Source organism: Humulus lupulus, chromosome 6 (genome assembly GCF_963169125.1).
Source record: "Humulus lupulus chromosome 6, drHumLupu1.1, whole genome shotgun sequence".
NCBI classification, from domain to species: Eukaryota; Viridiplantae; Streptophyta; class Magnoliopsida; order Rosales; family Cannabaceae; genus Humulus; species Humulus lupulus.
This window is the reverse complement of record NC_084798.1, coordinates 16,703,086-16,775,174: the sequence shown is the minus strand read 5'-3', so window position 1 is coordinate 16,775,174 and position 72,089 is coordinate 16,703,086. Positions and strand designations below refer to the sequence as shown.

Here is a 72,089-nt window from a genome sequence, read left to right as displayed (position 1 = left end):
AAAAATCTGTAAAATTTTGAGCAAAAATGATGGTCCCATGCAAGTTTAATTTTAGAAGCCAAAACGATGTTAAAAACAATGGTTAATGATGGTCCTATGGTAATTTGATTGAGAAGTTTACATAAATATGAGAAAAATAAATATAGTTTCGATATTTATAGGGAAAAAATTAATTATGCAAAATATGGTTATAAGTTTTGAAAAAAAAAGGTTTAAATTATGACAATTCCATAAAATATAATATATTAACAAAAAAGTCATATCTCTTACAATTATTTTCTCCTTTCTCCCTCTCTCCTCTTGGTTCCCTCTTCTCAGCTTTGTCAGCGATGCCACCTTCACCCCCGCCCCCTGATGGCAAAGTTCCTCCGCCTCCTATGGTTCTTCTTCCTCTTCTTCAGATTTGGTTTTGTTCTTATATATTCTTGTTGTTCTTCTTTTTCATATCTGATTTTGCATTTCAGACCTGATTTTTCATTTCATATATGATTTTTTTCCAAACCTAACTGTAATTGGTTACCATCATGATTTGTTTAGTTTTTTTGTTCAGTTCCGATTTTTTTTTCAGACTTGGCTAAGTAACTAGGTACCATGGCAGTTTTTTTAGATCTAGCTATAACCAATTACGATAACGATCAATTTATATATATTTAGATTTAATTTTTTTTTTCACACCTGGCTCTATAACTAGATATGTAACACCACGATTTTTTTCATATCTGCTTTTCTTTTTTCAGAATTGGTTAAGTAACTAGTTATCATCACACCACTAAAAAATAAATATTATTTTGATAGTGGTAACTATTTACCACCATATCACTAAAAAATTAAGCTACATAAAAAAATTAATTGTGGTAACCAGTTACTACCACATAATTTAAAAAAAAAAAAACTTATTCGAAAAAAATATGGTAAACAAAAATAATAGTACCAAAATATTAGAAAAAATCCATTAAAAATACACAGTTGAAAACCCCATATTTATCAAACTTGATGAAAAAAAACCATATTTCACTTTTGGAAAGGATTACACAAAGCGATGGGTACAAGGTTAAATTTCAGTTCCGCTTTTCACCCTCAGACAGATGGGCAGTCTGAGAGGACTATCCAAATTTTGGAGAATATGTTGAGATGTTGTTCTTTAGAATTTTCGGATTTCTCTTATAACAATAGTTATTAGTCTACTATTGGTATGACTCTCTAAGAGATGCTTTATGGGCGCATGTGCAAATTTCCCCTACAATGGGATGAAGTGAGGGAGAAACATATATTAGGCCCAAAAGCAGTTAGGGAAGCCAATGAGGCAGTTGAGAAGATTCGTCAAAGGATGCTCATTACTCAGAGTAGACAGAAGAGTTATGTAGACCTTAAGGGAAGGGACATCAAGTTTTCAGTGGGCGAGCTTGTGTTTCTGAGAGTCTTGCCAATGAAAGGGGTTATGTGTTTTGGTAAGAAAGGAAAGTTGAGCTCGAGGTACATAGGTCCATTTGAGATTTTGGACAGAGTTGGGCAAGTTGTGTACTGATTAACATTACCATCAACACTCGCTGAAACACCTAATGTATTTCATATATAGATGTTGCGCAAGTACGTGTCAGATATGTGTTGAGTTATGAGCTGTTACAGCTGAAGCATGATCTGAGTTACGATGAACAACCTGAGCATATCATCGAATAGGGAGTCAATGAACTAAGGTTCAGTAAGATTCCATTAGTTAAGGTTCTGTGAAAGAATAGTATGGAAAGAGAAGCAACATGAGGGTTGGAGGAAGACATGAGAAAAAAATACCTCGAGTTATTTGGTAACGGGGGTATATTGTAGTGAACCAATTTTTTTTATTTTATAATTGTTTTAATGGTTGTTTTATTTCATTTATTTAATTTTTAAGTTAAATAATTGATTTTATTTTATTATTTGTGCTTGAGTGTTGTGTGTTTGTTTGTGTGCGTGTGAGTGCATGACAAGTAAGTTGAACATGCATAGAATTGTGTGTTTGTGTAAGTGCATAGCAAGTATGATAAGCATTCAAATGGATAGACTTGAACTAGACTAAATTGTGGGAATAGGGATGTTTCCATGTTTAGGGATTTCTATCATAAAGTGAAAAGGTTCTATAGAGCTACTATTCACATGGAGAAAAGGAAACAAACAAGAGAAGGAGAGAGAGAGAGAGAGAGAGAGAGAGAGAGAGAGAGAGAGAGTGGGTGTGTGGTAGAGGAAATGGAAGAGTGAGGGAATTGTTCCCCTATTTGGCTTAGGTTGACATATTTTCTCTTTATTTATTTTATGTATTTCTTTTATTTCTAAGGCAAAATAATTAAATTTGGGAAAGTTTCCCTTTCCCACTAGCTTAGGGTTTACCATAGGTTTAAAAAGAAAAAAAATGAGCTTGAGTGCTCATTTATATGGTTGTTGCCGAAATCACAAGGGAAAGAGAGGGAAAATAAGTGAAAAGAAAAGAGAAACAAGAAGGAGAAGAGAAGAAAGAAGAGGTCAAGGCTTAAGGTTAGGGTTTCATGAGTTATTATGTTCTTCTCCTACTTGAATCTAAGCATGGTGAAATTATGGTGATAATAGGTTTGGATTTCACAAAATCAAGAGGAGGAGGTACTATAGGGTTCGGTCATAGTGTATAGAAGGTAATATGAATTCGATGTTGTTTGTTGTTCTGATTTTGAAACCCCATCTATGTGAGACTTTTTTGGTAAATCATGTTAGGGTTTCTTGTTAAGCATGTGTTGCTATTCTTTTCTCCAAAGTCTAGATTATGTATGCTAAAGTTTTGTTTGATTTCATTATTAAATTGTTTATGGATTTGGTAATGTGGTTTTGACATAGGTGCTAGTATGTTGTGAAATATTGATTATATTGTGGTTTGTTATTTTTGAATGACAAGTATATTGTTGATGCCATTTTTCGTCAACTTAATTATGAAGAGCACTAAAAAAGAATATAGAAAAAAATAGAAGAATTAAGAGGTTTTTTACGTGGTGCCGGAGTTAAAATCTGCCTAGTATACGAGTAGTTGTTATTATCAACACTCTCTCAAAGCTTTGGATGAAAGCAATTTAGCAGAGTTTCTCCAGTACAATTTGTGCGGGAATACAAATGAATCAGACCAGACTATTTATAGACCTGGTTGCAAGAATAACTTCCCACAATTTAGGGAAGTTACAATCAAGCATTTAAATTTGAAATAAATACAATAAATGTGTTAATTACATCACATCCCATGCTAATAAGGATTTAATATATGGTAATAATGAATCCCTACAAAATAGGAATTTCCTAACAACCTTTTCATGTGACAAACGCGTCATTGAGCTCAATCGTTGCGCTGATGCGCTTTCGAGGCTGGCCAAGCTTCGAGCTCATCGTTCTAGTTGTAACCTCCTCCTCATCCATTAATTTGGTCGAATACGTTCCTCAGAGAAGGATGGTGTCTTCGAGACTGCAGCACAGGATCGAACGCTGCAACTCGCTAGTAACAGATCTGGAATGACGTGTCAAATTATACAATTGTACTGCTAACACTTATTATTTTTGAGCTTACTCTTTTCGAGCCTATATTACAAGGCTATTAATTTAATCTCAAAATTTGGGTGTAACATTTTTCCCCCTCAAAAGTGTTGGTTCGAATCCTCTGAGAAGGAAACTTTTGAACTTCACTTTCGGAAAATGTGCCCACCTACCATACTCAAGTGTGGACATGTGTCACCAAGGGATTGCTCACCGAGAGTACTCGAGTACCCTTTCACCTACACATGTCCTTTCCCATTCTCTTATTGGCACAAACCTTTTAAAATCAAACGTGATCCCTCAGATCACTTTCTACCCCAGATCAAGGGATCAGATCCGTTCACATTTTGCAATTCCTCTCTCCTATATATATCCTTTCTTCTCCCTCAATTTAATCACTTTGGAATTTTCACTATCACAAAAGGAAACACGAATTAGAGCCTTGTATGTTTTCTAAAAGAAAACCAGATATATCATAAATCCCCCAATTCTCCACTCGATCCCCCATCGAAGGTGAATTACCGAGGATCTCTTTGCATCGTCACTATTAGTCGACTCTCCGATTTTTTCATCAAATCCCAATGTATAAGTTTTCCAAACAGTTCTTTGTTTTTTGCTTGCAACTCTCACTGTTTCTTACTTTATTTTTGAATTTTACTGTTTTTGCAAGAGGTAGCTTTTTTTATTTGAGTATATCCATAGTGTCGGAAACTTGTTTAGGCAAAAGGTTTCGTAAAAATCAATAAAAATTGAACCTTTTTTAGGTCATGGGGTATTGAGTTTTAGGTTTCTTATAGCTTAAGGAAAAGGTTCTGGATTAGGGTTTTAACACACGTATCCCGATAATATCTCATTTTTCGGTAATTCCTCACTTTTTCCATGAAATTCGGGATACTCTCAAATTGATAGTAACTGCCCCACTCTCGCGTAGGTACACTCTCGATGCCCCAAACTTTTTAATAGTTCGGTGTTGGCATTTGAGTTAATCTCGCGTAGGTACACTCTCGATGCCCCAAATTTGCTAATAAGGCTTGGAGCCTTGATTAGTGCGCCTAGAGGGCAATAATTGTTATATTGCATTAATTTATGTGAATTTAAATGAATATGTGGTCAGTATGAATGTTTAGGTGAAATAAATATGCATGTGGACCCCGTTTGTATGATAGGGGTAAATTGGTAATTTTAGCCCGCTGAGGGCATATATGTGATAATTGTATTATGTGATTTGTACCACGTGAGAGTGGTGTTATTATTGTGATGCACGTGCCGAGACGGTCCTGGAGAGCTAGTTAAGTCAAAAGTCACAACGGGATTTTATACCCGGCTCGGGAAGAGCCTAGGGGTATTTCGGGGATTTTGTAACTTAGTTCTTGAGAGATTATGGTAACTGGTAATACGGTAACTTATGTAACTGTTAGTAACCATAGAGAGTAACAGGTTTAGACGGAGAAATGGTAGAATCGTAATGGATAGGAAATGACAAGTGAGCCCTTGAGGCTTAGTTAGGAAAGGATAGGTAAGGAGGGGTAAAATGGTCATTTGGCTAGGGGTTTAGAAAAATTGCAGCTGGGTTATATGGGGTACTCGGTTTAGGCTTGTCATTGTTTGGTTTTGATAAAATTAGAAGAGAAGAAAAGAAAAAAAAAAACTAGAAGAAGAAAAGCTAGGGTAAGAAGAAGAAGAATAGGAGAAGGAGCTGAAATTTGGAGAATTGGAGATGAATCAAGGAAGCAAAGGGTGAATTCTCCACTTAAGGTAAGGATTCTATGCAATTTTAAGATTTGTTTCTGTTGTGGTTTATGAAATTTGAAGCATGGTTTAAGTTTTTCAAGCTTTGGTTTATGGGTTTGGTTTATGGGTTTAAATTTCTGAAGTTGAAATAAAATGGGTGGATTTTGAGGTGATTGTGTTATTGAGCTGGGTTATGATGATTATGGGTTGTTGAATGGTCTATTTGGAGTTTTGAGTTGGTTTTGGGGCTTAGGTGTGAGTTTGGGGTGATTTGGGAGTGTTTTGGCTCGAGGAAAGGCAAAGGAAAAACCCAGATTTCTGGGTTCGCGTAGGAGCGCCGCGGCCCTGTTCTTGGGCGCCGCGACGCGAGGTTGCATCAGGAGGAGGTCAAACCGCTGGGCGCCGCGGCCCTTGAAGGGAGTTCCGCGGCCCTAGGCCAATTTTGACAGCCAAATATTGGGTTAATAGGGCTTTTTCCCGGGGACTCGGGGGATGGTTCCTAGGTATTGTTTTAAGGAATTAGAGGTCCCGAGAGTGCGGGAATGGTCCCAGGAAAATGGTTTTGGATTGGTTAATATTAAAGAGTGTTTTATATGTGTTGTGACTAGGTTTTGGGAGAGGCTCGAGATAGAGGACCGTGCTCGTGACTTTGGTACATTGTGAAGCTCGGGATACAGGTAAGGAAAACTGTAGCACCCGTAGGACAGGGCATGGACCCATAGTGTTAATGCAGGGCACGGCCCTAAATGGTATTACATGATTATAGTATATTTTTTATTGAATTGTTATACGTTTGAATGTTATTTGAATTATACTATATGTGATTATAGTAGCGAGAACGGCAAAGGTGCCGAGAACGGTTAATGAGCCGAGAACGACAAGGAAGCCGAGAACGGCAGCGGGGCCGGAAGTAACACTTAGCACATGGGATGCTTATAGTCAGGGTAGGACCCAGTGGATAAATGGGATATCCTTACAGTGAGGACCGAAACCCCAGGCTTTGGTAAGGCTTCTGGGGCGGCATGGCCGTGTTTGCTTAGTTTGATGGCTGACCTGTTTATTTGTGGATTACCGGATATGTTAACTGTATAATTTGCACATGTTATGAACTGTATGAGTTTTCTTTTTGGGCTTCGGCTCACGGGTGCTCTGTGTTGCAGGTAAGGGCAAGGAATGAGTCAACCAGCCATGAGTACGGAGAGCATGAAGCGACGCGTACATGTTTGGCCTGCCCGACTGCTTTGGTTGGGGTTATTTACGAAAAATGGCTGTAATAATCTGTGATTTTAATAACTAATCAACTGTAAACTTATTTTAAGTGTAAATAGTTTTCAAACCTTATTTTGGGATCCCTGATGTTTTATACTTGAAGTTTTCAATAAAATAAAGCATTTTCAAAATATTATAGCCCTAATTGTTGCTTAGTCACACTTTGGTTTTAAAAACCTCGATTAACGAGTTCTTTGCACAAATTTTCTTTTAAAAACTCACTTGGTAACGGCTCTAAGGGAGTAGGGCGTTACAACTTGGTATCAGAGCGAGCCAAGGTTTATTGGTTCTGGAGATTGACCGAACATGTACGCTCGCTGTCAGTGACAAGCTCGACTCAGGGTTGGTATGAATGATTGATATGATTGAACATATGTTTGAATGCCCTGTTTTCCTGCTTATTTATATCAAGCATGATGGATGAGTTGACATATGCATGAGATACTGTTGGGGCTGGGCCCTTGACTATTGCATGTTGAGATTGATGCGTGCTGAATAACATTATTATGCATGTGGATGAATATTGGCATAATGGTTTACATATTGAGTGTATGTGGTTAATTGTCTGAATTAAATTCATATGTTATATATGTTTACTGGCTTGGTTAAAGCATGATGGAACTTGGGTATACTTAGTTGTGTTAAAATTGGGTAGCTAAATGTATGGTATTGTGGATTTGACCTAATATGTCTTATGTGTGCATGATAGCTGTGATTATTTGGATTTAGTTACGGATTGGTTCAGAGTGTGAATCCCGAGGTTGAACAGTTTGGTCAACGGTGGAAGATGAATTCTAGTTGTTTGTGCCTAGGTTGGTTAAGTGGGCTTGGTGTTGTTTTGTAGGGGGATTTTGGTAATAGTTGGAGTTGGAGACCTCCATCTACCCCTGAAAGATGCAGTAGACGATTGCCAATGTGTGAGCAGGCTGTGGAATTTAACAGTTGAGACAGGACAGAGGAGTAATGGACTTCTCTAGGAAAGAGCAGCTTTGTGTGCTTGGATAAGAATAAGGTTACCAATATTAGCTTATTGGGAGGATATGAACAGACAAGGGTGTTATGTGAAAGACTTAAAGGGTGTTATCCTCTGGTTCTGAGGAAAGTTCGGGTTAACAAAGAAATTATCAGCGGATGGGCAAAGTTAATTCCACCCTTGGTTATAAGAGGATGAGAGCCCATGACTAAAGGGTTGTGTTAAGTATTGTGCTAGAGGGATGCCTGGAAACGACACTTGGGTTGAGGCATAGGCGTAATGGGTGGGAAAGAAACTAGATGATGAATTGTTAGAAGAGATTATAAAGACATGATTTGAACTGTGGAGAGAGGTGGGCTTATAAGTTTGGTTTGGACTGATAGGGTAACAACAGTGTAAATCAATGGGTTTGGTGAATCGGGTAATTCATTTCAGGAATTTATACTGACGGATGTATTCGGAAATGATGGCGACCCATTTAAAGATTGAACTCTGGGATAGTCCAAGGTATTTGGGCCGCTCTGATGTAAGAATTTATCGTCTGTATGTGGATGGCGGAGAGGGCCATGTTGTTCGAGGAACTGATGGTTGATGTATAGAGTATGGGTGCTAGAGCCGCAATGGCAGTGCTTCCTTTGATGAAGTTAGTAAAGATAGATTCGTGATAATCAAGTTAAAAGAACCCCGGATAGTTCTGTGGCTTCTGGTTTTGCCAGAAAGGGGGAAAAGTCTGATTGATAAGATGGTACTTTTATTGATAGAATGCAGCAAGGACAGATTCTCAATTTTTGGGGTAGAAGGACCCCAAACAGTGCTTGGGCACCTAATTTGAGATTGGAAAGAAGCCTGATTGAAAAGGTAGTTATCAAGATGGTGACAGGCACCAGGGAGGTTATTTGGTATGCACATGAGGGAGAGGATGCCACCTGAGAGGAGGTCAGGTGAGGGCATGACTTCTACATAGAATGACTCGATATGTTAGGATGGAATTCCAATGATGAGGGAACGGAGAACTAGAATGCATCGATACATTCAAAGTTCGAGGCTGATTCCTCGAGGATGAGTATTTAACTGACTGGTTTATGCTTTGGTCATGTAACGAACTGGAAGAACTCGGTGTTGAGAATGTTCCGAGAGAGAGATGGACATAGAGAGGTTGCCTCAAAGGTGCTATTCGAGAGGCTGATGATAGTAACACTTATTGAGAAGAAATTTGAAACTCTGGAAGATGGATTAGGATGCAAGTGATCAAGCAGTGCATAGTATACGACAGAGTTTGTCTTAAGGGAGCCTTAGCATGGGTCACAGTGAGAGAGCTAATCAGTTAAGAAATAACCATGGATTGTAGAGGATATCATCTGGAGTATGTGAATGAGACTGAGTGGAAACTGAGCTGATCAGTGGGAAAATTATGTGGGTATGTAAAGAAGGATTTGGGGGTACTTCAAGGTTGGACTACAGATAGGATTGGTATAAGGAATGCTGTAAAAGATGGTTTTGGCTGACAGAAAAATCTATTGAAGCAATCGAAGGAATTTGACCCTGGAGTAGCCAGAGTGTTATACTGCGGGGATTGTTAGCATCGTCGGGTTAGAACGAAAAGTACAATGTGGGATACAAGATGGGACGATGTCTCCAAGAGTTGATCTATGACCTGGTTATTACCAGCTGGAAACCAAGGATAGAGACATTTTGTGAATTTGTCTACTTTGCACCGGGTAGGGTGTGAGGAGTTGGTAACAAAGATTCTACAATGGTTCAAGCTACAGTAGCACAGGTAAGTTCTTTAGGCAGAGAATGCATGAACGGTATGGGCAAGTCCCCTTCTAGCTCACGAGCGGTATATGTGGATTACTCCTAGGCGGGAATGGAGAGCAAATGATTATTATGCTGAAGACGTTAGTACCCAGGAGGCAGGGTCACAGGTAAGGTTCTACGAAGTGTCAGTTTGGGTTTCGTTAGGAGTACTCAAAGTAGATCTACAAGAAGAAAGGACAGGTATGAGAAGATTTGATCTGAAGCCACAAAGAAGCTAATGAAGAATATCTGAAGAATAGAAAGCATAACAGGATTGGTAAGCGCGTCATCTATTGCATAAGTATCTCCGGAGACAACTGCATCAGAGATGAGGAGAACAGTAAAACTTGAGGTTAGACGGAATGAGTGGTGTCAAATAAGAAAAAAAAAAAATTCAGAAGACAAGGTAAGAATGGATTGGTATCTGGCGATGCTAGAATATGTGTGTGATATGGTTAAGTATAGAGTGATAGCATAAAGGACCTGATCTATGATGAGGATATGAAATTGTGGGAGTGCATCACGGGTTGGGCACGCCCAGGCGCAAATTGACGCGAGGATGGATCGAACCTTCCGGGAGATGAAAGAATGGATCATGGTTGATATACTTGGAACGTTAAGTCGACGGTTGCGTATAGCATAAGGTACTTGAGTGTTGGGTATTAGTAAGAAAGTTAACGTTGAGACCCAGATGTGGTGAAAAGTAGCAGACAGGTGATCGGTGTTTGAAATCCTCGATTGAGCGAGGGGAACTTTAATTGGAGGCGGAACTCCTAGCTGGGAGGCGTGTATTAGTGAAGGAATAACGCTATAAATTGTAATGGAATGGACACGGCAACGAATGAGATTGGCATAACATTAGTAGGTAATGATTAGCTGGTGAGTGTCACTGAACTATGGAATCCAAAGTGTTGGCTTTGGTTGAAGCAGGGAAGGACCCTGGCATGGTGGTACAAGTTAGGATACCAGAATCGAGTGAAGGATCCAGTTAGAATTTGGTTTTTGAATGAGAATTCTGAATGGATATCATTCCACCTTCTAGGGTATGTTGTACCGGGAGGGTTGATCAGGTGAAGGAATTTAGTGATTTCTTTTGGTCACTGAGGGGTCAAGTGATGTGGTGGTGTATCGTGGGAATAGACTACATTAGACCTTAAGTAAGGTATTTGGACATAAAAAGTTTTAACTCAGTTGAAGGAGTTAATGTAGTTGGGTCAAGTGAACTGGTTTCAGGGTAGAACGCCGATGATACTGAATTGAGACCCTATGGTATTCTAAATTTTTGGAAAGAAACTAGAGAACAAAGAGAACAGAGTGGGAACCCAGAATTATCAGTTGATTGCAAGTGGAATAGCAGTCTGAAAGCTTATCAGATATCTTAAAGAATTAAGCGCTGAGTATGCGAATACTTGAGATATTAAGGGAAGTGTAATCCCTGATAAATTAGTCGTGGTGGCAAATGCTGGCGTCTTGTTAATGTAACACGACATAGGACATGGTAAGAGGTGAAGGATAGTGAATACTACAGTTTGGCATTAGTTTAGAGAGAAAGCCAATGAGGTCGTTGAAATTCTTAAGGCAGGAGTGTCTACCTATCTGGGGGAATAAAGAAACTGATAAATTGTTAAATTTTTGAGAAAATAAAGCTTCGGGATGAAAGAGTTGTATCTCTCTACGTAATAACAGACAAGGATTTGTATGGCATTCAGGGAAAGAAGGGAGAGTTCTGACTCTTGATTCAATATAGATTCTGAAGTTGTACCAAGGGTTAGGCCAGCGGGGCCTACCAATTGATCCCACCTAGTAGAGGTGATGACTTTTGGGTATCTCTGGAATCAGGAATAAGACAATGTAGTGGTCATTGTAATCTAAGCAGACCCTGAAGCTTCAGCAGGGTTGCGGTGTAAACGAGGGGCTAACGAGAGTATGGCTGTTAGACAAGATCTTGTGGGGCAAGATTGTTACTCCTGTAAGAGTGTTGTTGGGAAGTAAAGTAAAGGCGGTGTGCCTTGGAAATTATGGTCAGAATTGTGGGCTTACTGACTGAGGTGTTTTGGTAAATTTCGAGGACGAAATTTTTATGAGAAGGGGATAATTGTAACGACCTAAATTTGCTAATAAGGCTTGGAGCCTTGATTAGTGTGCCTGGAGGGAAATAATTGTTATATTGCATTAATTTATGTGAATTTAAATGAATATGTGGTCAGTATGAATGTTTAGGTGAAATAAATATGCATGTGGACCCCGTTTGTATGATAGGGGTAAATTGGTAATTTTAGCCCGCTGAGGGCATATATGTGATAATTGTATTATGTGATTTGTACCACGTGAGAGTGGTGTTATTATTGTGATGCACGTGCCGAGACGGTCCTGGAGAGCTAGTTAACTCAAAAGTCACAACGGGATTTTATACCCGGCTCGGGAAGAGCCTAGGGGTATTTCGGGGATTTTGTAACTTAGTTCTTGAGAGATTATGGTAACTGGTAATACGGTAACTTATGTAACTGTTAGTAACCATAGAGAGTAACAGGTTTAGATGGAGAAATGGTAGAATTGTAATGGATAGGAAATGACAAGTGAGCCCTTGAGGCTTAGTTAGGAAAGGATAGGTAAGGAGGGGTAAAATGGTCATTTGGCTAGGGGTTTAGACAAATTGCAGCTGGGTTATATGGGGTACTCGGTTTAGGCTTGTCATTGTTTGGTTTTGATAAAATTAGAAGAGAAGAAAAGAAAAAAAAACTAGAAGAAGAAAAGTTAGGGTAAGAAGAAGAAGAAGAGGAGAAGGAGCTGAAATTTGGAGACTTGGAGATGAATCAAGGAAGCAAAGGGTGAATTCTCCACTTAAGGTAAGGATTCTATGCAATTTTAAGATTTGTTTCTGTTGTGGTTTATGAAATTTGAAGCATGGTTTAAGTTTTTCAAGCTTTGGTTTATGGGTTTGGTTTATGGGTTTAAATTTCTGAAGTTGAAATCAAATGGGTGGATTTTGAGGTGATTGTGTTATTGAGCCGGGTTATGATGATTATGGGTTGTTGAATGGTCTATTTGGAGTTTTGAGTTGGTTTTGGGGCTTAGGTGTGAGTTTGGGGTGATTTGGGAGTGTTTTGGCTCGAGGAAAGGCAAAGGAAAAACCCAGATTTCTGGGTTCGCGTAGGAGCGCCACGGCCCTGTTCTTGGGCGCCGCGGCGCGAGGTTGCATCAGGAGGAGGGAAAGTTGCTGGTCGCCGCGGCCCTTGAAGGGAGTGCTGCGGCCCTAGGCCAATTTTGACAGCCAAAAATTGGGTTTTAGGGCTTTTTCCCGAGGACTCGGGGGATGGTTCCTAGGTATTGTTTTAAGGAATTAGAGGTCCCGAGAGTGCGGGAATGGTCCCGGGAAAATGGTTTTGGATTGGTTAATATTAAAGAGTGTTTTATATGTGTTGTGACTAGGTTTTTGGAGAGGCTCGAGATAGAGGACCGTGCTCGTGACTTTGGTGCATTGTGAAGCTCGGGATACAGGTAAGGAAAACTGTAGCACCTGTAGGACAGGGCATGGACCCATAGTGTTAATGCAGGGCACGACCCTAAATGGTATTACATGATTATAGTATAGTTTTCATTGAATTGTTATACGTTTGAATGTTATTTGAATTATACTATATGTGATTATAGTAGCGAGAACGGCAAAGGTGCCGAGAACGGTTAATGAGCCGAGAACGACAAGGAAGCCGAGAACAGCAGCGGGGTCGGAAGTAACACTTAGCACATGGGATGCTTATAGTCAGGGTAGGACCCAGTGGATAAATGGGATATCCTTACGGTGAGGACCGAAACCCCAGGCTTTGGTAAGGCTTCTGGGGCGGCATGGTCGTGTTTGCTTAGTTTGATGGCTGACCTATTTATCTGTGGATTACCGGATATGTTAACTGTATAATTTGCACATGTTATGAACTGTATGAGTTTTCTTGCTGGGCTTTGGCTCACGGGTGCTCTGTGTTGCAGGTAAGGGCAAGGAATGAGTCAACCAGCCATGAGTACGGAGAGCATGAAGCGACGCGTACATGTTTGGCCTGCTCGACTGCTTTGGTTGGGGGTTTTTAAGAAAAATGGCTGTAATAATCTGTGATTTTAATAACTAATCAACTGTAAACTTATTTTAAGTGTAAATAGTTTTCAAACCTTATTTTGGGATCCCTGATGTTTTATACTTGAAGTTTTCAATAAAGTAAAGCATTTTCAAAAGATTACAGCCCTAACTTTTGCTTAGTCACACTTTGGTTTTAAAAACCTCGGTTAACGAGTTCTTTGCATAATGTTTCTTTTAAAATCTCACTTGGTAACGACTCTAAGGGAGTAGGGCGTTACATGGAACATCTTGAGCGAGAGGACATCCGAGCCCATTTTCGACATCAGATCGATGAGGTTGAAGAAGGAAAAAGAAAGAAGCTCCAAGTTGTTATGTATCCTGACCCGGACCTTGAGATCTAGCTGATACCATTATATCCTAAGTTTAAGGTCACCATAGCCTACTCCCCCGACGTACTCTCATCAGCCTCATGGAGGGTTCATCAAATCAACCATCCACACACACAACCCCCAAATCTCTTTCCATCCTAACCTCGGAGAGCTCCATCTTCATGGCCGAACATTACCAAAGCTCCATCACCTTGACCAGGCAGATTTTAGAGCTGTTATCCTGCCATGGGTTAAAGCTATCTGGCAAGCTGATGTACCGGTCCGCCAGCTCTAACAAGAGGAGCTGCTTCGCTCCTGGTGAAGACGATCCTGAGAGGAAGGTTAAGCTCGCGGCCTGGAGTCGAGAGCACATAGGCGAGCTAGGGCCTTACTGCCCCAAACAGACTTTTGGAGCTTCATGGACTACGCTGGCATTGCCCCGTTACAGCTCCAGACCAATTCATACAGAGTCTTCTTCGCTCTTAGATCCTTATACCATGAGATGAAGTGGGACAGGCCTTCGGCACGGGAGATTCTAAATCTCTTCTGTCTCAAGAGCAACCCTTGTAACTCCCCGATTTTACTGTAACGCCCCGATTTCCCGAGACGTTACTTAGGGAGTCCATTTAAAAATAATAAACAATAAATACTTTAAGACACTAAGAGAAAATATTTATTTAAAATTTAAACAGACAATGAGATCTCATTATTTAAAAATAAAAATGTTGGACGCTAGGTTTAATAACAAAAACATAAAGAAAATAACCATTCAAGTCTGAAAATTTTAAAAACATAACATTTATTTCTAAAAACATAAAATAACTGGAGCCCAGCCTCTAACATGTTCCGTCTATGCCTCGAGCCCGCACCACTCACTGCTTTGCTTTGCCTTTACCCGCACACAGAGTACCCGTGAGCTAACGTCCAGTAAGAAGAGCTATGTAGGACATAACTCCCCAAACCAGAAAACATAAACTTTTAACTAAACATAAATAAACATCATAAGCACAATGATCATCGTGTGATATATAAACACCATATCACACTAACATAATGTGAGTTACACTCACACACATAAATACTAACAAGTCATGTTGATCGGACATGAAATGTAATCTGCCTTGCCTGCGCTGTACTCACACTCGATATTCCCACAGTGGCTACTAGTCTAGCCTGTGTTGTACTCACACTCGGCCGTTCCCTCGAGACATCGTTGCCCTGCCTGCGCTGTACTCACACTCGGCAATTCCGTGGTGGCATCTTATTATCCTGAGTTATACACACCCAAGATAATTTCTGCAAGTGCTATACTCACACAAGCAGCTAAAATCTAGTAGCATGCCTACTCTATCATCTAAGCATGTCTACTAACTAAAATCCCTAGCACTATCCTCATGCTAGTCAACCTAATGCAACAATTCAGGTCACAAATATAATTACATAACTAACAAATAAGAAAACATGGTTGTACGCATAACGTACACCCTATGCGCAGATGTCCACTCTACTTACCTTAAACATTGCGTTTTCCGCTGACGTGTCTCGAACCACTCGCTGCGTCACCTCGATGACTGCTAGCTCCTAGACGTCCAATTACACAGCGAAAATTTAGGAAAAATAAAATAGGCGTTAAGGTTTTATTTCGAAACCTTAATTATCGAAATAATTTTAACTATGTCATTTTAACATGCATGACACGTAAATTAAAACAATTTTCCACAAAAGGTTCAAACCATCATATCACATACACAAACAATGATGTTTCTAACATATCGCATGAATTCATATAATTACTTTTTATGTGAAAATTACCAAAATACCTTTTAATATCATAATTACATTAAAGACTCAATAATTTTATAAAAATTATCATATGACAACAAAATTTAATAAATAACTTTTCCAGAACCCTAAATAATCAGCAAATTCTCATATACGACCAGAAAAATAAATTTTAACATTTATAAATTATTTTTCCTCAATTTATCAAATAAAACCCAAATAATATAAATAAATACACAACCAAGCCCAAAAATCAAACTAACATACAGAACTGTTTAAAATTCCAAAATAAACTTATAAAAATTATTTTAGAATTTTCTGGGCAAAATAACTAATTTTCTTAATTAATTTTATAGAAAATTTAATTAATTAAAGAAAATTAATAACTGATTAAAAATAGAATCTAACTATACAGATCGGTTTCTACACCATACAGTAACACAAAAAAATTATCTAAGGTTCAGAACAGTAGCATTAATATTTTTTGATATTTAAAATATAACATAAGCCAAATAAATCATGAAAATTACATAAATGATACAAATTTGAAATAAAATTACAGAGAGTCTTAGAATCTCATTGTAAACATATACAAAAATTCTCAGAATTTTTAGAATACTTTAAATAATTTTCCACATTTATTTTCTTAAATCCCACATTTAAAAGTAAATAATTGAAGAAAATTATCAAATACGATCAAAACTTAAATCTAAATGTACAAAGCCATTCTAAAACATACAGATATCATTTAAACATAAAATCATATTTTTCTGAACAATAAAAATATTTTTCATAATTAATCTTTATTTAAACTTCAATAAATCATAATATTTCAAAGAAAAATCAGAAAAATATGAAACCAGTTGGAAAATGCTCTAAAATTAATGTACTAATTTTTAAGATTGAAAAACCAAAAAAAACACCTCAGTAAACACCCAGATCGGGTTCGCCGGAAATATCGTCGGTTTTGTCTTCTTCTCTGGCGACGACGACTCTATGACTGAGTTTTGCTGCTTTCCAACCCTTCTCTTGCTTGGAAAATGATCCCCTTATGTCCAGAACTTCAAAACAATAGACCCCAGCCCAAAAAGATGTCCGTAAACCCTTGTTCCTAAGTCTTCTTCTCCAAGTCCGGTGTACCGCCAAAAATGGAGCTCGAAATTAGTTTTTTCTAGCTCTAGACCATTTCAGCCCGTTTCTTCACGTCAAAATCGATTATTGGAGTCTCCTAAGCTTGTTTATCACCAACCACGCACACCATACACTCTTGAACACACTTAAATCCAAAATTATCCAAGAATATGCATTTTCTTGGATAAAAATGGTGAATCACAATCCGAGGCTTTATAAATGTATTTCTCACACTCAAAATGTTTATTTCCTCCCCTAGAATGATTCTACAATATTCATTACTGCCCAGATTTTTCCCAAGTGCAAGAACTCAAAAATTTCTTCTCTTTTTAAAAAAAAAACGATAATAATACTCTCTCTCTTCAATCCTTTGATTCCCTCAATAATCCCACGATTTCTCCATCAGATTATCATGGTAACACGTTTTAGAAATAGGTTTAAAAATAAGTTAGTGTTTGAAGTGGTAAAATCCTCTTTTCAAGGAATTTTATTTTTTTTTCTTTTAAAAAATAAAATAAATTGACTAAGTTCCACAACTGATATTATCAGTTAAATTTCAAAAATTTAATCAATTTTATGAATATTTAATCATGTTAAAACAGAAGGAATAAAGTCTCTAAAATGCCCCTTGAACCAATCCCAAACTTGAGGGTATTATGGTCTTTTCACAAATTCTAATATTTAATATTATGGCAAACCAATAATTACACATAATAAGATAAAATAATTTCAAGCATATTATTATTACTATTATGCTCATAATAATAATAGTAATTACTATTATAATTTTTAAATAAATAAAATAACTTAACCCGAGCCATTATTTATTCACTTGACATTATTCTCATGTTGTGATTCCACAAAAACTCAAACTTGAGAAACCATGAATTTTATTTCCATTGGAAGTCATACATATCCAATAATCCATCAAAAGAAAAAAAAAATGACAAGGATGCACACAATGGGAAAATTACGAAATTGCCCTTCCGGGAAAACGGATATTACAACCCTTCTTGAGCTCATGGTGGAGACGGGTTTTATTATCTGTTGAGCTACCCAAAGGAGAGATGGCTATTCGAGGATATACCTAACCATCCTCCCAACTTCAAGACCATCTTCTTCTGGACAGACGGTTTCGCTCCCTCCCATTTTTACTCGTTTCAACGAATTTGTAAGTATTTTTTTATGGTTCTTTTGATTTCTTTTTTCATTTCATGTTCGAAATGCTCATCCAATCTTATATTGTACCCAATTATCATCGTCGGTAGCCTACAGAGGCCATGAAGGACCACAGGGAAGTAATCCTCAAACTCCTTTACGGTCGACGATCCCTAAACTACCTCCTTCACGAGGACAAGCTCCGGCTTTGTGGCCTTCTTGGTGAGGGCGAGTCCACAGATGAATCAGGAATTCGCAAGTACGCGAGGTGGGAAGATGTCCCAATACCAACAACCAAGCTTCCTGCCAGGGGAAGCGCGTGAGTTCGAACTTACGTGGCCCTGTTCCCCGCTCCATGGAACCCTCATGCTCGGGTAATGAAGCACAAGACGAGGCCTAAATGAGCTCGTTTAAAGGAGGTAAAGTCGTGCTCAACCTATCCAAATGGTCTCTTACCTTGCTTAGACAGGAACCCAACGTCATAGTCTTATTTAACGATCCCCAAAACAATTTTATGACCTGGTCAGGGGTAGATCTTAAGGTATATAGGTTGATAGTTTGTTGGGGAGATACCAAATGATGTATAGTCTAAATGAGGTTTGGGATGGGATAGTCATCCAGTACAGGACCAACGACTATATGGACCTTTCGAGGATGTCCCCTACTTTTAGGGAGGGGAATCCCTTAGCCTCATATACTTCCGGATCTCTTGGTCCCCAAGCTCGAGCTCAATAGAGCCCTCTAATTAGGTTTCTTATACTTAGTCATTTTTAATAGACTTATATAGCTTCTCTTTTCTCAACATAATCGATCTTTTTCCTCTTTTTCAGGCGAGATGGATTCCGATTTGGATAGCATCCTCGGGATGCCTCCCAAGGCCCGAGACAGCAAATGGGGACGCGCTACCTCGAAGAAGGGCACCCATCCCTTAAAAGCCGCAAGAGTTACTGAAAACCCTCTTTTGGCAAACTCGAAAGTTGCCTCCAGCGAGCCAAAGGTCAAAACTCCTCCCCCCTCTACTGTCGTGAATGTGACTGAGGACCCTCCTCTTGCAGCCTCAATGGTTGCTGCAAGCGAGCCGAAGAACACGATGCCTTCCCCCCAGAAAGGGAAGACTCCACCTCCTCCTTCTAGCCTAGTCCCTGCTAGGGAAAAAAGCAAGAAGGTCATTGACATTACGACCTCAAAACCAGCGACCGTGGCAGTTCCGATTGTGTTCCGTAGGTTTTTTGCCATGCCTCACATGCCAAAGTATCCTTTGGCAAACGAGGTCAGTGCTCTAGGGGCTGACTTGTGCTCAGACTTGTTATCTCAAGTAGGCCAATCGTGCAACAACCTTGATGCCAACGTGTGGAGATTTCTGAAGGGCGACAACACAATTGCCTTTTTCGACCAAACCATGGAGCTCGGCGTCTCTGTAAGTCTACTTTACTTGATCTTTTATTTTCCTAGCTGTTTCTTTATTCTTTAACTATGGTTATTTTTTCTTTCAGACTCTCCTTGGTTTCATATGCCAGTGCTCCCTCCTCTCCTCGAAAATGGTCGTTGCAAAGACTTTGGTCAATGACGCTCACCAGGCTCGAATCCGAGCCAAGGACGACCTAAAGGAAGCCAAGGGAGCCAGAACCAAGGCCGGAGATTTGCTCAAAGAGGCCAAGGAGGCCCAATCTAGAGCCTAAACCTCGCTCCGAGAGACCAGGGGCGCCCAAGACAAAGTCGAGGATTCCCTCGAAGCCTCCCAGGCTAAGCTCGCTTCTTTTGAGGCCGATGCTAATCAATTGAAGGCTGAGCTCAACACTAGGACGACTGATTTCGACGCCGCCAAGGCCGAGATCGATCGCCTAAAGTAGGAGAAGAGCACCGCTTATAAGATCCTTGAGGATGGGAAGAAACACATGCTCAAGGAATTCAAGGCCAAGAAGGAGTGGGCCACTGGGCCAGGCTGAGGTCGCTGAACCTCGAGATGAACACCTTGTCTTTTTGGACAAGGAAGAGGAGTTCCTCACCAAGTGGAAGACTCGGTTGGCTGAGGAAGAGGTAACTGGCACTACCTTGGATGGTGGCGGTGAAGAGGAGAAGGGCGAAGATGCTGAATCTGCTCGTACTAGCCAGAAATGAACCATGTTTCTACAGGGGCTGCGTCCCTTATATTTGAGCTTATATTAGCATTTTCATTTTGTTACATGTTGATCAAGTGAAAGCTTTGGTTATTTACAAGAATACTTAATACAATTCTATACAAAGATGCAAAACATTAAAAACAAAAGTAAATAAACCAAGCAAACAACTAAAAAAACACACAAAACAAATAACTGAGTAACGAATCCTTAATTAGTACCTAGTTCATAAAGTAAGATTGCACATTATTCTTTGTTAAGGAGAAAACCATGTTCTTGCATTGCCATTTTTCTTTGGCCATGGACTCAATGACCTTATCAGTGAACCTCTTAAACAATTCATCCATTATAGTTTCTCCAAATTGTTTCACAAAAATAGACTCTGAAATTGCTCTTATGTAATCTGAAACATATTTTCCTCTCTTCTGCATGTCATTGTTATTATTGTCTATTTTGGAAGTATGTTCACTACTGAAACCTGCATCCCAAGCAGTTTCGAAAGCATTGAGCTTCTGTAGAGAGAAAGATCCTTCTTCTTGAATCACATTTTTCACTTCCCTTTCATTTGGAAAATATAATGGCATGTTGAAATGGTCCAAACTTTCTGCTTCAATTATATTCTGAAATGGATCAAAGTATACATTCTATCAATTATATATATTTATAAGTATAGTATTATAGATATATGTATGTTGTGAGTATGACCCAAAATCAAAATCCAAATGAGCAAAATAATTTGGTGTTAGTAGATGACATGGTATGTAAGAGTTAATCTTGGCCTTTAATAAGTAATTATTGGGTTTTATCTTGATCTTTGTGAGATTTTTGGGTTTCAATCTAGACTTTCCATTTGGAATGTGAGAGGGGACGTGGAGAGAGAGAGAGAGAGTTAATCATGACTTTTAATTCATTATTGTTACTCTTGACCTTTAATTTTGTGTGGATGAGATGATAGGAGTGAAGACAAATCCTAACCGTGAATTTGGTGGGCATTGATCTTACCCATCTATTTTCTTGGAAAAATTTATGTAGAGTTCATTTTTTTTTAATTCCATTAACTTTTACTTTAATTGTAGGTTACCACTACAAAAAATTGAGGTTCTACCGACAACATTTGTTGTCGGTATAGGCCATGTTGTTGTCGATATAGGTCATGTAATTAGAATCTGAATAATTCAATGGAGAAAAGAATAAGAATAAAATAAAGAGGAATAAGAGTCATAATTTATATTTATGTTGTTTACTTAAACTCACTAAATATAACAACAAAATTAATTTATGTTGTTCACATAACTAAGAGCACTCACATAAGCTAATGAAAATAACTAGACAAAAGTAAAGATATAGCTAAGAGTACTAAGAGCACTCCCAATGGATATGCTCTACTCCATCCTTTAAAATACCTTCTCAAGACATACATTTTTCTATTTTACCTCTAAATTTTACATTATACCATAATCAGCTTCTCTATATATTTCTCTACATCATTTAAATATTATATCTTTAAACATATTTTATTAATTAAAGTAAAATAAAATAATTGAAAAATAAAAAAGAAATAATAAATATATACTAAATGAGAGAGAGAAGGCTTATAAAGAAAAATAATAATATTAAAATATTATATAAATGATATGTAAATGTTATGTAAATGTAGATATGTATTAATTTGTGCATAGCTATTATAAATATATGTATAAAGGAGCTGATGGAAGATGTTTTTGTGAGTTTTAGCTAAATATTATAGAGAAAGTGTATTACAAAATACATCACCAAAATATATTTTTTTATAATTTACCTCAAATTTTTACATTATATCATACACTAGCTTCTCTATTTTTTCTCTACATCATTTAAATATTATATTTAAAAAAATATTTTATTCATTTTAAGAAATAAAATAATTAAATATAGTAGTATCACACTCATATATATACAAAAATTTATAAAAAATAATAAAATATTTATAGCTTTATGAATAGTGTTTCACTACATATAGAAAAATATTATTTATTTAGGTAAAAAAAATATAAGTTTACATAACCCATTGGAAGACTATTTAACCATTTTTTTTTCTATATTATAAAGAATTAGACATTTTAACTCCTCTATTGGGAGTGCTCTAAAATCCCTTCTCTACAATATTAGCTATGTACTGTAGTTCCTTTATTTTAATTTTATTTTTTATCCTTTCTTCAAACTTATTTCATTATTTATTTCTCTTTATTTCTTTTTCTATTATTTAAATAAATAAATAATATATAAAAGTATAATATTCAAATAATTTAAAGAAAAATTATAAAAAAGTTCATGTTTGGTGTAATATAAAAGTTGGAAGTAAAATAGAAAAAAAAAAAATAGAGTAGAGCCTGTTGGGAGCACTCTAACAAGCGTAATGAGAAATTTAATATAAAGTAATGTGAGATAGATTTTAAATGACAAAACTGTACTTTATACATATTTTTTTAAATAATAAAAAATATATAAAAGTCATTGAAAGTAATATCATTCCTCAGATTGTTAGGGAGAGAAGTATTTCATTACTTTCCCTTTATTTTATATAAATACTCTCACCTAGGAGTGTGCAGAAAATATCCGATCCAATAAAAACCGACAGGATAAAAAAAAACGGACCGCCAAAAATTGGATGTCCAATTACTATTGGATCGGATCGGATGTAATTTTTAAAAATCCAAATTGGATCGGTCGGTTGTTGGATGACCATCCGACATCCAATAAAAACCGACCAAATCGATCCAATTTCCATCCAATTACATCCAATACCTCACTGTAGCTTACTATAGGCTTGCACACATAGGATGATTAAAAAAATCCTAAACTAAACATTACAATTAAATATTTTTATTATTTGGATGAGTAATTAGTGTTTTTATAATTGAAATAATATATATTTTTTAAAAAAATCAGCCTAAATAAAGGTTTTAAAAGATCGGATGGATCCGATCCGATCCAACGGATAACCAATGGATGCATCCAATGGATGGAACCGAACCGATCCAATCATCCATTGGATCGGATCGGATCAGTTGGTTCAAGATGATTGGATAGGATCGGTTCCAAAAATCCAACATCCAATTGGATGATTGGATCGGATTGAATGGGCTTAAAAACATTGGATGTCATCCAATGAACACCCCTATCTCACCAAACATTTTTGTATTATTTTAGTAAACATATGAATAAGAATCATTATTTTCACATAAATGATTTCCATTCTTCCTAAGTAATTAGAAATATGCCATAAATAAGATAAATATATGTTATAGTTCATCTTATTTATATATATATATATTTAAATGTTGTATGCCTTATTTGCATTTTTAATTATATTTTCCAAAATCTAAATTTTACTAGTTGTGTTTTATCATTTTATTCCATAGTGGATTAAACTTTTAATAATGCAGACAGTAATATGATATGAATATATTTAACATGGCATATATATTTACATGGTTTTGATCCTTTTTTTAAGTGTTCTTTATCATATTTTTAACCTATATATCCCAAATCTAAATATTTATGCTAAATACGGATTTCAGATATCCTATACAACAGTGTTTCTTATAATGCTCATTAATTATCTAAAAAATTATTAAAAGGAAAAATAAATAATCTAAATAAATATATACATACCAGCATGACCATGTCATTTAGTGTCCTTCCCAATATTTCCCAAAGAGTATTTGGAGAATCATTTTCAGTACTGCCAATAATTGTTAATATCATAACACCACCATCAACTATTTCCTCCGAACGACATCTTAAAAAGTATGTGAAATCTTTTTGAAACTGGTCAAAATATACTTTGAAAACCACACGAGGGCTTGTCTTCGAAAGGTAAATATTTCCTTTGTTATGTGCTTCTCCAGTTTGATTATCTACCAACTCCTTTGGAACCTTGATTAATTCATAGTATGTTGAATTATAATTAGCAGGTTTATGATCAATAAACATCTAATTATTAATTTGAAACTATCTTATAACAGAGATAAAAGAAATAACGGTTTAGTAAAATATTATATATATATATTTATATACACATATATAGAGACCGACTACAACGCATTTTTTTTTTGCAACACCGATGCATATTTTTTCTATTTCGACACCTGAATAGTTATAATCCCAATTTTTTTTGTATGATGGTGTACATTATCGCTATCTAGAATATCCTACAAATTTTTAAGAAATTCTGAATTAATTATGGTACCGAAACAGGGTCTAAACTGTCTGTTGCACCCGTGCCTATTTTTTGTGTACGTGTGTAAAATTTAACAGTTTGACATCTGTTTTTGGCTTTGTAAACTATTCAAAATTTATTGAAAATTTCCAGGATATTTTAAATATCTATAATGTACACTGTCATATAAAAAATTTGAGATTATATCTATCTAAGTGCCGAAAATAAAAAAAAGATGCACAAAAAAAAAAAAAAAAATGCGTCATAATTGCTCCCTATATATATATATATATGCATACCTTTGACAACCAATGCAAACTATAAGAAGAATGAACAATATGCATGAAGTTATTAGGGAAAAGCCTCCCATAGAAACTCCCAGGCATTGCTGCGATGAAGCAAGGACCAAACTTGTCACCCTTTTCTTTCTTGAGCCTCGCATAGAAGCTCGGAAGGGATCTGAAGACGGCGTTGAAATCGTTCCATGGAAGATCGTTCAAGAAAACTTGGAAAGCTGGTGAGTTGATCTTGTTCGAGGATTGGCAAGAAATGGCTTCAATGATGTCAATAATGTCTGAGACCACAATTAGTGTGTTAGGGCCTGAGGAGCAGCCCAAGTCTGCTATTCTTAAACACTCTGGCAAGGCTTTATTACAATAAGCTTCTCGAATGCTTTCTTTCAGTGTTTGTCTGGCCCTTGATATCACCTCTCTCTATTGTCATAAGAATTCAATTTTATATTTATTATCAACCCTACTTGCAAATAATATATAATAAAATATTAATTTTTAAAAAAATAATATAAAAATGGAGGCAATGTTGCTAATGTATCTCTTGTCTCTTTAATATATAAAGATTTTATATATTTTTGGATTCTGTGTTTTTGTCCATTACCTGTTTGGACCCTTATTTTGATAAATTACTTTTTAGACCCTATATTTTGTAAAATGGCTCAAATAGAACCCTAAACCCGATTTTGGTCAAAGTTTTCTCAACTGAAATCACAAATAATTTACCAAACTAACACTTTAGAATAAAAAGAAAATCATTCTGCTTAAAAACTGTATTGTTATATTCAAATTTGTAATCATTAAAATTGAGTTTAGGGGTTTATTTGAACAATTTTACAAAATATAAGATCCAAAAATGATTTTTTTTAAATACATGGTCCAAATAGGTAATTAGAAAAAACACATGAATATAAACCTATATATAAAATTATAAACAATAATATTGGGACCACTTCAGTCTTTGGCAACTAGAGTGACTGTTGTATTGGAGTTGCTCTTACAGTCCCCAACAAAAATAAAATAAAATAAAATAAAATAAAAATAATCATTTTTGGAGTCGGCATAATTAGTTTAAGAAATAATCTTATGGATTTAAAAAATATTTTAAATTTTTTTTTTATTTTAAAATTATTTTAAGTAATTAGAATCGGGATAATAATATGATATTTAAAATAAATTAATTTGTCAGAAATTGATCTTAAATAATATATTTTCGCATTATTGATAAACACAACCGCATGAGTGTAAGTTAGTATTTGTAAATACTAGAAAATCATTATTTAATTTAAAAAAAAACTCAAACAAGTAAAATTATATTATATACCTTCTTTTGATAGAAACCATGAATTTTGGGGATATTTTAAATTTTAGGAAATTGTATTACTTTTAAAATAGAAAAAATATCAGGGGGAATAGGCATATGCCTCAAATTTTAAATTCTGATTAATTATGATTTTTTTATATTCCTCAAATTGATTAAAAAAAACATACAAAACCTCCAAGAACTATTATAATTTGAAATTACACCCCCAACAAATTAATATCCTCCTCCATTCCCTCCCTTCAATATATTCAAGTTATAAATATTTATAAAGATTGCATACATATTAATATAATTATTTGTTAATGATGCATAGAAGTTAAGAGTTATAAGATATATCAAATTTTAATTTACATCATATATATATATATAAAGATAGAAATATATATAGAATAGAGAAGATTTCACATACTTGAAGAGATGAATTGTTTGCATAGCTAGCTTGGCCAACGCCACCGTTCATGTGGAGAACTTGCTCTACTTCCATTGCTGTATTCGATCGATTTCATGTGCAGTGTTCTTTTATAGTATTAATTATTATTATTATTTTATATAGGGCACACATGGTTGAGTAACCGCGTTATACAAGTAACATGATTGCATGTTATCTCTCTCTCTCAATATATTTATATTAATTATATACATTTTGATCTCTAACTATATCCTGAGATTTCACGTGGTCGATCTCATACGTATTAAAAAACAATATATAAAAAACTGGTACCTAACATTATATGAAGCACATTATAAATGTCGACATAAACTTTGATTTATTTGTTATCATCAGATTTTAGTGATGATTTGTCATGAATAAGAATGTTGACGTGTTGACACGTGTCAGTTAAGTGTGATGATGATATAGATTTGGAGTTAGTTGATGTAACGACAAGCTATAGCTGGTTCATGTACCTCCTCAAGTCCTTTAAATATTTGGACCACCCCATTGATTTGTTATTTACTTGAGTGGACCATATATAGTATTAATGAAAATTTATAATAAGAATTTAAAATATTTATGACAAAAATTCTTTTATTGAAATTTGTAATGATATTACAATATTACCCGTAATAATTTGTCATATAAATATAATATATGAAAATACAAACTACCAAACAAAATATTAAAAAAATAAGAGTGATTTATTACCCAATCCTTAAGTATCTAAGTTGCCCAAATGAAGAGTACTGTACTTGACTAATTCTTTGTCAAAGAAATAACCAAGTTGAGGTACTGCCATTTTTCTTTGGCCATGGACTCAGTGACCTTATCAGCAAACCTCTTAAATAATTCTTCCATTACAGTTTCACCAAACTGTTTTTCCAAAATAGGCTCTGCGGCTGCTCTTACGTAATCAGAAACATATTTCCCTCTCTCACACTTTTCATTATTACTATTATGTTCATGACTAGTGAAACCTGAATCCCAAGCCATTTCGAAACTATTGAGCTTCTGTACAGAGAAAGATCCTTCTTCTTGAACCACACTTTCCACTTCTGTTGAATTTGCAAAGTATACTGGCATGTTGAAATTGTCTAAGGTTTCTGCTTCAATTATATTCTGAAATCAATAGAGCAAAGTATACGTTTAATTTAATTGTATACAATATATTTGTCTTTAATTATTTGTATATACACATAGTATTATTCCTGTATATGTGTGATCCAAAACCTAAATCAAAGTCTTAATTTGTTATTGAAAAAGTTACTATGTATAATTTTTTTTTAAGTGAGATAATTATAGGGTTTATACTTTTTTGGATCTTGTGTTTTTTCCTATTACCTGTTTGGATTCTTTGTTTTAAAAAATTAATTTTTGGATCCTATATTTTGTAAAATGGCTCAAATAGACCCTTAAACTCAATTTTGATGAAGAAAAAATTGAATATAACAACACAGTTTTTAAGTAGAATGATTTTATTTTTGTTCTGAATTGTTAGTTTGGTAAATTATTTGTGATTTCAGTTGAGAAAATTTTGATCAAAATCGAGTTTAGGATTCTATATGAACCATTTTACAAAACATAGGGTCCAAAAAATAATTTGTCAAAACACAGGGTCCAAACAGATAATGTGACAAAACACAGGGTAAGTATAAACCGACAATTATAATTTGCATATTTGAATGATAGAAAAAAATTCAATATTACATATCTAGCTATATTAAAAAATTATATGGTATAATAATTATTCATTTACTCATGTATATACCTCCTTGACCATGTCTTTTAGTGCCCTTCCCATTATCTCACAAATATTTTTATGAGAATCACTTCTAATACTACCCATGATTGTTATTATCATGATACCACCAACTTCTATTTCCTCCGAACGCCATCTCAAGAAATTTGTGAAATCCTTTCGAAACTGCTCAAAATATGCTTTGAAAACCAGAGGAGGGGCTGGTCTTCGAAATGTAAATATTTCCTTTGTTATTCACTAATAACTCCTTTGGAACCTAAATTCATAACATAATCAATTCTAATTACTGTTATAAATACGCATTAATTAGATAATATATATTTGTATATATATACCTGTGACAACCAATGCAAACTATAAGAAGAATGAACAATATGCATAGAATTATTAGGGAAAAGCCTCCCATAGAAACTCCCAGGCATTGCTGCGATGAAGCAGGGTCCAAAATCGTCACCCTTTTCTTTCTTAAGCCTCTCATAGAAGTTGGAAAGGGATTGGAAGACGAGGTTGAAATCGTTCCCCGGAAGATCATTGAGAAAGACTTGAAAAGTTGGTGATTTGATGATCTTGTTCGAGCATTGGCAAATGGCTTGTACGATGTCAATAATGTAAGATACCAGAGTCAGTGTGTTAGGGCCTGAGGAGCAGCCTAAGTCTGCTATTCTTAAACACTCCGGGAAGACTGCTTTATCATTGTAAACCTCCTTGATGCTTTCTTCCAATGTTTCCCTCGTACATGATAACACCGCTCTCTATTGTCCATCACGTGAAACCAAAATTTCTTGTTACTATAAGAATTGTCACCCCAAATGAAATACAAGATATAATTTTACTACTTACAAAGTATAACCTTATACATGCAGAAAATTGTATTTGTTATTATTATTATTTGGGTAAATGGTGTAATTTGTGTTTTTATTGAAATACAGACTTGGTACCCTTTTCAATAATGCTCATATGATATTTAGTACCATAGACTAATTGAGTTTTAAATTCAAATATAATTACTTAATTACATATATCTGATGACAGCTTGGTCTAATTAATACAATTTTATTAATTAAATTTAAGTTTAGGGTACCAAATATATTTAATTTAAAATTACAGGTTACCAGATGAATATTATTGAAAAAAATAAAAACATGGCAGGGTACAAATCTATATTTAGATAAAATACATAGTACCAAATAATTATTTACCCTTATTGTTTTCATGATCCTTTTGTGCCCCACTAATAAATTATTGTCGACTTAATTAAAATAGAATTTATTTTAGCTCTATATTTTTTTAATACCGACTCTCTGATTCAAATAATTATAAATACGATACTTTGTTTATAATTTATTTAAAAAAAATGATACACTCCGTTAAAAATAAAGTTTCTTAAATTGTTTGAAACCAAGAATTCAAACTAGTAATAAAAAATCCAAATCTATATAAACCTTTTACAATAATAACATTTTTTATTTATATATTTTTCATAAATATACTTCTTTTGTTATTATTATTTTTTTTTACTTTTTTAAAGTTTCTGAATTTATTTTTTTTGCAAAAATACTGCCTTAGGTTTTCAGAAAAGGAAATTTCAAAATTTTTATTTATAAAAATATGGTGTCAAAAAAGCAACTAAAAAATAAAGATTGGACAACAGTTAGACATCAACCCACTGTATATTAACACGTTTAAAAGAAACTGAAAACAACCATTGAACAACAACTAGAAGTCAACTCACTACCTATTAACACATTTCAAAAAAATAAATTCAAAATATATATTTGAAAACAACTAAATACCAATTAGACATCAGCACAACATCTTAACTATATATATAAAACTAAAAAACTAAAAAACAATACATAAAAAGAAAAACAGGCAAACCATAAAAGTGTAAAAAAAAAATTCTTAAAAACGTAAAATTAAAAAGAAACAAACTTAGTCCGTTTAATTTTTTAGCGAAACTAAATGTATTATGTAAATTTTCCTATTCAAATAAGGAAAAAAAAAGATATATGAGATTCGAATTCCATGAAATAATATATAATACTGATCAGCAAGGTATTCTTCCCTTCTGTCCTTCCCTTCATTATATATTATTAGTATTTTTTTTTAAGATTGCATATATAAATTAGTAATCATGTAAGAGTGATATGATATTAAACTTATATATGAAGATATATATAAATAATACAATGCACATACTTGAAGAGAGGAATTGGTTGCATAGCTAGTTTCGCCAACACCACCATTCATGTGGAGGACTTGCTCTACTTCCATTATTGCTTTTGCTATATTTTTTACTATTGAAAATATCAATATTAATTGATGAACTTTGCTTACCAATAGTGTTGGAGAACTATTATTTATAGTCTTAGTGTACATATATATGTTATTTGTATACAAAAAACATGATTTTTACATGTTCGGACTTTTCTCTTACTATATATATATATATTTTTTTTTTATCTTTAACTACATATCCTAAGATTTCACGTGGTCCTCCAACCTACTAAATTAACAATTAAAAAAAAAGAGTTTAAGCAACAAAATTTAGCATATTAATTTCTAACATAGCCAATTATTTATAATGGTTAATCTTTAATCATATTTCATCTAAGTATTCATTTAATTAAATTTAAACATAATTTAATGATAACCAAATATAACAGTAAACTACTTATTAATAGTGGACCACTCTATTATATATGTGATCATTATTAGGCTACGTTCGGAAAGTAAAATTAAATTAGATAGTGTTATAATTTAATTTTTGATAAATTTTGAATAATTTACAGTGTTAAAATCAGAGTTCAAACAGTTAGTTGTACGTGTGTCTAATTTTTTTTATACACGTGAAAAACAGACTGTCTGAACTCTGATTTTGACACTATAAATTATTTGAAATTTCTCAAAAATTGGCGAGATGCCTATTATAACTATTATACATGTTGTCATAAAAAGATTGGGCTATAATTTCTCCAAGTACCGAAATTAAAGAACGCTCTTACCGTAGGGGCAAAAGTGACGCCCCTACCTAAGAAGCTTCATATATATATATATATATATATATATATATATAGGGGAATTCTCCTATAGGGGCTTCACTTTAAGCCTTACCGATAGAACTCTCAGTGTTTACAACCCGTGATCAGTTTTCGGCGTGATTTTTTTTATGACTGTGTATATTGTAGCTATTTAGAGCATCCTGCAAATTTTCAGAAAATTCCGAATAGTTTACAGTACCGAAAACTAGGTTCAAACATGTTGTTACACGCGTGACTAATTTTTTTTATGCGCGTGAAAAACAACATGTTTGAACCTAGTTTTCGGTACTGTAAACTATTCGAAATTTTCTGAAAATTTGCAGGATGCTTTAAATAGCTACAATATACACGGTCATAAAAAAAAGTCACGCCGAAAACTGTTGACGGGTCGAGAAACACTGAGAGCCCTACCGGTTGGACTTAAAGTGAAACCCCTATAGAAGAATTGTCCATATAGGGGAATTCTCCTATAGGGGCTTCACTTTAAGTCCTACCGATAAGAATTGTCCTATACATATAGAAAAATTCTATAGTAGGGACATAACTTTTGTCCCCATGGCAAGGATGTTTCTATTTTTAGTATACCTTAAGAAATTACAACTTAATTTTTTTATATGACGGTATACATTGTAGTCATAATAGATATTCTACTAGTTTTTAGGAAATTCCGAATAATTTACGGTGCCGAAAACAGACTTCAAAACCATTTGTTTCACTTGCGTATAAAACAAGCTTAAAAAAAAAATCTATTTTTGTGTTTTCTCAACATGAATATGTTACAATCTAATTTTTTTATATGACGGTGTACAATATAATTCTTTAGAACCTCTCACAAATTTGTCTGAAATTTCGAATAATTTACGGTACCAAAACACATGAAATATGTTGTTTTGAAGCTTGTTTTATAGGCTCGTGGAATAATTTGTTTTGAAACATGTTTTGAGCACCATAAATTATTTAAAATTTTTTGAAAATGGTGGGAGGTCTAAAATAACTACCCAATCATATAAAAAATTTAAATTATAATTTTTTCACGTGCCAAAATTAAAAACGTCCATACCGATGAGGACAATAGGCATGTCACCACAATAAAAACTTCCTATATATATAAACAAAATTGCAAACTCCTAATATAGCAAAATAAAATCAAATCCAAACACACATTTTTGGTAACTCAACAAACACTACAAGCAAACAACAAATTAACTTTTTTTTACTTATTTTTATTATATTATTAATAATTAAATAAATTATCAGGTAAAAATAAACTATTAATAAGTCAACACCCTGTGAGAACAATAGAACCAATAACAAGCACAGACCAATCTAAATAAATTAATTAAACCCCTAAAATAAATTAAAATTGTAAAAGAAACAAACATATTTTTAAAAGAAAATTGGTAACTTTATTTCATAATTAACTAATTTAATAAAGTATATAACACAACAACTCTGCATATACAAAGTGAAGTGTAGATATTATGGTTTGTGAAAAGATCAAATCGTTAACTGCATCGCAGCGATAGAAGTAATTGAACCTCTATTTAGGTCTACACAGTATTAGCCTTAAACTGAGAGTGCAAAAACCCTTAGTTTTAATGAGGAATTAACCAAATACTTAGGTCTCTTAAGCAATTAGTTCCCTAATGTGCCTAATAGCTTAATCTACCTAATATTTGAGCTAGCTATCTTTATTAAAAATAAAGAATATACATTTATATGGAAATAGGTTTAATCAACATACAATTTTTCATCTTAACAAGATCATTTTATCAAATTGATTGAAATCAAAGTAATTTAAAAAAATATAAATCAAAATGATTTCATATAAATATATAGGAAGTTTCTAGAGTGGGGACATGCCTTTTGTCCTCATAAGTAAGGACATTTTTATTTTTGGCATGTAAAAAAAATTATAATTTTTTTTTTATGACAATATACAATGTAGTTATTTAAGACCTGTTTCAAAACAAATTATTTCACGTGCATATAAAGCATGCTTTAAAACAACTTGTTTCTTGTTTTCGGTATCGTAAATTATTCAAAATTTCATAAAAAATTGTTGAGAGGTTCGAAATAACTATACTATACACCGGCATATAAAAAAATATATTAGATTGACCTATTCATGTGTCGAAAACTCAAAAACATATTGTTTTGAAGCTTGTTTTATACAAGCGTGAAACAAATGGTATTGACGTCTATTTTTGGTACCATAAATTATTCAAAATTTCGTAATATCTAGTAAAATGTCTACTATAACTACAATGTACACTATTATATATATAAAAAAATTAACTTATAATTTCTTTATTTTCTAAAATTAGAAACATCCCTATAAAATTTTCCTAAATATATAAATATATATATATATATATATATATCAAGTGTCTCAATTTTAGCTATTATAGTGAACTGCTACTAACTCTAATTATGATTTTTACAAATCAAGTACTACAAAAAAACTTTTGGCAACAATAAAATTTATGAAAAGAAAATTTGGAACTAAAAGAACACCATGATAGCTATTTACTAAAAAGTCTATGATTAAAAGTATTAATAACATATATTATAATTTGTTGTGATGAAATGTATTTTTAATCAAAACAAATTTTATCATTGTATATAAGAAAGTGTGACTAAAATTACATTAGGGACAATTTGTGTCTAACTCAGATTTATTAATCCAATTATAACAAATCACATTACTATTTATAGCACCATGAAAGCATTGAGGCAGTATTAATTTTCGCTATAATACAATAATTTTAAGGAAAGGGTGATCATTTGAATTTTTTATAATTGAAAAGGTGAAAAATATTGCGATTTGGATTCCGATTTGGATAGCATCCTCGGGATGCCTCCCAAGGCCCGAGACAGCAAACGGGGACGCGCTACCTCGAAGAAGGGCACCCATCCCTTAAAAGCCGGAAGAGTTACTGAAAACCCTCTTTTGGCGAACTCGAAAGTTGCCTCCAGCAAGCCAAAGGTCAAAACTCCTCCCCCCTCTACAGTCGCGAATGTGACTGAGGACCCTCCTCTTGCATCCTCAATGGTTGCTGCAAGCGAGCCGAAGACCACGATGCCTTCCCCCCAGAAAGGGAAGACTCCACCTCCTCCTTCTAGCCTAGTCCCTGCTAGGGACAAAGGCAAGAAGGTCATTGACATTACGACCTCAAAACCAGCGAGCGTGGCAGTTCCGACTGTGTTCTGTAGGTTTTTTGCCATGCCTCACATGCCAAAGTATCCTTTGGCAAACGAGGTCAGTGCTCTAGGGGCTGACTTGTGCTCAGACTTGTTATCTCAAGTAGGACAATCGTGCAACAACCTTGATTCCAACGTGTGGAGGTTTCTGAAGGGCGACAACACAATTGCCTTTTTCGACCAAACCATGGAGCTCGGGGTCTCTGTAAGTCTACTTTACTTGATCTTTTATTTTCCTGGATGTTTCTTTATTCTCTAACTATGGTTATTTTTTCTTTCAGACTCTCCTTGGTTTCATATGCCAGTGCTCCCTCCTCTCCTCGAAAATGATCGTTGCAAAGACTTTGGTCAATGACGCTCACCAGGCTCGAATCCGAGCCAAGGACGACCTAAAGGAACCCAAGGGAGCCAGAACCAAGGCTGGAGATTTGCTCAAAGAGGCCAAGGAGGCCCAATCTAAAGCCTAAACCTCGCTCCGAGAGACCAGGGGCGCCCAAGACAAAGTCGAGGATTCCCTCAAAGCCTCCCAGGCTAAGCTCGCTTCTTTTGAGGCCGATGCTAATCAATTGAAGGCTGAGCTCAACACTAGGACGACTGATTTCGACGCCGCCAAGGCCGAGATCGATCGCCTGAAGGAGGAGAAGAGCGCCGCTTATAAGATCCTTGAGGATGGGAAGAAACACATGCTCAAGGAATTCAAGGCCAAGAAGGAGTGGGCCACTGGACCATGTACAGGCTGTGGTCACTGAACCTCGAGATGAACACCTCGTCTTTTTGGACAAGGAAGAGGAGTTCCTCACCAAGTGGAAGACTCGGTTGGCTGAGGAAGAGGTAACTGGCACTACCTTGGATGGTGGCGGTGAAGAGGAGAAGGGCGAAGAAGCTGAATCTGCTCCTACTAGCCAGAAATGAACCATGTTTCTACAGGGGCTGCGTCCCTTATATTTGAGCTTATATTAGCATTTTCATTTTGTTACATGTTGATCAAGTGAAAGCTTTGGTTATTTACAAGAATACTTAATACAATTCCATACAAAGATGCAAAACATTAAAAACAAAAGAAAATAAACCAAGCAAACAACTAAAAACACACACAAAACAAATAACTGAGTAACGAATCCTTAATTAGTACCTAGTTCATAAAGTAAGATTGCACATTATTCTTTGTTAAGGAGAAAACCAAGTTCTTGCATTGCCATTTTTCTTTGGCCATGGACTCAATGACCTCATCAGTGAACCTCTTAAACAATTCATCCATTATAGTTTCTCCAAATTGTTTCACAAAAATAGACTCTGAAATTGCTCTTATGTAATCTGAAACATATTTTCCTCTCTTCTGCATGTCATTGTTATTATTGTCTATTTTGGAAGTATGTTCACTACTGAAACCTGCATCCCAAGCAGTTTCGAAAGCATTGAGCTTCTGTAGAGAGAAAGATCCTTCTTCTTGAATCACATTTTTCACTTCCCTTTCATTTGGAAAATATAATGGCATGTTGAAATGGTCCAAACTTTCTGCTTCAATTATATTCTGAAATGGATCAAAGTATACATTGTATCAATTATATATATTTATAAGTATAGTATTATAGATATATGTATGTTGTGAGTATGGCCCAAAATCAAAATCCAAATGAGCAAAATAATTTGGTGTTAGTAGATGACATGGTATGTAAGAGTTAATCTTGGCCTTTAATAAGTAATTATTGGGTTTTATCTTGATCTTTGTGAGATTTTTGGGTTTCAATCTAGACTTTCCATTTGGAATGTGAGAGGGGACGTGGAGAGAGAGAGAGAGAGAGTTAATCATGACTTTTAATTCATTATTGTTACTCTTGACCTTTAATTTTGTGTGGATGAGATGATAGGAGTGAAGACAAATCCTAACCGTGAATTTGGTGGGCATTGATCTTACCCATCTATTTTCTTGGAAAAATTTATGTAGAGTTCATTTTTTTTTAATTCCATTAACTTTTACTTTAATTGTAGGTTACCACTACAAAAAATTGAGGTTCTACCGACAACATTTGTTGTCGGTATAGGCCATGTTGTTGTCGATATAGGTCATGTAATTAGAATCTGAATAATTCAATGGAGAAAAGAATAAGAATAAAATAAAGAGGAATAAGAGTCATAATTTATATTTATGTTGTTTACTTAAACTCACTAAATATAACAACAAAATTAATTTATGTTGTTCACATAACTAAGAGCACTCACATAAGCTAATGAAAATAACTAGACAAAAGTAAAGATATAGCTAAGAGTACTAAGAGCACTCCCAATGGATATGCTCTACTCCATCCTTTAAAATACCTTCTCAAGACATACATTTTTCTATTTTACCTCTAAATTTTACATTATACCATAATCAGCTTCTCTATATATTTCTCTACATCATTTAAATATTATATCTTTAAACATATTTTATTAATTAAAGTAAAATAAAATAATTGAAAAATAAAAAAGAAATAATAAATATATACTAAATGAGAGAGAGAAGGCTTATAAAGAAAAATAATAATATTAAAATATTATATAAATGATATGTAAATGTTATGTAAATGTAGATATGTATTAATTTGTGCATAGCTATTATAAATATATGTATAAAGGAGCTGATGGAAGATGTTTTTGTGAGTTTTAGCTAAATATTATAGAGAAAGTGTATTACAAAATACATCACCAAAATATATTTTTTTATAATTTACCTCAAATTTTTACATTATATCATACACTAGCTTCTCTATTTTTTCTCTACATCATTTAAATATTATATTTAAAAAAATATTTTATTCATTTTAAGAAATAAAATAATTAAATATAGTAGTATCACACTCATATATATACAAAAATTTATAAAAAATAATAAAATATTTATAGCTTTATGAATAGTGTTTCACTACATATAGAAAAATATTATTTATTTAGGTAAAAAAAATATAAGTTTACATAACCCATTGGAAGACTATTTAACCATTTTTTTTTCTATATTATAAAGAATTAGACATTTTAACTCCTCTATTGGGAGTGCTCTAAAATCCCTTCTCTACAATATTAGCTATGTACTGTAGTTCCTTTATTTTAATTTTATTTTTTATCCTTTCTTCAAACTTATTTCATTATTTATTTCTCTTTATTTCTTTTTCTATTATTTAAATAAATAAATAATATATAAAAGTATAATATTCAAATAATTTAAAGAAAAATTATAAAAAAGTTCATGTTTGGTGTAATATAAAAGTTGGAAGTAAAATAGAAAAAAAAAAAATAGAGTAGAGCCTGTTGGGAGCACTCTAACAAGCGTAATGAGAAATTTAATATAAAGTAATGTGAGATAGATTTTAAATGACAAAACTGTACTTTATACATATTTTTTTAAATAATAAAAAATATATAAAAGTCATTGAAAGTAATATCATTCCTCAGATTGTTAGGGAGAGAAGTATTTCATTACTTTCCCTTTATTTTATATAAATACTCTCACCTAGGAGTGTGCAGAAAATATCCGATCCAATAAAAACCGACAGGATAAAAAAAAACGGACCGCCAAAAATTGGATGTCCAATTACTATTGGATCGGATCGGATGTAATTTTTAAAAATCCAAATTGGATCGGTCGGTTGTTGGATGACCATCCGACATCCAATAAAAACCGACCAAATCGATCCAATTTCCATCCAATTACATCCAATACCTCACTGTAGCTTACTATAGGCTTGCACACATAGGATGATTAAAAAAATCCTAAACTAAACATTACAATTAAATATTTTTATTATTTGGATGAGTAATTAGTGTTTTTATAATTGAAATAATATATATTTTTTAAAAAAATCAGCCTAAATAAAGGTTTTAAAAGATCGGATGGATCCGATCCGATCCAACGGATAACCAATGGATGCATCCAATGGATGGAACCGAACCGATCCAATCATCCATTGGATCGGATCGGATCAGTTGGTTCAAGATGATTGGATAGGATCGGTTCCAAAAATCCAACATCCAATTGGATGATTGGATCGGATTGAATGGGCTTAAAAACATTGGATGTCATCCAATGAACACCCCTATCTCACCAAACATTTTTGTATTATTTTAGTAAACATATGAATAAGAATCATTATTTTCACATAAATGATTTCCATTCTTCCTAAGTAATTAGAAATATGCCATAAATAAGATAAATATATGTTATAGTTCATCTTATTTATATATATATATATTTAAATGTTGTATGCCTTATTTGCATTTTTAATTATATTTTCCAAAATCTAAATTTTACTAGTTGTGTTTTATCATTTTATTCCATAGTGGATTAAACTTTTAATAATGCAGACAGTAATATGATATGAATATATTTAACATGGCATATATATTTACATGGTTTTGATCCTTTTTTTAAGTGTTCTTTATCATATTTTTAACCTATATATCCCAAATCTAAATATTTATGCTAAATACGGATTTCAGATATCCTATACAACAGTGTTTCTTATAATGCTCATTAATTATCTAAAAAATTATTAAAAGGAAAAATAAATAATCTAAATAAATATATACATACCAGCATGACCATGTCATTTAGTGTCCTTCCCAATATTTCCCAAAGAGTATTTGGAGAATCATTTTCAGTACTGCCAATAATTGTTAATATCATAACACCACCATCAACTATTTCCTCCGAACGACATCTTAAAAAGTATGTGAAATCTTTTTGAAACTGGTCAAAATATACTTTGAAAACCACACGAGGGCTTGTCTTCGAAAGGTAAATATTTCCTTTGTTATGTGCTTCTCCAGTTTGATTATCTACCAACTCCTTTGGAACCTTGATTAATTCATAGTATGTTGAATTATAATTAGCAGGTTTATGATCAATAAACATCTAATTATTAATTTGAAACTATCTTATAACAGAGATAAAAGAAATAACGGTTTAGTAAAATATTATATATATATATTTATATACACATATATAGAGACCGACTACAACGCATTTTTTTTTTGCAACACCGATGCATATTTTTTCTATTTCGACACCTGAATAGTTATAATCCCAATTTTTTTTGTATGATGGTGTACATTATCGCTATCTAGAATATCCTACAAATTTTTAAGAAATTCTGAATTAATTATGGTACCGAAACAGGGTCTAAACTGTCTGTTGCACCCGTGCCTATTTTTTGTGTACGTGTGTAAAATTTAACAGTTTGACATCTGTTTTTGGCTTTGTAAACTATTCAAAATTTATTGAAAATTTCCAGGATATTTTAAATATCTATAATGTACACTGTCATATAAAAAATTTGAGATTATATCTATCTAAGTGCCGAAAATAAAAAAAAGATGCACAAAAAAAAAAAAAAAAATGCGTCATAATTGCTCCCTATATATATATATATATGCATACCTTTGACAACCAATGCAAACTATAAGAAGAATGAACAATATGCATGAAGTTATTAGGGAAAAGCCTCCCATAGAAACTCCCAGGCATTGCTGCGATGAAGCAAGGACCAAACTTGTCACCCTTTTCTTTCTTGAGCCTCGCATAGAAGCTCGGAAGGGATCTGAAGACGGCGTTGAAATCGTTCCATGGAAGATCGTTCAAGAAAACTTGGAAAGCTGGTGAGTTGATCTTGTTCGAGGATTGGCAAGAAATGGCTTCAATGATGTCAATAATGTCTGAGACCACAATTAGTGTGTTAGGGCCTGAGGAGCAGCCCAAGTCTGCTATTCTTAAACACTCTGGCAAGGCTTTATTACAATAAGCTTCTCGAATGCTTTCTTTCAGTGTTTGTCTGGCCCTTGATATCACCTCTCTCTATTGTCATAAGAATTCAATTTTATATTTATTATCAACCCTACTTGCAAATAATATATAATAAAATATTAATTTTTAAAAAAATAATATAAAAATGGAGGCAATGTTGCTAATGTATCTCTTGTCTCTTTAATATATAAAGATTTTATATATTTTTGGATTCTGTGTTTTTGTCCATTACCTGTTTGGACCCTTATTTTGATAAATTACTTTTTAGACCCTATATTTTGTAAAATGGCTCAAATAGAACCCTAAACCCGATTTTGGTCAAAGTTTTCTCAACTGAAATCACAAATAATTTACCAAACTAACACTTTAGAATAAAAAGAAAATCATTCTGCTTAAAAACTGTATTGTTATATTCAAATTTGTAATCATTAAAATTGAGTTTAGGGGTTTATTTGAACAATTTTACAAAATATAAGATCCAAAAATGATTTTTTTTAAATACATGGTCCAAATAGGTAATTAGAAAAAACACATGAATATAAACCTATATATAAAATTATAAACAATAATATTGGGACCACTTCAGTCTTTGGCAACTAGAGTGACTCTTGTATTGGAGTTGCTCTTACAGTCCCCAACAAAAATAAAATAAAATAAAATAAAATAAAAATAATCATTTTTGGAGTCGGCATAATTAGTTTAAGAAATAATCTTATGGATTTAAAAAATATTTTAAATTTTTTTTTTATTTTAAAATTATTTTAAGTAATTAGAATCGGGATAATAATATGATATTTAAAATAAATTAATTTGTCAGAAATTGATCTTAAATAATATATTTTCGCATTATTGATAAACACAACCGCATGAGTGTAAGTTAGTATTTGTAAATACTAGAAAATCATTATTTAATTTAAAAAAAAACTCAAACAAGTAAAATTATATTATATACCTTCTTTTGATAGAAACCATGAATTTTGGGGATATTTTAAATTTTAGGAAATTGTATTACTTTTAAAATAGAAAAAATATCAGGGGGAATAGGCATATGCCTCAAATTTTAAATTCTGATTAATTATGATTTTTTTATATTCCTCAAATTGATTAAAAAAAACATACAAAACCTCCAAGAACTATTATAATTTGAAATTACACCCCCAACAAATTAATATCCTCCTCCATTCCCTCCCTTCAATATATTCAAGTTATAAATATTTATAAAGATTGCATACATATTAATATAATTATTTGTTAATGATGCATAGAAGTTAAGAGTTATAAGATATATCAAATTTTAATTTACATCATATATATATATATAAAGATAGAAATATATATAGAATAGAGAAGATTTCACATACTTGAAGAGATGAATTGTTTGCATAGCTAGCTTGGCCAACGCCACCGTTCATGTGGAGAACTTGCTCTACTTCCATTGCTGTATTCGATCGATTTCATGTGCAGTGTTCTTTTATAGTATTAATTATTATTATTATTTTATATAGGGCACACATGGTTGAGTAACCGCGTTATACAAGTAACATGATTGCATGTTATCTCTCTCTCTCAATATATTTATATTAATTATATACATTTTGATCTCTAACTATATCCTGAGATTTCACGTGGTCGATCTCATACGTATTAAAAAACAATATATAAAAAACTGGTACCTAACATTATATGAAGCACATTATAAATGTCGACATAAACTTTGATTTATTTGTTATCATCAGATTTTAGTGATGATTTGTCATGAATAAGAATGTTGACGTGTTGACACGTGTCAGTTAAGTGTGATGATGATATAGATTTGGAGTTAGTTGATGTAACGACAAGCTATAGCTGGTTCATGTACCTCCTCAAGTCCTTTAAATATTTGGACCACCCCATTGATTTGTTATTTACTTGAGTGGACCATATATAGTATTAATGAAAATTTATAATAAGAATTTAAAATATTTATGACAAAAATTCTTTTATTGAAATTTGTAATGATATTACAATATTACCCGTAATAATTTGTCATATAAATATAATATATGAAAATACAAACTACCAAACAAAATATTAAAAAAATAAGAGTGATTTATTACCCAATCCTTAAGTATCTAAGTTGCCCAAATGAAGAGTACTGTACTTGACTAATTCTTTGTCAAAGAAATAACCAAGTTGAGGTACTGCCATTTTTCTTTGGCCATGGACTCAGTGACCTTATCAGCAAACCTCTTAAATAATTCTTCCATTACAGTTTCACCAAACTGTTTTTCCAAAATAGGCTCTGCGGCTGCTCTTACGTAATCAGAAACATATTTCCCTCTCTCACACTTTTCATTATTACTATTATGTTCATGACTAGTGAAACCTGAATCCCAAGCCATTTCGAAACTATTGAGCTTCTGTACAGAGAAAGATCCTTCTTCTTGAACCACACTTTCCACTTCTGTTGAATTTGCAAAGTATACTGGCATGTTGAAATTGTCTAAGGTTTCTGCTTCAATTATATTCTGAAATCAATAGAGCAAAGTATACGTTTAATTTAATTGTATACAATATATTTGTCTTTAATTATTTGTATATACACATAGTATTATTCCTGTATATGTGTGATCCAAAACCTAAATCAAAGTCTTAATTTGTTATTGAAAAAGTTACTATGTATAATTTTTTTTTAAGTGAGATAATTATAGGGTTTATACTTTTTTGGATCTTGTGTTTTTTCCTATTACCTGTTTGGATTCTTTGTTTTAAAAAATTAATTTTTGGATCCTATATTTTGTAAAATGGCTCAAATAGACCCTTAAACTCAATTTTGATGAAGAAAAAATTGAATATAACAACACAGTTTTTAAGTAGAATGATTTTATTTTTGTTCTGAATTGTTAGTTTGGTAAATTATTTGTGATTTCAGTTGAGAAAATTTTGATCAAAATCGAGTTTAGGATTCTATATGAACCATTTTACAAAACATAGGGTCCAAAAAATAATTTGTCAAAACACAGGGTCCAAACAGATAATGTGACAAAACACAGGGTAAGTATAAACCGACAATTATAATTTGCATATTTGAATGATAGAAAAAAATTCAATATTACATATCTAGCTATATTAAAAAATTATATGGTATAATAATTATTCATTTACTCATGTATATACCTCCTTGACCATGTCTTTTAGTGCCCTTCCCATTATCTCACAAATATTTTTATGAGAATCACTTCTAATACTACCCATGATTGTTATTATCATGATACCACCAACTTCTATTTCCTCCGAACGCCATCTCAAGAAATTTGTGAAATCCTTTCGAAACTGCTCAAAATATGCTTTGAAAACCAGAGGAGGGGCTGGTCTTCGAAATGTAAATATTTCCTTTGTTATTCACTAATAACTCCTTTGGAACCTAAATTCATAACATAATCAATTCTAATTACTGTTATAAATACGCATTAATTAGATAATATATATTTGTATATATATACCTGTGACAACCAATGCAAACTATAAGAAGAATGAACAATATGCATAGAATTATTAGGGAAAAGCCTCCCATAGAAACTCCCAGGCATTGCTGCGATGAAGCAGGGTCCAAAATCGTCACCCTTTTCTTTCTTAAGCCTCTCATAGAAGTTGGAAAGGGATTGGAAGACGAGGTTGAAATCGTTCCCCGGAAGATCATTGAGAAAGACTTGAAAAGTTGGTGATTTGATGATCTTGTTCGAGCATTGGCAAATGGCTTGTACGATGTCAATAATGTAAGATACCAGAGTCAGTGTGTTAGGGCCTGAGGAGCAGCCTAAGTCTGCTATTCTTAAACACTCCGGGAAGACTGCTTTATCATTGTAAACCTCCTTGATGCTTTCTTCCAATGTTTCCCTCGTACATGATAACACCGCTCTCTATTGTCCATCACGTGAAACCAAAATTTCTTGTTACTATAAGAATTGTCACCCCAAATGAAATACAAGATATAATTTTAGTACTTACAAAGTTTAACATTATACATGCACAAAATTGTATTATTATTATTATTTGGGTAAATAATGGTGTAACTTGTGTTTTATCTAAATACAGATAGTTGGTACCTTTTTCAATAATGCTTATATGATATTTAGTACTTTAGACTCAAATTTGATTAATACAACAAAATTGTCCTCAATTATATGTGAGTATCAAATTCAAATATAATTACTTAATTACATATATATATATATATGATGACAGTTTGGTCTAATTGATAAAATTTTATTAATTAAATTTATGTTCAGGGTACTAAATATGTTCAATTTAAAATTACAGATTACCAGATGAACATTATTGAAAACATAAAAACATAGCGGAGTACAAATCTATATTTAGATAATACACATGGCACCAAATAATTATTTACCCTTATTTTTTTTCATGATCCTTTTGTGCCCCACTAATAAATTATTGTCGACTTATTTAAAATAGAATTTATTTTAGGTCTATATTTTTTTTAATACTAACTCTCTCATTCAAATAATTATAAATACGATTCTTTGTTTTATAATGTTTTTTAAAAAAAAATGATACACTCGTTCAAAATAAAGCTTCTTAAATTGTTTGAAACCAAGCATTCAAACTAGTAATAAAAAAATAAAATAAAAATAAATTTGGTAATAAAAAGCCCAAATCTATATAGACCTTTTACAATAATAACATTTTTTATTTATATATTTTTCATAAATATACTTCTTTCGTTATTTTTTTTTTTACTTTTTTACAATTCCTGATTTTTTTTTTGTTGCAAAAATACTACTTTAGGTTTAAAAAAAGAGGAATTTCAAATTTTTTATTTATAAAAATATGGTGTAAAAAAAGCAACTAAAAAATAAAGATTGGACAACAATTAGACATCAACACACTGTATATTAACACATTCAAAAGAAACTGAAAACAACTAGAAGTTAACTCACTACCTATTAACACATTTCAAAAAAATAAATTCAAAATATATTTGAAAACAACTAAACACCAATTAAACATCAACACAACAACATCTTAACTATATATAAAACTAAACAACTAATAAAAAACAATACATAAAAAGAAAAACAGGCAAACCATAAAAATGTAGAAAAAAAATTCTTAAAAACGTAAAATTAAAAAGAAAAAAACTTAGTCCGTTTAATTTTTTAGCGAAACTAAATGTATTATGTAAATTTTCCTATTCAAATGAGGAAAAACAATATATATATGAGATTCGAATTCCATGAAATAATATATAATACTGATCAGCAAATAACTCCCAGGTATTCTCCCCTTCTGTCCTTCCCTTCATTTTATATTATTAGTATTTTTTTTTTAAGATTTCATATATAAATTAGTAATCATGTAAGAGTGATATGATATTAAACTTTTATATGAAGATATATATTTATATATATATATATAAATAATACAATGCACATACTTGAAGAGAGGAATTGGTTGCATAGCTAGTTTCGCCAACACCACCATTCATGTGGAGGACTTGCTCTACTTCCATTATTGCTTTTGCTATATTTTTTACTATTGAAAATATCAATATTAATTGATGAACTTTGCTTACCAATAGTGTTGGAGAACTATTATTTATAGTATTAGTGTACATATATATGTTATTTGTATACAAAAAACATGATTTTTACATGTTCGGACTTTTCTCTTACTATTTTTTTTTTTATCTTTAACTACATATCCTAAGATTTCACGTGGTCCTCCTACCTACTAAATTAACAATTAAAAAAAAAGAGTTTAAGCAACACAATTTAGCATATTAATTTCTAACATAACCAATTATTTATAATGGTTAATCTTTAATCATATTTCATCTAATTATTCATTTAATTAAATTTAAACATAATTTAGTGATAAAAAAATATAACAGTAAACTACTTAATAGTGGACCACTCTATTATATATGCGATCATTATTAGGTTACGTTCGGAAAGTAAAATTAAATTTGATAGAGTTATAATAAACATCCTGCTAATTTTTGAGAAATTTTTAATAATTTACGGTGCCAAAATCAGAGTTCAAACAGTCATTTGTATGTGCGCCTAATTTTTTTTATACACGTGAAAAACAGACTGTCTGAACTCTGATTTTGACACTATAAATTATTTGGAATTTCTAAAAAATTGGCAAGATGTCTATTATAACTATTATACACGTTATAATAGACATTTGTATTAAAATCAGAGTTCAAACAGTCATTTGTATGTGCGCCTAATTTTTTTTATACACGTGAAAAACAGACTGTCTGAACTCTAATTTTGACACTATAAATTATTTGGAATTTCTAAAAAATTGGCAAGATGTCTATTATAACTATTATACACGTTGTCATAAAAAAAATTGAGCTATAATTTCTCAAAGTACCAAAATTAGAAAACGCACCTACCGCAGGGGCAAAAGTGAGGCCCCTACCTCAGAAGCTTCATAAATATATGTATAGAAAAATTCTATAGTAGGGACATAGCTTTTGTCCCCACTCGTAAGGACATTTCTTTTTTTAGTATACCTTAAGAAATTATAACTTAATTTTTTTATATGACGGTGTACATCGTAGTCATAATAGATATTCTACTAGTTTTGAAGAAATTCCGAATAATTTACAGTGCCGAAAACAGACTTCAAAACCATTTGTTTCACTTGTTTATAAAAAAAGCTTAAAAAAAAATATGTTTTTGTGTTTTCGGCGCACATGAATAGGTTACAATATAATTTTTTTATATCACGGTGTACAATATAGTTTTTCAGAACCTCTCACAAATTTTTCTGAAATTTCGAATAATTTACGGTACCGAAAACATGAAATAGGTTATTTTGAAGCTTGTTTTATATGGTTGTGAAATAATTTGTTTTGAAACATGTTTTGGGCGCTGTAAATTATTTAAAATTTTCTGAAAACTGGTGGGAGGTCCAAAATAACTACCCTATCATATTAAAAAAATTTAGATTATAATTTTTTCACGTGCCAAAATTAAAAACGTCCATATCGACGAGGACAAAAGACATGTCCCCACAATAAAAACTTCCTATATATATAAAAAAATTGCAAACTCCTAATATAGCAAAGTAAAAATGAAATCCAAACACACATTTTTGGTAACTCAAAACACTACAAGCAAACAACAAATTAACTTTTTTTACTTATTTTTATTATATTATTAATAATTAAATAAATTATCAGGTAAAAATAAACTATTAATAAGTCAACACCCTGAGAGAACAATAGCACCAATAACAAACACAGACTAAATTAATTAATCCCCTAAAATAAATTTAAATTGTAAAAGAAACAAACATTTTTAAAAGAAAATTGGTAACTTCATTTAGTAATTAAATAATTTAATAAAATATATAACACAACAACTCTGCATATACAAAGTGAAGTGTAGATATTATGGTTTGTGAAAAGATCAAATCGTTAACTGCATCGCAGCGATAGAAGTAATTGAACCTCTACTTAGGTCTACACAGTATTAGCCTTAAATTGAGAGTGCCAAAACCCTTAGTTTTAATGAGGAATTAACCAAATACTTAGGTCTCTTCAGCAATTAGTTCCCTAATGTGCCTAACAGCTTTATCTAATACCTAATATTTGAGCTAGCTATCTTTATTAAAAATAAAGCATATACATTTATATGGAAATAGGTTTAATCAACATACAATTTTTCATCTTATCAAGATCATTTTATCAAATTGATTGAAATCAAAGTACTTTTAAAAAATATAAATCAAAATGATTTCATATAAATATATAGGAAGTTTCTAGAGTGGGGGCATTTTTATTTTTGGCACGTGAAATAAGTATAATCCATTTTTTTATATGATAGTGTACAATGTAGTTATTTAGGACCTCTCACTAGTTTGCAGAACATTCCGATTAATTTACAGTGTCCAAAACATGTTTCAAAATAAATTATTTCACGTGCGTACAAAACAGGCTTCAAAACAACTTGTTTCTTATTTTTTGTATCGTAAATTATTAAGAATTTCACAAAAAATTGTGGGATGTTCGAAATAACTATATTGTACACTATCATATAAAAAAAATTAGATTGTAACCTATTCATGTGTTGAAAACACAAAACACATGATGTTTTGAGGCTTATTTTATACATATGTGAAACAGATAGTTTTGAAGTCTATTTTTGACACCGTAAATTATTCGAAATTTTCTAAAAACTAGTAGAATGTCTAATATAAGTACAATATGCACCGTTATTGTAATGCCCCAAATTTCCTAATAAGGTTTAGGACCTTGATTAGGAGGTCGGGATGACCATAATTGATTTATTATGTTATTAAATGATTATATGCATGTTTATGTGAATTATATTATTATATAATGGTAAATGCATGCATATGGATTCATTTTTAATTATAAGGGCATTTTGGTAATTTGGCAGTTTGAGGGCCTGATTGTGTATTTTCTTGCATGTGGGTGAATTACAAATAATACCACATTATATGTGGATTTGTTCGAGCCATTTGGCATGAGACGATCTTGAGTGCAAGTAGCGGTTTAGTCATAACGGGGTTATGTTCGGGGCTCGGGGTGAGTCTCGGGGTGATTTTAATGATTAGAGCGTTGCCGGGAATTAAAGGGTAACAGGATATGAATTATTGATGTTGGAGAATATCAAGAATAGCGGGAATTGAAGGGTGTTAATTATGATTAACGAAAAAAATGGAAGAGGACGATTTTACCATTGGGAGTCTTTAGAAACATTTAATTGACCTAGGGGAAAAATAGACATTTCACCCCTAGGATATATATGACTCTAGTAACTTGTAGACAACTGAAACCAAAACAGAGTTCTCCTTCTTCACACGCTCATCAACTTTCTCCTTTCCTCCTTTGGAATTTTTGAAGCCAACGTGAAGAAATAAGCTAGGAAATTAAAGGTTTGAGCTTAGGATCTTGGTTCATCCATTGAAGAGGACTCAAAACTAGCTTGAGGTAAGAAATCATCCATGAACTTTAAGCTTTGCTATGTTTTTCTTATAGTTTTCAGCTTATAGATTTTGATGTGGATAGTTGGGAATTAGTGGAAGTTTTTGAGTTTGGTTGCTTGAGTTTTGATGAGGGTGTGATGTAGATGAAGTTTAGGGGTTGAATTGGATGTTTTGGTAATGTTTGGGATTGGTTTGGAGGGTTGGTTTCAAGGGAAATCGCAAGGAGGGAAAACCAGAAAATTTTCTGGTCTGAAGTTGGCGCCCCAATGCCAATCCTGGCGCCCCAGCGCTATGCAGAGCAGGGATTTGGGCCTCTTTGCCTTGGGACAGCGCCCCAGCGCCATTTGGCAACGCCCCAGCGCTAGGCCAACTTCAGAAAGTCTCATTTTTAGGGCTCGTGATGGTTTTAAGGCTTGGGGGTTGGTTCCTTTACCCCATTTGAGTAGATTGTGAGTCCTGAGGGTGTGGGATTGGTCCCGGGAGTGAGATTTTAGATTGTGAACTTTTATTGATTTACTTTATTAATGGATTCTAATTGATTATGACTAGGTGACTGCTAAGGAACTAAAAGACAAATTGTTCTCAAGGGTCGTTCTTTTATTAATTTTCGCTTGAACCAGAGGTAAGAAAACTGCACCCCATATGTGACATGCATGCTATTATTCTTGATGCATGCTGGGTGTTTAAATGTGATGCATGTGATGCACGAGAAACATGTGATTAGGGCATGCCATGAATGTTGAATATGAGATTGATCAGAGCTTGAGTCTCTGTGTTTATGCATGATCCTAATTATGCTAGCAATTGTTAAGTAAGCATGCTGAATGCCCTACATTCAGATATTTGACATATGATATATGTTTGGTAGCATTGCTTACTTGTGTGTGGCACTGACTATTTAGGATCGGCGTTGGTCGCGTATTACTGACCTGAGAGTCAGAAATGGCATAAGCGTCATGAACGCAGAGCCGATAAAAGATTAGATCTAATCAATATCAGTGTTGAATGACTCAAAGAGCATTAATGTTGGACCAACTCGAAGGTCGATGAAAATTATAAGCGCTTGTCTAGTCTAAGACTAGTTACTCAGAGTCAGGGCCAAAGGCCTAGGTGACTGTTTTGTCACATGGCTGAGGGAGCGGAATCCCATGTTAGTGACTTGATAATTAGTCACTCGTTTAAATGTACAGACCCCCTGTTAGTGACTTGATAATTAGTCACTCATTTAAAGGTACAGACCCCCTGTTAGTGACTTGATAATTAGTCACTCGTTTAAAGGTATAGACCCCCTGTTAGTGATTTGTTGATCAGTCACTCATTCATTGTTTGAACTTATTTTCCTGCTTGAATATGGCTGTATTTGCTAGGCATGCTCCTTATGATTTGATGACATCTTATTACTGTTCATTAGCATATTGAGTTTTCTTGCTGGACTTCGGCTCACGGGTGCTATATGGTGCAGGTAAAGGCAAAAGAAAGCTAGACCATCCTTGAGTTGGAGAGCTTAGCTAACGATGTGTACATATGCAGCTGCTTGACCGCCACGGCCGAGGGTTGAAAGAGGAACTAGGGTTAAACCCTGTTCTGCCGCTTAGATTGGCTGGTTGTAAATATTTTCTTGTAATAGACCTTTAAATTATATTTTTGGGATCCCAATGTATACAGTAAACGTTCTAATGAAACGTTATATCTTAACCAAAATTTTTAATCCCTACATCGCTAATCATACTTAGTTACACGATTATGACCAAATGACTCGATTAGTGAGTTTGGCACTGTTTAAAAGGCACACCGTAACGGTACCTGGAGTTTTGAGGCATTATAGTTATATATAAAAAAATTAACTTATAATTTCTTTATGTGCTAAAAATAGAAACATTCCTACCAGTGAGAACAAAAACTATGTCCCTATTATAAATTTTTTCTAAATTTATATATATATATATATTTATATATCAAGTGTCTCAATTTTGGCTATTATAGTGAACTGCTACCAATTCTAATTATGATTTTTACAAATCATGTAAACAATTTATTCTAACTGAAAAAAACTTTTGGCCACAATAAAATTTATGAATATAGAAAATTTGGAGAACTAAAAAGTCTATGATTAAAAGTATTAATAATATATATTATATTTGTTGTGATTAAATGTATTTTTAATCATAACAAATGTTATCATTATATATAAGAAAGTGTGACTAAAACTACATTAGTGAGAATTTATGTCAAACTCCGATTTATTAATCCAAGTATAACAAATTAGATTAGTATTTATAGCACCATAAAAGCTACTTTAGAATTTGATCTACAATATATACGTATGGAATTTTTTGAAGTTGGGGCATCACTTTTGTCCCTACCAGTAGCGACGTCTATGTTTTAAGCACTTGGAGAAATTATAACCCTTTTTTTTTTACATGTAGGTATATATTGTAGTTATAGCAAATATTTCATCAGTTTTAAGGAGATCGATTTTGAATAATTTACGATGTTGAAAATAGGATTCAAATAGTCAGTTAAACATGTGCTTAGTTTTTTTATATACGTGTAAAATAGTATGTTTGAACTAGAGCTGTAAATACGTGCCAGCTCGGCTCAACACGATCCGTTTTTCAAAATGCTAAAAAAAATAGCTCAGGTCGTGCCGTGCTGACCCATATTTTGTTAGGTAAGACCCAACATAGCTCATAAGCATGGTATTTTTGTGTCGGGTATGGGCCCGTGCCGTGATTCTAACGGGCCAAACCCGTTTTTAACTAATGGGCCAACCTAATTTCTAATACGGGCTCAAATTCGGGCCTCATCCTTTAACGTGCAATTTTTTTTCAACATTTGTTTCTTTTTTATTTTTACTACTTATTTGCAATATTTTTAAAATAAGAATAGGTTTTTTTGAACCATTTAAAAAAATTAATATTTGAAAGAATGAAATTTTACCATTTAACTAATAGGTCTTAATCAAGACATTATCACATTTGCCATTTTTCATAAAAAAAATTTGTTGGGAGGAGGTTTTGGACCTCTTTCTCTTTCGGCTTGCTTCAAAATTTAAATTAACAAATTCAATTTAACAACTTTAAGAAGTCAATTTTAATTTATTTAGAAGAGGATTTATTTTGTTTAAAAAAGTGAGTTAATGAAATTATGAAAATTAGAGGCATTGGACCTCTCTAATTGAGTTTTGTTTTCTTATATCATTTTCAAATTTTAATAAACTTAAAAAAAAAAACTTAAATTATAAGACCTGGGTAAAAAAAAAGGATAAACTTATTGTTACACCAAAATTTTAAGAATAGGAATTATGGTCTCGAAAGATAGGCTCGTAAAATGTAAACTCGAAATAAGCAAGTATCAATTAATCATAAAGTGTCATAAGCCACGTCATATGACGATGGAATTGGTAAGCTCGAAGCTACACACGATCTCAAAGGTATTCCGAGGTTACAAGTCAAGCTCGAAGCCACGATTGATCAAATACAACGGTTCAACACTTATACAAATTTCTTGATTTGTTCTTATTGGCGACCAAGCACCAGTCAGGAAGGTTCGAACCTAGGCATTGCAGGCTCGAAGAGGATGATCTCGATAAAATGGCTAAGGACGAGGTTAACCAGAATGATGAGCTCGTGATATTGGTCGATCTTGAAAGTGTGTTATATATGTTCGAGGTCGTTATTTTATTTTGAATACGGTTACTGTTTGAAAATTCCTATTTCTTGGGGATTTGTTGTAATCTGATAATAAATCCCGAATATCACAAGATATTATGCAATTAATGCATTTATTTGTCTTTATTTCAAATTAGAATTGTAACTTTCCGAAATAAGGGGGAAAATATTTTGTAAACCAGTCTATAAATAGACTGAAGAATTTCATTTGTAAACACACACAATTTGGTACTGAGAATACTTTGCCAAAATTACTTTCTAAAAGCTTTACGAGAATTTCACCACTCAATAATATTGACTCGTGGACTAGTAAGATTTTAACTGCTGAACCACGTAAAATCTCGCTTGTTTTTTATTTGTTTTCTTGATTTAGTGTTTAGTGCTCTTCTTATTTAAGTTGACGAAAAACGACGTCAACAGTTTGAGGTTTTCATTGAGAGCATTAAGCAAGTCGTTAGACTGTTTAATCATAAACTTCCTGAATTATCAATGGCCGCCACAAACAATCCCAGCACTAGTGGGCGACCATTGCCCCAAATATTAGAGGAACAAACTCCTCGCACTGAAGACTACCCACGTCGACCTGGGAAGCAGCCCATGGCTGACCAAGGACTTGAGGAGAGAAGTGATTCGTCCGATTCTTAGGGGCCGACTACTCCCAGGCCTGATGAGGATCTCTACTATAATCCATATATATATATATGTTTGTTAGGAGCCAATAGTTACCCGACATAAATATTAATCGTTGTTTAGATTAGCACATCATAATTAATTGATTTCGTTTGCATTTCAATGAAGTTCCATTTAAAATATACATATAAATATATAATAATTGTGTCTGGATCAGAACAATATATATGTATACTAGCACGAATGAATGAATTAATTCTATAAGTTGGTTTAGACTGGCAATATTAATAAGACAATTAATTTTTTAATTGCGTGGTTAACTAAGTTTGCCTGATTAAGATGTTGTAATTATACTTATTGCATGGAATGATCACACATAAGTATATTATTAAAAATTTAATAGGAAAAATCAAGAAGATTATTAATTAAATAATCTATTTGTTAGTCTCAAATATAAGTGAAGAAATAATATGCAAGTTGCTACAAGTTTAACTTTTGACTTTGTGCACCTTCTCAACAAATATTCCTTTTCGCTATTTATTACAAAAAAAATTCATAATGAGTTACAAGTTTGGTAATGTGAAATACCATTACCAGTTTGTTAGGTAAAAGGGTAAGACATTAACAATTTAATTTAATTAATTATGTGTTTTCTACAAGTTTTTCCATCCTAATAATAAATTGGTATAAACATTCATACTTAGCTTACACATCCCCATACAATTAATTGTATTAGATAGTCTTATTTCAATAGAATATTTAGTGAAATAGTAAAGAACTCAATGCACCCATATATTTATAGTGTAATATTTTAGTCACAACATTAATTTTTTGTAATTAAATGCTATATTTAGTTAAAAAAAGTTGTGAGTCAAGTAATATTTAGTCATTCATAGATTATGAATGTTATTTTAGTTATATCCTGTCATATATAATGATAAAATTAATTTGTGGGATAATATTTTTTTGAACTTTATTTTTTCCCTGATACTTTTTTACTGGACTTTACCAAAAAAAAAAAACAAATAAAATTAAATATGTTTTTCTTAATGTCTTATGCTCTTTGAAGTTAATTATGTTGTTTTATGATATCTAACTATAATATATTTCAGTGTAAATATTATTAAAATTATTTAAATTTGACTTATTTTTTTCTAACTTCAAATATTAATTTTAATTTTAATAATGATTAACATTGTGTTTAAAATTGATTTCCTAATAATATAATTGTTAATTTTATTTTTACATATTAATTCAGTATTTATTAAATAACATATTTTACTTATGCTTTATTGAATAGTTTTATAAATTTACACAAATTTTTTAAGATTTGTTTAAATTGTTAGAATTACTTTAAGATTTATTACTTATTTAAATAAAATTTCAAGATTAATGTTTATTTTTATTAAAATTTGGTTGCATAATGTTATTGTTAATTTTATTTAATCATAATTAAAAATATATTATACAACTTATCAATTCACTATTTCTTAAATTAGAAATTTTATTGAGTACTTTTAATTCTATAAAAAATTGGGCAGCATAACGACTGTATTTTCATATATCCCAAAATTTAAAAACATGCAAATAACACATAAAAAAATATCCAGTCGCAGAACATACACAAAGCAATACAAATACATTGTAAATGACTATATAATTTATAATTATTACTCTAAATTTTATTAATTATTCAATTTTCTATTTAAAATATCATAATTCTACTAAAAATTAACAACAAAAACAAAACATCAATATTCATCAACACTAAGAATAAAAAAATTAACAACAACAACAAAATTCAAATTAAATAAACAAAACTCACTCTAATAATCAAAATTTATTAACTAAATCTAATAATCTAAAACTAAAATTATTTAACCCAATCTAAAAAAAAAACACTCAAATATTAAATTTTCATATAAACATATTTTTATAACTAAAAGTCAAATTATATACCTAAAAAATAAACTATTAAATTAATAAATTTTCATACTAATAAATTAATTATTTATCCATATAATTAAACTAACTAAATCCTAAAACTATATATGTATTTTACTAAAATACTACACAACATTATTTCCTCTAAATTGGATATCACTAAACTTTTAACTAATTTTTATTACTAATTATTATTCTTACCTATTTTAATTACATAATCAGAAATTATATATATAATATAACAAATAACAACATATTAACAATATTAAACAAATTATACATAAAACCCTAAATATATTTATGCAAAAAATACAAAAAAAAAACAAAAAATTACAAAGAAAATGCGAAATACCTCTAAAACCGCTTGTAAACAAAGCAAAACCTGAAAATAATACCACAAAAATCTAATTATAGAAGACCAAAACTGAAAAAAAAATTGAAAAATTTATACAAAAAAAAAACTGAAATATATGTAAATGCTTACCTTAATAGACCTTATAGCTACCTAAATCTTCTTTGGAAGGGAAGCTTTGACCAAAACCAAAGCTTTTGGGGGCCGAAATACCGAAAAAAAGAAAAAGGGGGCGGAGAAAACGGAGGTTTTTTGCTGCTGATTCAGAGAGAATGAGCTCTCTGTTTGGGGAAGATGAAGATTATAAAGACCCTATACCGAGAACATGTTCTCGGTATAGGGTCCTTGGTACAGAAACTAAAATGAAAAAACTGCGTAAATATGGCGCGGTACCAAATTAACTATACCGAGAACGTGTTCTCGGTATAGTGTTAACGGTAAATCTTTTTTTTTTTTTTGTAGTGTTTGTATTTTGATAAATTACTTTTTGGATCTGTGTTTTGTAAAATGATTCAAATAGACATTCAAATCCAATTTTGATTAATGTTTTTGAACTAAAATCACAAACAATTCACTAAACTAATAACTAAAAACAAAAACACAATTCTGCTGTAGAGTCCAAGAACTTTACTTAGCTAGTTAGATAATAGTAGTAATAGTAATAGCTAGCAGTAGATATAGTATGTTTATTACTGTGGATTTTGGTTCAAGCCGGGACTTAGTTGGAAACTCCTAGCAATAGTTGTGGATTTTATAAGTTTAACCTATAGTTTAAGAATATTAATTATAACATAAGGTTTGATTAATATTGCTGGTTATTAATATGATGATTATTATAACCTAAAGTTTAGATAGAGCCAATAGGATTATGACACTTGTCATATGCATGATTATTAAGGAATTATTATTTTAATGATAAAATAAGGGAAATATAAGCTTTCCCCAGAATCTGTTAGGAGCATGATATTTATTTAGATATTCAGATATTTAGACTCACAATTTTATTTATTTGTGATATAGATATTTTATTTATTTGTCATTTAGATAATTAAATAGACTTTTCGTAACTTTAGGGTACTGTAACTTCCGACCTATTTTTGACCCAGTTATGTTATGAATTTTGAAAAATAGTATTTCTAAAAAGTTGTAGATAATGTAATTATCTTTCTAACGGTATAAAGATATTCTAAATCAGAGTCCTACAGCTCCAGATATGTTGATTTTAGTATATGTTAGTTTAGAGTTACGCGATTTAGAAAGTTAGAAGATTTTTATTCCTTAGGATTCTATTTTAAATTTGAATTTAAATTTGGATTATAATTAGAAGATTTTTATTTCTTAGGATTCTATTTTAAATTTGAATTTAAATTTGGAGAAGATTTTTATTCCTTAGGATTCTATTTTAAATTTAAATTTAAATTTGGATTATAATTAGAAGATTTTTATTCCTAGAACTCTATAAATAGAACCTAGCACCAAGCATTTTTCATTCATTCATCAAGCTAAGTTCAGAGGGTGCAAGTTGCTAGGTTATTGTGAGAGTGTAAACACTTGGGTTGGGGATTATAAGCTTAATCATTTTTAAGCTTACCAAACACTTGGGAAGTAAGGTTTATAACACATTTCGGTTCAAGGTTTAGATTGGTCATAAAGCATTCAAGGTATTCCAAAACTCTAGTTCATTTGGTATTATTTTCTTCAAGTTCTTATAGTTTTCTACTCAGCCCCTAACTTTATTATTTATTCTTGGATAGGAAATCTAAGTTCTTGAACATAAGGTTTTTGGTAAGTATATTCTTAATGGTATAGTTCTTCCATTATTTTCATCTCATTCTCTTTGGTATACTGACCCTCCCATTTATGGTTTTTAGGAGTGTTCCAAAGTCCCAAAACTGTTCTCATATCCCGGTATTTTTGGTAAGGAAAATATGATAGATCTTGTATGTTTGTATGATATGTTATGCTATGTTTACGTTATGATATGTTTATGCTATAATAAGTATATGTATAATATGTTTTGTAGTACTTGGGCATATGACTTGTTTAGATATCAAGCCCCAAGATTATGTTTTTAGTCGCTTGGACATATGACTTGCTTAGATAGCAAGCCCCAAGATTATTTTATCATTTTCATGGTTTAGAGTTATGGTTTACCCTACCTCAGATATTAGACAGGGAACCTAGATGGGTTATCATATACTACTATGTGATCTAACCTACCTCAGATATTAGACAGGGGACTTAGATGGTTTATCACATGCCATGTTAATGAGTTAATGACCATTAATATTGTAGTCCTATATGATATACGTTTTTATAGTCATATGTTTTTAGTGTATGCTTATGATTTATTATGTATGTTTTTGATATTATTATGTTTTATAGTATATGATGTAGTTTTATGCTTATGATATATGATGTATGTTTTTAGTAGGTTTTCCTTGCTAGGCATTAGGCTCATTCCTTTATTTTTAGTGTGATGCAGGAAAATGAATATGGAAGGCGGAAGGATTCTTGGTAGCTTAGCTTGTGTGTTGAGGATGGATGGAATGTGTGGACTGCGTGTCAATCGAGGATGAAGTTATTTATTTATTTTTAGTCTTTTAAATCATGTTTTTTTTCCGCATTTGGTTTTGTAAATAATTTTCTTTAGTTTACAATTATGTTTTATGTTTTAAACAATGGGTACCCATGCCATATTTTCTATTATTATGTATTTGATACAATATTTCAAGATTTAATAAAGTTAGTTATATTATTTCTTATGTATCTTTCTCAAAATAGTAATTATGTATAGTAGATCTAATGGTCCAAGGTCTTAGAAATAGTTGAGTCATTACATCTGCCTAACAACTGTGTTGTTATATTCAATTTTTGTTCATCAAAATTGGATTTAGCCATTTTACATAATACAAGGTCCCAAAAGTAATTTGTCAAAATACAAAATCCAAACAAATAACGGGACAAAAATCATGGTCCAAAAATATATAAATCCTTAATTTTTTGTGTCTAAATACACATTTAAATAATTGTATTTTTTATTACTAATATCTTTAGATAGTAATATTTTAGTGATAATATAGATATGATAATTTTTTAATAATTTTTTTTTTATTTTAGTCCCAAAATATTTTGTTCCGACTGAAAATTAGAATTTTTTGTAGTGAATAAAGAAAACAAATGGCATGAGAACGAAATAGAGATAACTTAGTAGCATATGATAATTTACCATTGTAAACTTGTGGGGATGCTTTAAGTACATACTTTCTCTCTAATAATTAATTATATATATATAAGTTGGGAGAAGCCCACTGTGCCTAACATATAGCTCCAGTGGTTATTTGAAGTTGTCCATATTCAGATTCTAGCTGTTAATGATAATAAATTGTGACTGTTTTTCAGACTTCTAGATTGACACCATTCTTGTATAATAGACTGTTTTATGACCCTAAGACTAGTAATTTATGCTTGTTATGTTTTAGAAGATACGTATGTTGTTTTTATTACATCTGAGTCAAACTATTTTATGAGAGAACGATCACCCTACTAGAAACAAATGAAATTATCTGTCCCATTCTCTGTTCCTCCAATGATCCAATGACACGTTATTTTTTAATTTAAAACTTAATTATTAAGTGTTGTTGTGCTGTTGAGAAAGAAAGGAAAAGTTCTTCTTCTTCTTCAAAAAAAAAGAAATGTTAGTTATTTGGTGGTGAGAAATACATATTTTTATTAGAGTAATGATATGAGAACCCAAAATATGTACTCAAACATTACACACGGTTACTAGGGATGTATATTTTTCCCATACGGGGACGAGGCCCCACGGGGACCCGCCCCTAATAGGGCGAGGAATCCCCATGAATGGAGAACGGGGCGGGGATGGAAATAATTTTCAATTCCTGAATGTTAAATTGGGTGGGGACGCAGATAGCACTACCTGCCCCGACGGAGTCCCGTTTAAATTTTTTATATATTTTTGTAATATTTTATATGTATTTATATCTTTCTTTGTGTGTTATTGTAGTATAATAATAGCTTTTTTAATAATTTAATTTTTATTTAGGATAATTTTTAATATTTTAAATAATAAATATTGTGAAATATTTTAATTTACATATAATTTATGACTTTTATTTTAAAATTTTAATTTAAAATTTATTGTTTAAATAAATGGCTTCCCCTCTCCAATAGGGGATTCCCCACTCTGCTCCTGACGGGGAATAAGCGAGGATGGGGGCAAGGATGAGGATTAAAAATATAAATGGGGACGGAGACGGGGGGAACACTCCCCGCCCCGTGTGCATCACGTGACATTGCTTTTTAAAACAATAGGTCTCAGTTTTAACCAACCACATTTATCTAAAGTGGGACCTACTATTTTAGAAAACAATGTTATATATTTTAGGTGCATATGTTAATCTTTTTTTAACAGATGTTTTTTTTTGTTAAATTAAAAATAATAATAAAAATAATTATATATATGAACATAATATTGAATTCAAGTTTGTATCTTTTTTTTTTCAAACAATTAACATTTCATTTAAAATAAATAGAGTGTAATACATCCAATAAAAATGCTCACCATTCACCTAGAGGGCATGCACATCCAATTCATAAGCGACCTTATTGACCATATGACATACATAAATTAGGAATTCCTCAGGAGAACTGGATAATAAACTTGTTATATCTTCTAACAAAGATCTAACTCATTACAATAAAAGAACTTGTTCGAGAAAACAGAGACTAAAGTCAAACAATCAGTCTCTATAAAATATAAAGGTAGCTCGAGCAGCAAAGCCGAATCCAAGACTAGCATCAAAGTTACAACTTCTGCTTAGATGACAAAAATACTCCCTACAAGAAACACTATAAGAATAAATAATAATAGACAAAAAATTATTGACGAAATATAAGTAACATGTCACCTCTAATAACCATAAAAGTCGCCTTTGATGTGCCGCCCCTAAGAAAATGCGCATAATGATGTACATTAGGGATGACAAATAAGTCACCCCTAATATTGTAATATCAGGGGCGACAAGTTGATATGTCAACCAAAATTTTTTCACATGTGGCATAACTTTTGGTCGATGTGTCGCCCCTGATATGTCAGCAGTCGCCTTCGATACGTTTTTGTTAGACTTTATTTATAAAAAATAATAAAATTATTTTAATAATTAATTAAAATTTAAATAATTAAAAACATATATATTAAAAATAAAAATATTATATTAAATATTCAAATTAGTTAATTAAAATAACAAATATCCATATTGTTAATATAGTGTGACAATAACTAACAATAATATAAACCTAGTTTCCTAAATCAGCTGTCTCATCCTCCATATTGTCTTCTTGTTGTGGTTGTGGTGGCTGCGATGGAGACATTGGCCAGAGATATTGGGGAGGTGATGTGGACAATCCTGCTCCATACATGTAAGGATACGACGGCTGCGACGACAGTGGAATCAGCCACGGATAAGGTGATGGTGTTGCTCCGTACATGTATAATGGAGGTGCCATAGGTTGAGACGACGCTACCCCGTACATGGAAGGATAGGCTGGAGCTAGAGGTTGAGAAAACGAAGCTCCAGAATTATTGTCACTATCAGGCATATGAGGCATCTGAACGTTTGGTGGACGAAATGAAGGTGGAAAAAATTGAGACAAGACATTAACTTGGCCAGTCAAATTCTTTAGCTTATTCTCCAAAATTTCTATATGTTTGATGAACGTTGAGGAAGATCTTGAGACTCGCTAAAGTGAGAGCGTTAGGTAGATGATGACCCCGACCCCTTCAATTTGTGGCCTACTCCTCGCTCGTGTCCATGCCTTTGGCCAAGTATTTTTTGTAGCACCTCCACCTGATCAAACTGTTGTTGAACCATCATCATTGGAAGCGGCACCTGAGTTAAGGTCTTATTTTATAATTTGTCAAGATTTTTCATAATTAGATATTTTTTTTAATTTTAAAAGTTTTTTTTCCTTTCAAATTAATGTTAAATTTATGAATAATCTTATTTTTTTAAATTTAAATTATTGATGGTTTATTTTTTTAAAAATTTATGTATTAATTGTTATGTTTATTATTACTTTGTTTTATTACTAATTATTTTGGATAATGTTTTTTTCTAATTAAATTATAATATAGGTTTATCTCATTTCTAAAGGTAATTATTAAACATATGAGTATCAAATTGATTTTTTTTAAACTTAATTGAACTCTTAATATATTTCTTAATTTAATTATTAATAATGATAAACTAAAAATTAAATAATCCCTATCATTAATTAATTTTATAATTATTTATCCTAACACTACTAAAATTACTCCTAATTGTGCCAAAATTTCGGTAGCATAACAATTATAATTTAACCTATCCAAAAAATTTAAAACCCTGCAAACGATACTTAGATAATTCCAGAATATTCAGAATGTATATATTATTAATCAAACTTAAACATGTTACACATCATATATTTTTCTACGCACATATTAATAAAACTAAACACATTACTTTCTACACACATTCACATATTAATCAAAATACTTAAAAACAACATAATAAAAATAAATAAATACCTTGATGCCACAAAATTAGAGATACCCTAGTCACAAATGTTCCAAAGAGATACTACTTCAATTTCTGCACAAACATAATATACATAGTTATAAAAAACAATATAAATAAATAAACACTAAAATGATTTATATATATATATACACACACGACACACACATTATATATATAAAATAAAAATAAACTATAACTATACATACACATGCACGACACTATGTATATATATTTATAAAAAAATGTAAAAAAATAAAAAGATATATTAAAAAATATTTACTAATAACTAAATACATATAATTATAAAATATATAAATATTTACTGTGGGTCGGGGGCGCAGGGAGGGCGAGGGTCGGGGGTGCACAGGGCAAGGGTCAGGGGCGCAGGGAGGCCGTGGTCTGTTGTTGTAACGTCCCAAATTACCTAATAAGGCTTAGGGCCTTGATTAGGGGGCCATGATGGAAATATATGGAATTATATGCGTATGTGATATATTTGTGTATAATTATGTGATTATGTGAGTTATATGATGATATAACTAGTTATGCATGTGTAGGAGTATTAAATATGCGTGTGGGCTCGTTTCTTATTAGAAGATAATTTTTTGTAATTTGGCCTGTTATGTGCATAATTGTATATATGTGCATATATGTGAGAGATCACATTATTATGTGGGTTTATTTGAGTTATTCGGCGCGAGACGATCCTAGGGAGCAAGTTAGTGGGAAAGTCACATCGGGACTCAATACCCGACTCGGGGCGAGTCAATGGATATTTTAGGTATTTAGCACAGTATCGGGTTATCGGGAAACGAGAATTAATAATTGACGATATATTTGGAGTTAGTGAGATTAGGAGGGAATACTGAGAATTTTGACCATTTTGCCATCTGGGACGTTTTTTGTACCCTGAGCCTCAGGATTAACTTAAGATTACTTAAGCCTTAAGAAAGCAAACAAAACACAAAACACTTCTAGCTGCTCAGCTTCCAACTGACTCTCCCTCTTTCTCTCTCAATTTTCTCTAAGGTGAATTATTGGCTGAAAATTTGGGGATTGAAGGCCTAATATTGGGGATTGGATTAGTTATAGTAATGAGGACTCAAATCATAACTAAGGTAAGCTTTAAACTCAGGTTTCCACTGAATTTATGTGTTAGTTTGGCTATTCTTGAGTCTTGTGGCTCAAGGTTGTGAACTTGAGTTTTAATGAGTTTTTCATCCAGTTTTTAGTTGGGTTTTTTTGTTGGGAGGATATTAAATCTGTTATGAGATTGAATTATTGTTTAAGGGTGGATTTGGGGTGGTTTTGATTAAGTTTGGCTGGGGAAAAATGGAGGAATTCTGGGTTCGCAGGGTCAGGTCGGACCCAACCGAACACAGGGCCCTTGGGGGCTTCTATTTGGGAGGCGCGTCGTGACCCTCAAGGGCAGGTCGCGACTCGTGCTCCATTTTCAGGGGAAGGGGGCCTCTGACTTAAGGGGCGTGCCGCGACCCTTAAGGCAGTTCGTGGCCCGCCTGGGCTGTTTTGGCCACCGTGGGTTTTAAGAGACGGGGATTTATTCCTAAGGGCTCGGGATCGATTCCACTACCCGATTTAGTAAAATTTGAGGTCCCGGAGGCTAGGACTCGGTCCGGAAGCCTTTATTTACTCGTTATTGACTGAATCCTATATTATGGTTGTGACTAGGTTATCGCTAGGGGTGTTCTTATTTTACGCTATAATCAGACTATAGGTAAGAAAACTGCATCCAATATGTGATATATGTGATTAGGGTTTGGCCCGACTGTTAATTATAATTACGAATAGGGCTCAGGCCCCTAAGAATGAATATGTTTAAGTTATTGTTTCGCTTGTTGATTAAACATACTTGAATATTCTGTACCTAATTAAGTGTTACATGACTGTTCGCATGGTTTGCGTAGCAAGGGCTTGGCCCCGTTAAGGAGCATGGTTATTACCATGTTTGCAATTACTTGATGATATTATATGATTAATATGAATGCATACCTGTATTGTCTATAGTGTGCTTATCTTTATTTGTTTTCGTATCTGTATCTGAATACCTGGTTCATGGCTTGACTTATTAGTCAAGGATGGCAATAGCGCGATGCGCACTGGTTGAAGGGCTTAGGCCTAAATCAGCAACGTACTATTACGTTGGCCGACCCAATGGTTGTTGGAAAACAAAAGTGTTTGGCTAGCTCTATGGCTAATTACCCAGAGCTAAGGGTGAGGGCCCCAGGTGACTTTACGGTCACATAGCTAGGGCATAGGGCCCCGGGGTTGACTCTATGGTCAACTATTCAGGGCAGCGGCCCCCGAATGGTCCAACGACCATTTATTTATCATTGTATGCCTGTATGAGTAGGTTATTACTGCTTGGCATGTTAGATAAGTATCTGGAAATCTGTATTTTTTGTTCATGCACATGTTTAAGTTTTCTTGCTGAGCCTTGGCTCACGGGTGCTATGTGGTGCAGGTAAGGGAAAATGAAAGCTTGACTAGCCATGAGTCGGACAGCTTAGGTGGCGACGTGTACATATGCGGCTACTTGTCCACCATGGCCGATGATATCTCAAAGGAACTAGGGTAGTAGCCCTAATTTTGTCGCTTAGGTCAGCCGATTGTAACTTTTTACATATATACACCCTTTTAAAAATTTGTTTGTAATATTTTGGGATCCCATGTATGTATGAAAATTTTTAAATAAAAAGTCAACGGTTCCTTTGACCAAAATGTTTAACCCTAACCCTTGACGTTAAACTTATTTATATGTTTAAAACCAAATGACTTGATTAGCAAGTCTGACACACTTTAAAGTACACAGTGTAACGGTCCTGGATTAGGAGGAGATTACAACTCTGGTGGAGAGAAAGGGAAGGATAAGGGTTTTTATTTGGGGAAAATGGGACAAATATGAATAGGATAGAGAGAGGGGTTAGGATTTAAAGAAAATGGGGAAGGGGAGATTTCGGAGAGAGGGGGAAGGTTTTCAAAGAGATGCATTTTTTTTCTTTGCTTGTAGGTGATAATGGCGAAGGGGACGAGGCTGGGGTATATATAAATATTAGGGGCGATGGTCCCAATAGTCGCCCCTAATAATTTTCACTAAAAATGAAAAACCGCGTAAATTTCCCTCTTGTTTCTGGACAAAAAAAATCTTATTATTAGGGGCGATGATCCCAATATTAGGGCGACGTCGCCCCTAATATTGTTTTAGAATATTAGGGGCGACTCCCCAATTGTCATCCCTAATATCTTGCATATTAGGGGCGACACCAAGTTGCCCCTAATAAAGTCGCCTCTAAAATTGATTTTTTTTGTAGTGTATCTATTAAATATATATCAATCAATTTATAAATTTCTAACAAAAAAAATTGAAAGGGAATACTCTTCATAGTATTAATTTTATAAAGTAATGAAGTTAAAAAATTAAGATCTCAATGTATCAAAAGAAACTTATATACAAGTAGTCGCCATCATCCAATGTATAGTCCAAGAACTTTACTTAGCTAGTTAGATAGTAGAAATAGTAATAGCTAGTAGTAGTTGTAGTATGTTTATTACTGTGGATTTTGGTTCAAGCCGAGACTTAGTTGGACACTCGTAGCAACACTTGTAGATTTTATAAGTTTAACCTATGGTTTAAGAATATTAATTATAACCTAAGGTTTGATTAATTTGACTGATTATGAAGATGATAATTATTATACTATAAGGTTTAGATAGACCCAATAAGGTAATGACACTTGTCATGTGTATGTTTCATGAATAATTAAGTATTTTTGAAGAATAGTTTATTAAGAGTAATATTTCAAAATCCCAGAGTCTGCTAGTAGCTTTGAAATCATTATTAGACTCAGTCAACGTTGTTTACTCAATTCAAATTAGGTTGAAAAAGTGTAATTACGTGTATAATATTTCAGCGTATGCCGATATATCGCAGCTCTAGGGGGAGATATATCGCCACACGGGGATATGAAAAACACGTAACTTTGCATGACAACTTCGCCGAGCCTCGGGAATATCAATCCATGCGATATATAACCTAGCATGGGAGATATATCGGTTGCAGTGCATGATTTTTGAATAATTTTGAAACCGAGCTCATTTTAATCCTTAACCTCTTGATAAGTCTAGAATCTTTTTGACCGAGTCTTCAGCCTCTACTGAATGATTATTCAAATGTTTTTCAATTAAAAATCCATTATTTTATTCAAGCTAAATGAAGATCTTTTCATTCTTGAACTCTATAAATAGGACCTAGTACCCATCCACTTCTTTATTCATCAAGCTGAGTTGAGAGTCTACAAGCTGCTAGGTTTACTTTAGAGTGTTAAACACTTGGGCTGGGGTTATAAGCTTTATCATTAGAATCTTACAAAACACTTGGGAAGTAAGGTTTATAGTGTATTTCGGTTTCGAGGTGTAGTTTGGTCATAGAAGTATTCAAAGGTATTCCTATTCTTAGTTCCTTTCAGTATTCTTTCATTAGTTTTTATAGTTTTTCTCTACTCAAAATCCTAACTTAGTATTCTTTATTCTTGATTAGGCATCTAAGTTCTTTGAACTTGAGGTTCTCGTTGATAAGTATCTTCTGGATGGTTTAGTTCATTCTTTTCATCTCTTTTCTTTTAGAATACTCACCTCTTGTAATGACCCAACTACTCTAGACTTTGGACCATTAACGACAACTATACATAGACACTAATTTTTTTAATAAAACTTACAAGTGAAATAATCATTACTTCATTAAAACTTGTAAAACAAATGTTAAACTACATAAAATTTAAAGTAGGATATGGGATCCCATTGTTTTTTTTAAAAGAAAAACATAACATAATTTTAAATAACATAAATTACATAATAAAGTGCAGAAAAATACATATAAAATTTAAAGAGACTTCATCCTCGAATTGAACTCTCGGTCCATTGACTCCATCCCGCCTCAATACACATCCCCAAGCTTCCAAGAACCTTTCCTGCCACCAAAGCTATTTTCCTGCACATATAAACAAAAAGGAGTGAGCCTAATGCCCAGCAAGGAAAACCTAACACGTAAACCATATACATAAAATTAATAATACAACATAAAACATATCATAAACATATGTCACACGTACTATAATGGCCATTATTACTTGGGGTCCCATAAACCAAACAAGTCATATGCCCATTAGATTTTGTGGCTTGCTAGCTAAGCAAGTCATATGTCCATAAATTTATTGGGGCTTGTTAGTTGTATAGGTCATATGCCCAAGTCTACAATCATACATATTATAGCATATAACATAACATAATCATAAGATAACATTTATCATAACATATAAATCATATAACATAACATATAAAATCCTATCCTATTTTCCTTACGAAATATACCGGGATATGAGAACAGGTTTGGGACACTCCTAAAAACCATCAACGACAGGGAGAGTATACTGAAGAAAAAGGAATGAAAAGAATGGACGAACTATACCATAAAAAATATACTTACCAAAAACCTTATGTTCAAGATCTTAGATTTCCTATCCAAAAATAAAGAATAAAGTTAGGGTGCTGAGTAGAAAACTATAAGAACTTAAGGAAACAATACAAAAATGGACTAGATTTTATGGAATACCTTGAATGCTTCCATGACCGATCTAAACCTTGAACCAAAATGTGCTATAAACCTTACTTTCCAAGTGTTTGGTAAGCTTATAATGATTAAGCTTATAATTCCCAACCCAAGTGTTTACATTCTCAAAAAAATAACCTAGCAGCTTGCAGCCTCTGAACTTAGGTTGATGAATGAATATATGGCTGGGTACTAGGTCCTATTTATAGAGTTCAAGAATGAAAAGATCTTCATTTAACTTGACTAAAATAATGGATTTTTAAGTGAAAAATATTTGAATTATCGTTCAGCAGAGGCTGAAGACTCGGTCAGAAAGATGCTGCACTTATCAAGAGGTTAAAGATTAAAAATGAGAACGTTTTCAAAAACTTTCAAAAATATACTAAGGGAGCATATATATTGCCCCTTGTAGGCAATATATCGCCTGGGCCAGCATGCCCGAGGTGATCGTGCGAAGTTTCGTGTTTTTCGTATCCCCGTTCTACGATATATCGCCCCTTATAGCTGCGATATATCGACATATGCTGAATATTTAAACACGAGATTGCACATTTTCAGCCTAATTTCAATTGAGTAAACAACCTTGACTAAGTCCTCTAACGTTTTCAAAGCTGCTGACAGACCCTAGGATATTCAAATATTTATCTTAATAAACTTATTCCTAAAAAATACATAATTATCATTAAACATACACATGACAAGTGCTACTATCTTATTGGGTCTATCTAAACCTTATAATATAAGAAATATTACCATCAATATCAGTCATATTTATCAAACCTTAGGTTAAAATTAATATTCTTAAACTATAGGTTGAACTTAGAAAATCTACAAGTGTTACTACGAGTGTCCAATTAAATCCCGGTCTGAGCCAAAATCCACAGTCATAAAAATACTACTATTATTACTATTATCTAACTAGCTAAGTAAAGTTCTTGGACTCTAAAATTCTCCCATACTAAAAAGAATTTCGTCCTCGAAATTTACTAACTAAATAACTCCGGATACCGGCCTTGCATGTCCTCCTCCAACTTCCACGTTGCCTTTCGTTCAGAACTATTACTCCATAGGACTTTGACTATAGGAATGCTCTTGGACCGTAACTGCTTCACCCCCTATCCAGGATGCTAACCGGTCATTCCTCGTAACTCAAGTCTTTCTGGAGTGCTATCATATCGTACTTGAGGACGTGAGATGGGTCTGACACATACTTGTATATCATCGAGATGTGGAACACGTTGTGACTATTTGCTAGTGCTGGCGGTAGGGCTAGTCTATATTCAAATGCTCCCACTTTGTCCAATATCTCAAAAGGACCTATAAATCGGGGACTTAGCTTGCCTTTCTTCCCAAACCGCTTTACACCTTTCATAAGAGATATCTTCAAGAAGACTTGATCTCCGACTTTGAATTCCACATCACGTTGCTTGGCATCCGCATAGATTTTCTAATGGCTTTGAGCAGCAAGCATATGTTTTCTAATAAGCGCTACTGCTTCTTGAGCTTGTCTAACTTCTTCAAGACCTAGAAGATGCCTTTCTCCTACCTCGTCCCAGTGCAACGGTGATCGGCACCTCCTTCCATATAGCAACTTGTTATCCAAAAAATTAGCATTGATGATGTGGCAAATGATCCCTGGATACGTGGCTGACACCCAGAAATGTTCTGCTAGAGTATCGATCAGAAGACACATTAGAGGCAGTGCGGACCAGTCTTACCTGCGATCAGTTTGGTCGATAGTTCCGCATACAAAACAACATTTATGAGAAGATCTTTGTGAATCCCGAATTTATCTCACACAATCTCCTGGATATCCGATTATTCAGGAGAGAATATCTGTAACAATCTTTTGTAATCCCCCTTGAGCCTATAAATAGCAAAAGATAGCTCAAGGAAGGGACTTTTGGCTTTTAAATCATTTGAGACTATAGTAATTCTCCTAGCAATATTGTATTGTTCTTCAGAGGTAAGTGAAACTCATTGAACCCTTGTTCTTTGATCACTCCTTTGATCCTTAGATCAATATCAGTCTAAGTGGACGTAGGTCATTACCAGATCTTGGGGCCGAACCACTATAAAATACTGTGTCTTATTTACTTTTGTCATTACGTCCTTCTCATTACATTCATTCATATCAAGCATATTCTGACTCCGTGTCAGTTGACCAGATCTTGGGTCAACATTCTGGTGCTTTCATTGAGAGCTTGACATATCATTGCTGAGAAAAACCGATGGCAAAAGCTACAAAGAAAACTGGACAGGCGGTCGCCGCTGCACCGTCAAACCCGCTACCTCCTCCTCCTCCTGCAAGCGTGGCGGAAGATGAGCCACATATGGACTTTGAGGAGGAAGAGATGGATGATGCAACGCTAAAGGGTACCCTGGGTGCGTTGTAAGAAGAGCTGGCTAATCTGAGAGCCAGTCAGGAGACTGCTGCCGGAGTTGTGGCACGGCAGCCGCAGGAGATTGAACGGCAGCGGGCGGAGTTAAGCGATAGGCAGGTGGAGATGGACCGCCGCCAGAACGAAGCCATGGCAGCTCTCGAGGCGGCCTTGCAGCTGGCAAGGAATCGGCCCGCACCTGCTTCGCAACCTGACCAACCTGGTGATGGACCACCCCAGAGGGGTCCTAATCCAAGCCCACCGATCCAGCCTTCGAGTCCGCAAAGGCCCGAGCATCCTCAAGCGCCCCATGACGACGCCCCGCTGGACCTTGAGGTGCAGCCACCTTCCCAAGCTGCTCGAGGTAATCCCCCGCAACAGAGGCAGAATAGGGCTAAGCATCAGCCTCGCAGTCCTAGACGCCATAGGGATGATGGGCCAAACCTACCAAACAGAGGACAATATCACCCTGGTAACAAGAGGGATTCAGAGTTAGGCTCTGCGGTCCGGGGTCCCCCACGGCACTATGATGTACGGGGACACCACGACCAGTGCAGGCCACCCTCTAACGCTCGGGACGGTTCATCCAGGAATGGACATCGAGGGAACAGTCAGTCTCACCATAGCTAGTCGAGGTTTAGGGATGGCCATGGATATAATGAGGCTGACTCAGGCAAAGGGAACGCTGGCCGAAGGAGCGAAGAAAGAGGTAAAGGCAGGAGCCAGGTACATCAAGATGAACAACCCAACAGACGGGATGCTGGGGGGCAACTCAGACAAAATAATGTCTTCAACCGGCTCGGGGGTAGCGAGCAGCGGAGAAAAGACGAGGATTTGCATGACGTACTTAAGGATCGCCGCGAGCGACATGGCGAGAACGTCCCCCCGACAACAGAGGCCACATCGATTCCTGCCGCTGTCCAAGCTCAGATAAATGCTCTCAACCAAGCAGTGCAACAGCTGGTCGGGGGAAGGACATCCTACATCGACAACGATAGGAGGAAAGGCACTCCTTTCGTACAGAGGATCGCTAATGCCGAGACCCCACGCAAGTTCAAAATGCCTACACTCCCAAACTTTGACGGGTATGGAGACCCAGTCTCGCATGTCAATAAGTTTGAAATTCAAATGGACATTCAGAAAGTGTCCGAAGACGCTCGGTGCAGGATCTTCCCTGCAACACTTTCTGAAGCTGCGCAGGAATGGTTCTTCAAGTTCCCTCCCGCAAGCATAGTTTCCTGAGAAATGTTCGTAAGGGAGTTCTACGGAAAGTTCTATGTTGGTTGTGTGCAACCAACCGAAGCAAACCAGCTAGTCAAAATTCGCCAGCAGGATGGGGAGTCAGTAAAGGATTACGTCCAGCGCTTTATGCGAGCGGCGGCTGGAGCAAAAACGGTGGGAGACGAAGGCAAGATGATGGCCATTACCGCGGGGGTTAAACGTTGTTCTCCCCTCTGGAAAAGTCTCTGAAAAGAAGGAGTGAGAACTACCCAAGAATTTTTAGACCGAGATGACCGCTACATCAAGCTCGAAGAAGCCATTGCTGATGATGGAAAGCCCTCGAACAAGGGTAAGAAGGCTGACGAACCCGCCAAAGCCGCCAATGGTTCCAAACCTAATGGCAACGGCAACGGCAAAGGCAACGGCAACGGCAACGGCAATGGAAAGAATGGTGGAAAACGGCCATATAACGAGCCTTCCACCTCCGACAACAAACGAGCCAAGGGTAATCGTTATGAACCTCGGTTCACTAACTACATTGCCCTCGTTGAATCTCGGGGGAAGGTTTATCAGGCCACAAGCTCTAGTGTGCCTTACAAAAAACCTGGCCCCATTCGGAAGGATATTTCGAAGAGAGACACTACCAAGTTCTGTCGTTATCATAACGACTACGGACATGACACCAATGAATGCAACCAGTTGAAAGACGAAATCGAGTTCCTTATTAGACAAGGACACTTGAGAAGATACGTACGAGCCTTGGGAAATCCC

The 72,089-nt window shown here is 33.4% G+C and overlaps 2 protein-coding genes, 3 long non-coding RNA genes and 2 pseudogenes across 12 annotated transcripts; 3 read left to right on the top strand and 4 right to left on the bottom strand.

The window, feature by feature from the left end:
- Positions 1-20,103: 20,103 nt before the first annotated feature.
- LOC133781741 (probable caffeine synthase MTL2) lies at positions 20,104-26,294 on the bottom strand. Its single transcript, XM_062220807.1, has 4 exons — positions 26,136-26,294; positions 24,412-24,825; positions 23,566-23,829; positions 20,104-20,531 (listed from the first exon to the last, which is right to left on the bottom strand). The coding sequence occupies exons 1-4, from the start codon at positions 26,208-26,210 to the stop codon at positions 20,133-20,135; spliced, it is 1,152 nt and encodes a 383-aa protein (XP_062076791.1). The 5' UTR covers positions 26,211-26,294; the 3' UTR covers positions 20,104-20,132.
- Positions 26,295-26,735: 441 nt separating this feature from the next.
- On the bottom strand, positions 26,736-30,315 carry LOC133781739 (S-adenosyl-L-methionine:benzoic acid/salicylic acid carboxyl methyltransferase 3-like; annotated as a pseudogene). Its single transcript, XR_009870249.1, has 4 exons — positions 30,121-30,315; positions 28,257-28,673; positions 27,931-28,177; positions 26,736-27,281 (listed from the first exon to the last, which is right to left on the bottom strand). The product of XR_009870249.1 is annotated as an S-adenosyl-L-methionine:benzoic acid/salicylic acid carboxyl methyltransferase 3-like (transcript).
- Positions 29,917-45,365, top strand: LOC133781745 (uncharacterized). The gene is made up of 2 exons (XR_009870250.1): positions 29,917-29,976; positions 45,219-45,365. It is a non-coding gene; the product is annotated as an uncharacterized LOC133781745 (long non-coding RNA).
- On the bottom strand, positions 35,270-41,462 carry LOC133781740 (probable caffeine synthase MTL2). The gene is made up of 4 exons (XM_062220806.1): positions 41,304-41,462; positions 39,580-39,993; positions 38,734-38,997; positions 35,270-35,697 (listed from the first exon to the last, which is right to left on the bottom strand). The coding sequence occupies exons 1-4, from the start codon at positions 41,376-41,378 to the stop codon at positions 35,299-35,301; spliced, it is 1,152 nt and encodes a 383-aa protein (XP_062076790.1). The 5' UTR covers positions 41,379-41,462; the 3' UTR covers positions 35,270-35,298.
- LOC133781738 (S-adenosyl-L-methionine:benzoic acid/salicylic acid carboxyl methyltransferase 3-like) lies at positions 41,904-45,587 on the bottom strand (annotated as a pseudogene). The gene is made up of 4 exons (XR_009870248.1): positions 45,380-45,587; positions 43,425-43,841; positions 43,099-43,345; positions 41,904-42,449 (listed from the first exon to the last, which is right to left on the bottom strand). The product of XR_009870248.1 is annotated as an S-adenosyl-L-methionine:benzoic acid/salicylic acid carboxyl methyltransferase 3-like (transcript).
- Positions 45,588-48,124: 2,537 nt separating this feature from the next.
- Positions 48,125-50,815, top strand: LOC133783850 (uncharacterized). Of its 4 annotated transcripts, XR_009870989.1 has the most exons (4): positions 48,734-48,919; positions 49,465-49,537; positions 49,818-50,193; positions 50,378-50,815. It is a non-coding gene; the product is annotated as an uncharacterized LOC133783850 (long non-coding RNA). The 4 variants fall into 4 exon arrangements; XR_009870986.1 differs by lacking the exon at positions 50,378-50,815 and having other exon boundaries at positions 48,742-48,919; positions 49,818-50,369; XR_009870988.1 differs by lacking the exon at positions 49,818-50,193 and having other exon boundaries at positions 48,744-48,919.
- A 6,208-nt stretch (positions 50,816-57,023) lies between these two features.
- On the top strand, positions 57,024-58,209 carry LOC133783849 (uncharacterized). Of its 3 annotated transcripts, none has more exons than XR_009870983.1 (3): positions 57,024-57,173; positions 57,267-57,429; positions 57,988-58,209. It is a non-coding gene; the product is annotated as an uncharacterized LOC133783849 (long non-coding RNA). The 3 variants fall into 3 exon arrangements; XR_009870984.1 differs by having other exon boundaries at positions 57,024-57,297; positions 57,384-57,429; positions 57,998-58,209; XR_009870985.1 differs by having other exon boundaries at positions 57,024-57,297; positions 57,384-57,429.
- The last annotated feature ends 13,880 nt before the right edge of the window (positions 58,210-72,089 follow it).

Coding starts and splice junctions, on each gene's coding strand:
- LOC133781741 (XM_062220807.1), bottom strand. CDS start 26,210: ATGGAAGTAGAGCAAGTTCTCCACATGAACGGTGGCGTTGGCCAAGCT. Junction 24,826..26,135: donor CAAACAATTCATCTCTTCAA/GTATGTGAAATC, acceptor TTATGACAATAG/AGAGAGGTGATATCAAGGGC. Junction 23,830..24,411: donor GTTTGCATTGGTTGTCAAAG/GTATGCATATAT, acceptor GAATTAATCAAG/GTTCCAAAGGAGTTGGTAGA.
- LOC133781740 (XM_062220806.1), bottom strand. CDS start 41,378: ATGGAAGTAGAGCAAGTTCTCCACATGAACGGTGGCGTTGGCCAAGCT. Junction 38,998..39,579: donor GTTTGCATTGGTTGTCAAAG/GTATGCATATAT, acceptor GAATTAATCAAG/GTTCCAAAGGAGTTGGTAGA. Junction 35,698..38,733: donor TAAATGACATGGTCATGCTG/GTATGTATATAT, acceptor GATCCATTTCAG/AATATAATTGAAGCAGAAAG.